Here is a 69,040-nt window from a genome sequence, read left to right as displayed (position 1 = left end):
CTCTGATTCGTCAGCCGGTATCCCTCGTGCTTCCACCGGCCATACATTTTCTATACCTAGTAAGTACAGTTGGACACTGAGAATCGCTGCCCATCTTAAATATGTTGTGAACTTTATGTGCAGCATTATGTTTATTATGGTCAGAGTACAAAATTAAATTTATCCAAAACATTACCGAGATCTAAACAGTTAAAAACAATATGACTGTGGCCCACATTTCTTTATTACTCAGGCTCAAATGATCATTCCCAGTTAAAATGCAGTTGCCACTTACTTCACAAAACTGTATATGGAATATGGGAGCTATGGCTTTTTTTTTAACTTGTCCTGTCCAACAGCTGAACAAACAGATGAGAGGTGCATTAGACATATTTTACAGTTACAGTAGGGGTTATAAATTTATTGACAAACTAGGTGTCAGGAAGATGATTATAGAGGGTGTGTGTGTGTGTGTGTGGGGGGGGGGGGGGGTTAAAATAATGAAGCAACAAATTTCTGGATGTTTATAATCATTATATGGGAGCCATGTGTAACGTTTGATTATGAACACTTTTGGCATCTATGAACCTGCCTTTGACGGACCTACAGATTATAAACATCCATCTTGTTATGTGCACATTTTCACATCCTCGGTCTGCTCTAACTCATTAGATGCACATAAAAATATTAACTATTGTTAAGTGGCAAGTGAAACAGTGAGGATGGAACTCCACTGATACCTGCTCTAAACTGAAATCGTATGACCTCTGTTTTTAAGCATTTAATAGAAAATGTTTTTTCAAAAAAAAAGGTCCCACGATAGAACTTACAAGGTTCTATTCTAAAAAAGTTTAATGGCTTTCTACACTTTTCGAGTCTGCAAGAGAGAATTGAGGGTCACAGACCTGTTGGGAACACTGTGGTCTTCCACTGAGCACAAAAAAACCCTAATGCTGTGGAAGATTTGTTGTTTGTTGCTGCTCCCAATTACACACTGTGGGGTGAGATAAAAGGGAAAAAACAGTGGAAAATATCAATATATGCCAGTTAGGTAATATGTATGTATATATATATATATATGTAAATACACATACATACATATACACATGTACATATAACATACATGCATACAAACAGACATAGATGAGTACATACAAATATATGTATGTATATAAATACATACATATATATATATATAAATAGATATATATAAATATACACGTATATATATATATATATATATATATATATATATATATATATATATATATATATATATATATATATATATATATATATATATATATATATATACATAAATATATGTGCAGATAAAAGGATTTTGCGTCTGAGGGACATTTTGATATATATTCTTTGAAACTTTTTATTGGGCACAGTGGTACCACCAGGTCTTGCAAACAGGGTTGTTTGGGTCGTGTTGAGTTTTGTGGTTTTTAGTGTCCGGATTGTGCAATAGGCTGAGGTATTCAGCGCCTTCCTCGCCTCTGTGGATGCTAAAAGATGCCATGGTCAGCTCACGGCACCCCTCCCTCCCACGTTGAGCCAAACACAGCTGGATGTCAAACCACACCTTTCTGACGAGGCCAATTGGTGTTTCAGGAGACAGTGTAATTTTCAAAGTTGATTAATTTTCCATGTTTTTTTGAACCAGGAAATTTCTAAATATACAGTATTAACTGCACGTTTCGTGGTTTTCTTTGTGTTTACTTCGTCCTTGTCATCTTCTAAAAGTTCAATTCTTCCAGTGTCACTTCCTTGTATTTCCTCTCCCTCTTTTGATGTTCTTGTCTTTCTTTCTCTGTGGTGGCTGCATCCTAGTCATCAAAATGATCAAATTCACCAAACAAGTTAAAGGAAACAACGAAATCCCTCATGTCTTTTTGCTGTCTCGTTGTAAACTGTGAAATAACGTATCTCAACTTATGTTTTATGCCAGTGCAGTGATATGAGGCCATGGTCCTTGACCGGAGAAAGGTAGTTTGCCATCTCTCGGTCGGTGGAGTGTCCTTGCCCCAGGTGGAGGAGTTTAAATACCCTGGGGTCTTGTTCACGAGTGAGGGAAGATCGGAGCGTGAGATTGACAGGCGGATCGGAGCGGCGTCCGTAGTTATGCGTTCGCTCTATCGGTCCGTTGTGGTGAAGAGAGAGCTGAGCCGAAAAGCAAAGCTCTCAATTTACCGGTCGATCTACGTTCCAATACTCACCTATGGTCATGAGCTATGGGTCATGACCGAAAGAACGAGGTCCCGAATACAAGCGGCTGAAATGAGCTTCCTCCGTAGGGTGGCTGGGCGCTCCGTTAGAGATAGGGTGAGAAGCTCAGTCACCCGCGGGGAGCTCGGAGTAGAACCGCTTCTCCTCCACATCGAAAGGAGCCAGCTGAGGGGGCTCGGCCATCTAGTCCGGATGCCCCCTGGACGCCTCCCTGGAGAGGTGTTCCGTGCATGTCCCACTGGGCGGAGGCCCCGGGGAAGACCCAGGACATGCTGGAGAGACTACGTCTCTCGGCTGGCCTGGGAACGCCTCGGGGTCCCCCCAGAGGAGCTGGAGGAAGTGGCTGGGGTGAGGGAAGTCTGGGCATCTCTGCTCAGTCTGCTGCCCCCGCGACCCGGTTCCGGATAAGCGGAGGAAGATGGATGGATGGATAGAGTGATATGTGCCCGGGACTTCATTTTTAGGCGTGCGGTTATCACTTTGGTATATGACTTTTTAATGCACACCCAGCAGCCAATCAGAATCGAGTATTCACCCGGACCATGGTATAAATTTCTTTGAAGTATGCTGTCCTATTTTGGCTGTGATTTGATTAATCAAAGATTTCATCTCTTGTTTCCTTCTATTTTGCTCTGTTTAACCCTGTTCCAGACAGAATTCAATTATCACTATTTTTATATTTCTACCAAAAATGGCTGAATCTTTCTTCCACAGACACATGCAACACATTTTGTCATGTCACTGCATTTAACAAACACGTTCAGTTTTTGTTTGTGATTCTGTACTTTTATTTTGAAAAGTGTTGTTCCTGTTTCACAGCAGTTGTAGCTTGCGGCTGTGTTCACCTGCTGTCCATAAATGGCCTCAGCTGCTCCTCGTTTCTCGTTTTCTCCTCTGTATATAATCAGCTTGTTTCAGTGCTGCACTGGTCAGTCATTGTCATGTGTGAGATTGGTTGTGTGGTTCTCTGTGTCAGACTGTGAACCTGAAAGACTTGTTAAACTGGGTTAGAACATTTAAACTGAAATTACAGCAGATTTCACCTCTGTCTTTCTGTTTATTTGAAACATTTATGTTAGGGATGTAGGGATGGTAATAGAAGCCCCATGAAGCCTAATTGGGGTTCTTGTAATTGTGCTGGAAAATTAAACCACCCATTCAGGGCTTTGAAACCATATAGAATAGCGGCATCTGGTGGTGGCATGGACGTATATCAACATATGTTTCAACTACACTCCTTGTAACACTTTTGTGGAAATGATGAAAAAACGTAAAACAAAACAATGTTGTTAATGATGATTGGAAAAAAAACATTAAACACAACATAACATTGAATGTTTACTGTGAGAGGTCCTTGACACTGCAAAATACACATCACATGAAGAAAATAAAGGCAAAGCAAAAAAAGACTGGTCTTGGACTCAGGCCCTCTGGATGCAAACCCCACAGACTGTTCCGCTGACCCATAACTACTGATACTAATTTGACTTATTCAGATAAATTGAGTTGAAATGATCCTGTGCCACAGTACGTTTCTTACCAGGAGCTATGGTAAAGTGCAATTAACTGACACTGATTCCAATCCTGGAAATGTTCGGGATTCCTTTCCTATTTCTAGAGAATAGCGCGGCCAACTGTTAAAAACACAATTGACATCTGAACCGTGGTTCGACCAACCGATGCATTTGGCGCATCATACGTCATCAACTACATGATCTGCGCTAGTTGACAGACGCCCGGAAACATTGTGCCGAACCACTCTGTTTCATGAAGGTGAACCGCGTGCAGAAGCGTCCGTCTCAAATGGGCCATCCCTATAGGGATAGAAGTAGAAACCCCATAAAGCTATCACAGGGTTCATGTAATTGTGCTAGAAAAATGAACTAATTGGGGCTTTGAAACCACACAGAACAGCGGCATCTGGTGACGTACTGGACTTATATCATCTACTTCAACTAAACTCCTTGTCCTTGTAACACAATGTGGAAATGATAAAATGTCAAACACAAAAGTGGGGGTTGCTTGTAAACCAGGGCCTAGCTAAAATGACTTTGTGGGATATATTTCCCAGATTATTTGAAGATTATTTTTGCCTTTGGCTGACGACTTCGCCACCCTTGGAAAAAAAAAAATCCTCACAAGGCACAGAGTAAGCTGGTGTGCATAAAAACGTCACTGCCAGTCGGTAGAGATGCTGGTATAAAACCTTGTGGGTAACCCAGTATCTCCGTGGGTCATCAGTTCTTGGAATGTGGGGCTCCTTTTAAAAACCTAGAAAGTAATTAATAGCCTTTTGTCATGCACCAGTTTAAAATGAGCATAAATGATGAGGATCATAATGTTTACTGTACCTCTGAACCTCCACTGTTGTACTGGCAGTGGTGCTGGTCACCTGCTGTTGAGCCCCCACATGCCTTTCCAGCAGGGCCCAGAGACCACCATCCTCCTTCTGATTTTGAAGGGCCTTCTCTAGATGGTGACTAAGGCTGTTTCTCTGCTGGAAGTAACTGCTCCATTTTTGCCACACACTCTTTAGTGAGTCGCTCTATGGCTGTGTGGAAAGAGCCTTGGCTGCAGAACCCCAGATCTTTAAACCTTGGGTACAACAAGGTTGGCAGAGCAGTGACCTTCTCCAGAGCTGAAAACTTCTCACAAAGATTGTTCTTCAAGTTGGTGGCCAATTTCTAACCCAGTGGGTGGGTGATCCTGGGGAGTGGAGAACTAAATGATGAATAATGATCAAGAATAGAGGAGAGAAGGGGGGTAGAAGTAGATGAGAAAAGAGGACAGAACCCCAGTGCACCATAGTTACCCCAGCTTCAAACTTCTAGCAGCCTAATAGCAGCAAATTGTTAAGTTTAATTTAAACATATTAACTTTAAGTTAAATATTCTCTGAATACCAATAAGCCTGTCCAAAGAGGAATGTTTTCAGTCTAACTTTGAATGTAGAAACCGTGTCAGTCTCTTACATGAGCTGGAAGCTTATTCCATAAAACGGGGGCTTGGTGGCTAAACGCTCCACCTCAAACCGTACTTTTACTAATTTTTGGAACCACAAGCAGTCCTGCATTTTGCGAGCGCAATGTTTTGTTTGCATGGTAAAGGACTGAGGTCCTTAATATATACCATGTAAGGCCTTATAGGTTAACAGGAGGATTTTGAACTTTATTCTAGAATCAACTGGGAGCCAGTGAAGTGAAACTAATACAGGAGTGATGTGATCTATTCAGCTAGTTCCTGTGTCTTCGTACTCTGTTGTATCCATTGGCTAGTACTGGACATGGAACCACCTGCTGCTTTCATCACATTGTATCTGCAAGTCAGAGACACAAATGTTTAACTTGGGGAATGAATATTGTTCAGACAGCACTGCACTATTGTGACATCAGAAGTCATCGCTGAATTCAATTCAATTTTATTTGTATAGCCCAAAATCACAACAACAGTCGTCTCGATGGGCTTCGAAGTACAACATGTTCTCAGAAGGATCACTAATACAAAGAGTTCAATAGGAAAATACTAAAATGAACTAACAAACTGACTAAGCTATACTGGCATCTCTGCCCTTAGACCCCCCTTCGCGGTAAGGAAAAACTCCCAAAAAAACCGGAAGACATGGTGCCGTGCAATAATTTTACTGAAGGTTAACAGCACAGCGTCACTCGCCACCAAGTTTCATAAATCTTTGTTCAATGGCTTCAATACACTGACATAATTTCATAAAATGAAGAAAAACTAATGGACATCTCCTGAAGGCCATTAGGTGTTCAAATTTACGTGGCCTTTTAGAAGTTTCACACACCATCCTTTGGAACTACCTAGAATATTGAACTTCCCCAGTCAGTGTGAGATGGTCCAGTACTTAAAGTTGTGGCTCACATGGCAGTTGTTACACTTATCAAAACTGAAATGCAAAAGGTACGTCAATTATTAGTGGATGTACAGTGGGCCAAGATGGAGAGGTAATGCATGCACCTGAAGTAGTGCAAGAGCTAGTTTTTGTCGTTCCTGTGCCATCTCCATCACTGCTGTTTAGAACAGAATCTTTGGGTCCGGGAATGTTTCCATTATCGACCGTACCATCTGAACAAAACGGTGTATAATAGCAGCATAAGACCCAAGTTTAATTGTGGAATAAGACAGGTAAGGTACTTGTCCATAACACATTAGCCTCGCTCTACCATGATGGTATCTACACCACAACTGCTTCCATCCTCCTGAAATGGGTGTGTCATGGTGCCGCCCTTACATTTTATGTCCACCAAATCTGTTCTGTTGTGGCAGGTCCTCCTCATGTTAAGATACTCCCTGTAATACATTTAATAAATATAAAGTTTGCAATATTTCACAAAAATATATTGTCAAATAATTTACAAAACAATGCCATGAGTTTACAGGCATACTAGTCTGACAAATGGTGAAGGTATATTCATCGAATTCTATGTGGAAAGATTAATGATGTTGATGCAGGATTACCGGAATTTCTTTGCAGCATGATCAGACTCTGCCAGCTCTGTCGTAGACTGTACAGGGTCAAGCAAGTAGACTCTACCTTCTGCTGCATTAATGCACTACAACCAAAATAATTGCATGACAAAAATGCTTTGTATTTTATTTCACATTTCTGCCAATAGATATTCACTCACCGGAAACTTCCAGTGTGTATTGTCATAGTTGACACAGGATACAATGGCATTGTAGTTCTCAGAAGAAGAAGAAAAACAGTGGAAATGAGCATTTATTTTACACCACAATACCGCTACATGCATAGTATGCTTTGGCCAAAAAGTCTGAAAATACATGCAGCAGCTTCTTTCATTCACAACATCACATTGAACTGAAATGCAATTTACTTTTGACGAGCTCTGCCTCTGGAACAATTCTCTCTTGTCATGCACAATCACTCCAGCCGTATAGTGTTTCATGATGTAGATTGTGTCTGATAAATGAAGTTGACTAGCAGTAAGATGGAAGAGGCACTCGATGATCTAAACATGCCATTCAGCATTGGATTATATCAAGTTGATGCTCTGAACTCATTTATATACCCCCAACTATTCTTAATCCTGTGTGGCTATCCAACAATCTACACTGGAGCCACTGGTTTCTAAGGCTCATTAGATCAGTATTGTGATTATCATGTGGCTAGTATCCAAAGTCCATGATGTAATTGGTTATTGCTACAAACCTTTCCTGTGAGCCACTAGTGAGGTGCAAGGGTACAAAGTTCACTGTGATGGACAATGAAGTGATTCCCTCTAATCTGAGAATGAGAGACAACCACTTCAGTCTTTTGTCTCCTCCACAATGCAGTAAGATAAACATATTTTGGTAAACATGTAGACGATCTGACTTTAAGTATACTTTGCAATCACTTTCAGTATCAATGTAAGGCATGCATGGGCATGGGATTAACTGTGCCGATTATTGTGCATAATCTCACCTCGGACTCTGCTGTTGCAGAGATGGTTGCATATCCTTCTCTCCTGTGTGTCTCTTCAGATGTGGGTGCAGCTGTTAGCTGTTCCTGTTGTGGAGTGCATAAGGAGAGCAGTATTGCTTTTAGCAGCCACCATAACCATTGTGATATGCTTAAATGGAAATGGTCTCACTTTCAGAGGACAAGAACATCTCTTAGACATTGAAGCCACTTTCATGACACATGGGCTTTTATCATTTGTTGGTATAATACATTCCAATATTTAAACAGTTCTTCATTTGGAACGACTGAATATTAGTTACAAGTATGCCTTAATAAAAACTCTTCTATAATGAATTAACAATTCATCTACTGTGTGTGCAAGTATCAAAAACAAAAACGAATTCATTGTCTGCACATAATGTGTGGTAAAAGGCTGGTACAAACCTGTGCTTTCGTCTGTCTCAATGTACGGCTCCTAAGGGGTCACAAACAAAAATGCTATCGTTTCTGATGGAGGGAACTACATTTTTGAGTGAAAAACACTCTCAAAACTAATTACAATATTATTAGTATTTTGGTAGTTACAGTCACAAGAAAGTAACACAGCACCTCAGGTTCTGGTTTCTTGAATGGCAAAGTTGTTGCTAATGGTGAGACGTAGACACCTTTGTGCCCTACTCTGCCTTTCTTCCACTTTTCATCTTCGACTTTATGGGACTTTAGTTGCAATGAGTTAATATTGTGTTTTTGTATAGCCATGTCATGTGCCAATTCCAAGTCAAATCTTACTCTTTCTGGATATTTCTGTGTCTGCGTATTCCAGGAGCAGGGTGTCATGAATCTTTTGGTAAACTGTTACAAAATCATCAAGTCAGCTCACAATTTTCCGTTGGAATCTAATTTACTTCAGGTCCCACTGGCTTTTTCTCCATGATTCCTTGGGTTCTGTTTGCTACTGTGAAGTACTACAAAACATGGCCCTTGCTGGAAATACAAATTTTCAATGCAGCTAGTAAAAGAATTATGTGTAGATGCAAATAAATGTTTCCAATTTGATTAGGATATTACCCGTTTCCTGGACTGGCTTTCTTTATAATTCTTACTAAGATGTGTGTAAGCCGAACCAGTACCACAGCGGCCTAAATCTCATAAAGATAATAAATACATGACATAGGAAATGACGGGAAGAATTATACAGTCAGGTTATAAATATACAGTAGATACAAACCTAACATTAACCCAGACAGATAGTAGCATGTGGGAGAAAATATTTCTCCAAACTGGGAATGAAGTTGTGGAGTGGTAAATCTTGGATATCCTACAAAGGTCCAAAGGTGCTCTCTCAATAACTTGTTGGAAATGGACTTTGAGTGGAGCACTTCCCACAGTATGCTGAAAATGATTATCATAATTCTATTAATTATTCACAGCACATGTGGAAAATTGTGTTAAACCATACTTTACCTTCCACCTACCACAATAGTTCCTGCCAAATAGTGTAAACTTAACAGTGCAAGACGCTTCTCCAGACGAGCAGTCTTGCATTCCTGTGTTTACATAATTTTAGCAAGACCTAGTGGTTAAACTCTCCCAACTTTAAGGATTTCTCTAAGAAATAGAAATAACTGGACCCAAAGTAATTTAGATGGTTCCAAAGATCCAGTGTCTTTGATCTGTGTTCCAATTGTGCACATTCCCTTAACATTTTATCCTGAACCATCCATAATTGAGTTTTTCTTTTTCCATGACTGAGTAATTTGGCACATAGACAGACACATGCTGTTAAAAATATCACCCCTGCCATCCTTGGCAGAGGTCATGGATTACCTTCTAGTTTGGGATATTTTTCTGATGGATGTTTAATATCTTAGTGGGCAACACTTCACTTAGCCTTTGCCCCTCCAAATATTTACCTTGTAGTCTTCCATAGTGATCGTTTTGTCAGCATCGACTGTGCCCATTTCTTTCATCAGTCCTAAGAGGTTCTCATGGTTCTTTGCAACATTTGGCCCTGAGCAGGGACTGCTGAACAGAACAGTAAGCCTCAGAAGAACCTGGTCTATTTGTTCTAAAGTAGATGAGCATCCCAATAGTCCAAAAATGTGCATCCCCAGCTTGTAGTGTGTGGGAATTCTGCAAAGAAATGGAAAAATAAATTGACATTACCATTTAGAGACATTTCTACTTTTTTATCCATACCCTATAATGTACGGGGCTGCCGTGGTGCAGCGGTAGGGCGGTCGACCCATGATCGTAAGATTGCAGGTTCGAATCCCGCCTTGCACGCCCATGTGTCGAAGTGTCCTTGGGCAAGACACTGAACCCCACCTTGCCTCTGGTGGGAGGTTGGCGCCAGTGTGTTCGGCAGCGGAGCCGCCATCAGTGTGTGAATGTGTGTGTGCATGGGTGAATGGGACTGTGACTGTAAAGCGCTTTGGGCCTTCGTAATGAGGTAGAAAGCGCTATATAAGTATACGCCATTTAGCATTTTACTTACTGCTTTTTGCACAGGTCCTTGGCATTCCTCATGATGTGACTTGAACATCGATGGAGGATTGGCAGGTCAAACTGTTTGCTGGAATATTGGCCAGTGAATGGAGTAATACAAGGGAGCATCACAGATGATCATGAAAGGTCTCTTGTTTACCCCATGTCCATACTGTCTCACAAGGTCAGTTTGAAATTCCTGCAGAAAATGTGACCGATACAGAGGTGTGGCTACTGGCAATGGGGATGAACCCTTGGATGGGTGTCTCACCACCAGTTCACATGGTATGATGGACTTTGCGTGCTTTTATTTTTTTCTTTTTAATTTTTTTTCTGATGCTGCCTGTTTCATCAAAGTAAATGATGTCCTCTTTGTATCTTCTGTAGAACAGAGTGTTTTCTTGGACCACAACATTATTCCTTTGGGGTGCAGCATCACTTTCTGCAGAACCTCAGTATCAGTCCCTTGCTGGTTGTCAATAATCGTTTGGAGACTTGTGATCTCATGAGAATATGGCCTTTCCTTCTGCCTCTGAGTCCATGCTATATTCTTTAACACACTTGTGTTCACTGCATCATCCCTGCACCCTGATTGTACTGCTGTTGGTGGCAAACTGAACGTAGATTCCAAGTATAAGCTCCGGGGGTGCTTTGTTTGCAGTACAGGACAGGACCTGGGTTCGGTCCTGACTGTGGAATCACATCACTAGGCTGAAATTAATGGGTTAATCAGTGTTTCACATTGATGACCCCGATATCCAATTCAGGGCTGTAAAGGTAAAGTTTGAATGGCAACTCATGCCATCATCCATTGGTAAGTCTTCATCTTCACTAGGTAGACATACCTATGGATAATGGCAAAGCAGTCATTTTCCCACTCATTACTATTTTACCATGATGCGTGTGCCATCCCCTGAAACCCTCTTCTGTTTCATTCTTGCTCCCATCAAAGTCATTTGTGACCATTGAAGGTTCCTGTTGAAAAAGATCGATGCTGAACACAAGTTAATCTCTAACAATTACGAATATTACACATTTTGTTGTTCTACAATTAGCTTTGCATAATTGGTTGCAATTATAGCCATTTTCTTCCTGTTCTTACAGGTGTTGGGCACTTGCAACTCTTTGAAAACATTTTCCCAGAACTCAGCTTCAGCGCTAACACTGTAGTCAGTGACTGGCTCCAGGTTCTCTGAATTTAGCAATTGCTCCTACAATTTCTTCCACGCTTTTAGAAGTTTGCAGTGTCTTTTTATGCAAAAAAAAGATGTCAATGTGTTCTGTGCTTTGTTTATATAGCAAGCCACAGTGTCATCTACATTATGCATAATGTGACCAGTAAAACAAATGGCCAACTATGTTCTACTGCTCCAAAGGGTGAAATATTGATGTTATACAAACCCTTCCAAATGTAGCAAACATGCAAAACCTGCAAGCACAAAATAGTACATTGGGAATTGGTGTGTCAATAGCAAAAAATATAAATTAGGTTTTGACAGTAACAGGATCCTCAAACCACACCAATCTTTGTAAATCATAGTCTCTTTGATGAAGACAAACGCATCAGCACTTCTAATTCTTTTAAGCTGTACAACAAATTGCACACAGAATTAATAAGCTCTTTCTACATATCTTAGGAACATAGATTTTTCACGGCAGATTCATATTTCACATCAAGGTAATTATATTTGGTATTACTCATACAAATGTAATAGTGATGGAGGCAAATAAATAAAACCTTATAAATACAGCACCAACTTTTTTCTTCTCATGATGAAGTCGATGAAAAACGAAGGTCCTGCAAACCAACAATCCAAGAATTTTGATATACTCTCACTAATCTAGGCAATACTAAAGTGGTGGAGCTGAAAAACTGAGGTTATTTATGTATAAGGTCCCAATTGTCTCTCAAGCCAAACCTTGTTTAATGACCAAGATTTTTTGAATGAAGCTTAATGAGTAGTGATGAGTGGTTTGTTTCCAAATGACAATTGTCAAAACAATTTAGAATTTTTTTTATTTCACTTTAAACTAGATTAGAATCGCACACAATTTTGAAGTTGCACACAAAAAAATGAAACGTGCTACAACAATAATATAGACATTTTTTTCTTTTTTTGGAGTCCACAGACACAAACTGCAATTCCAGTCTCCAATTCTTGCATCGTCTGTGTTTCATCCATTTGGAGACACTGCCCATGGAACCAACAAAAACAGTGTCGCACTGAATCTATGAAAGAAAAGAATTATTGTCATTGTCAAGACTTATCGATTATGTGATGTCAGCAGGATTGTTTATGCTTTACAAACATTGAGTTGTTACAATTTGGGAGATTAAAGGTGGAATCTGTAATTAATATCCAAAATAATTTGTTTACAATTTTATAATAACATATAACAAAATGGAAAATGAAATTATAACTAACCCAGTCCATCAAGGAAAGTCCGGGTCCTCGCAGTTTCACCGACGCACACAATGCACAACTTATTTCTGTGTTCAATACTTTCATGACATACCAGGACATAACATGAAAAATATGAAATAATATTAATATAAGTAATCCTACTGCTGTAAACAACTTCATTTGTAGAAATATATTAAACTTTTTTTTACTATCAATATTTTGATGATGGTTTATCACACCTAAAGCTTGGAGTTTTAGGACCAAGGCTTTGCGCTCTCAATACCTTTTCTCGATGTTCCAAATTCCATTTCTAGCATTTGTGGAAAGGCCTCCATCTTTGCCATCTGAACAATGTTATAATGTGTTAAACTATTCATGTGTCACATAGTTTACTGACTATGCATTGAAACAGCCAGACATTGTATTCAGCATGCATCAATCATTTCTGGATGTTTGAAGCTTCACAAAGAGTTATGTTTCAATATTGTAAATAATTACCATGAGGACAATGACTCCACAGCTGGTTCCATCTCTTTGAACTGGGTGTTCCACAACCCCTCCCTTCCACTTCACATCTACCCAGTTAGTCGTACTGTGGGTAGTTCTCATTTGAAAATGATTTCTTTTGAGACAAATGAAACAAAATATTAATGATTTTTATAAGAACAAATCACAAAACATATACTAAATTAAATTGCCTGTTTTTTTTATAAACAAAATTTTCTTTAAGGGGCTGTGCATGTTTTCATGACATTTTCTCTTAAAATCTGAGCCAAATTTTTCAATCCTTATTCCTAAATTGACATGACTATCAACAGGATGTATACATATTTCTAACTCTCCTTTGGTCACACCTCATTCAGTAACAACTTGTCTCACAACAGTAAGTATAACACTCCTCATCTAAAAGTTTGAAAAACGTGCTCATAGAGTATTCCTACATCTTAGTATCAGTGACTATAAACATGTATTTTGCAAAGTATTCACATAGATAAGTATATTTTTTTTTATAATGAGCCATTATTAAATTTAAATTGTAAGTTTGGGTTGTTAGTCAAAATATAGCACATACAAATAAGGACCATGAGCCCTTTAGTTTGAATCACCTATTTCTTCTGTAGATATGCATTTACAAGGGGTTAGGTGGAGCATCTATATGATAACACATCTCCTCTGTAGTCCACACAACCTTCACCCACCTAGAGAACAGGAACTTGTATGTTCTCCTGCTCTTCGTGGACTTCACATCAGCCTTCAACACCATCATCACAGACCTCATCCAAAAACTGCACACACTCGGACTGAGCCCCACTTTGTGCAACTGGGGACAGACCACAGGGGGATCTCATCCTCCCCGATCACCCTCAGCATGGGCTCCCCCCCAGGGCTGTGTGCTAAGCCCCCTCCTGTTCACTCATCACTGCAAAACGAGTCAGCCCCACTGTCTTATCGTGAAGTTTGCGGATGACAGCTGTGTTTGAAAGCATCAACAACAACAATGAGTCCGACTACAGGAAGGAGGTGGAACATCTGGAGGGCAGGTGCAGAGACGACAACCTCTGCATCAACGTGAAGAAGACCAAGGAGATTCAATTCAATTCAATTTTATTTGTATAGCCCAAAATCACAACAACAGTCGTCTCAATGGGCTTCGAAGTAAAACATGAAATCAAAAGGATCACGAATACAAAGAGTTCAATAGAAAAATACTAAAATGAACTAACAAACTGACTAAGCTATACTGGCATCCCTGCCCTTAGACCCCCCTTCGCGGTAAGGAAAAACTCCCAAAAAAACCGGATTCCGGAAAAAACGAAGAAACCTCAGGGGTGCCCACATGAAGGAGGGATCCTCCCCCAGGACGGACAGGCGATTTACCAGAACTCAAAGAGAAGAATTAACTTATCTAAATCTACAACTACATATATAAAAGTCCAGCAGACGAGCTTCATCCAGCCGTGGTTGTGGGGACAGTCAAAGGCGCGAGTCGAGCCGGAGACAGGAACCACAGCCAGGTGTAGGAGCAGGAGCAGAGACGAGGTAAACGGTCAGGAACTGGAGCACGGATAAAACAACTGGAGTCTGGAAGCACTCCCACTCCCCAGGAGGGGAGAGGAAAAGAGGGACAATACATGAATCGCACTGCACCAAACAGAGGCATGGAGAACTAAATGATAAATAATGATCAAGAATAGAGGAGAGGAAGGGTAGAAATAGAAAAGAAAAGAGGACAGAACCCCAGTGCACCATAGTTACCCCAGCTTCAACTTCTAGCAGCCTTTTAAAAGAAATAGTTATTAAGTTTAATTTAAACAAATTAACATTAAGTTAAATAATCTCTGAATACTAACTAGTCTGACAATAAGCCTGTCCAAATAGGAATGTTTTCAGTCTAACTTTGAATGTAGAAACTGAGTCGGCCTCTCTTACATGAGCTGGGAGTTTATTCCATAAGAGAGATGATAGTAGACTTCAAGAACAGCCAGCCTGCAGACCACCACTGAGATCTATGAGACCGGAAACGAGCCTCCCGCATCCTGAAAGACCCCACCCACCCCTCACACCCTCTGTTCTCCCTGCTCAACTCAAGCAGGAGGCTGTGGAGCATAAAGAGCAGGACCACCAGACAGAGGAACAGTTTCTTTCCAGAAGCAGTCAGACTGCTGAACTCTGGGAGATCACTGTAACCTCCTTTCTCTCTCTCAGGACAACGGTAAAATGTTGTGATATCTTCTCTCCTATATAATCTACATTTATACAATACATTTGAATATGGTCTAATTAAATAATTTAATGCCAACTTAAACTCCATTAAGTTTATTTATAGAAAACAAATCAACACAATATCTTCAAAGTCTCCAAGAAAAGCCTTCTAGTGAGACAAAAAGGGAAATCTTTTAGATTAAGGAATTTAATTTTTTTTCTTATCTCTATGATCCTTGAACTTTTTTTTTTTGTGTGGTCTTCTAACTTTCAATAAACGGTTGAGTGTTGATATTGCTATACAGCTTAGGACTACTTGATGAGCTTTTTTTGGGGGGGCTTGCTTTCTTTAAATATCATCAAACATTACTTTCTGCATTAATACATTATCACCATTAAATTTCATTATTTTAAATGGCAATTTAATACAGCAAATGTTAATAATTTAAGGTGACACAACAATCAGGGCATTTAATTTAATTTTTACCTGAATCGTTTTGCTGCTTCTTCTGACTCAGTCTTCTCAATTAAGATACCGTTTACGCAGGGTCAACCAAATAAACTGTTGTCTGCAGCATTCAAAAACTTTAAATTGAAAAAGATGACATAATTACTAATCGAATTATTCATAAAATAGTTTTGTCTTCCCATCCGTCCCCTCTCTCCATTTACCCATCTATGCAAAGAGCCATATCTATTGATTTTTACCGTGCGTACTATACTGGTGTCTTCAAAATAAAAATTGTAATTTTTTAACATTTTTTTCTGAAAAGGCTAATGTACTGCTACACTCGATGTGATCTCTGTCGTTTATTGAGATTCAAAGCCAGCTATTTTTTTCTTTTTTGCATTTCATCCTCCAAGGAACACACAGGTGTTGTAGTTTAACTTAATTTAGTTGCATGAAGCAGGCTCTCAATCTTAATAGATTATAAAATGGACACATATTAGTTACTTGTAGTTGATTATGTAAGTGTTAATGGCCGATAAAGTGTGCATTATCACTTTTTTTTTAAACTTGTCCTGTCTAACAGCTGGGCAGACAGATGAGAGCTGAAGGCTACCTTGCCCATAAGGGACAGAGGCAGGTTGACCCAGCAGGTTAGATCGTCCTGTATGTTTTTCAGTAATGGGGTGTAGTTTAGCTGCACCAGTTCTGATAGTTTGGGGGGAAAAAGATACATAGATATTTGATATTTCCTGATTTGACTGGTATCGTGAGTCTTTGCTCCGCATTACTGTTCAGTGGTAATAAAACAGATTTATTCCAATTAATGGAGTAGTCTGATATGGAGAATTCATTAATGATTTTTGCCGTTTCATTTACAGAATGTAATTTACTTAAAAACAGTAATATGTCATCTGCATAGAGACTAATTTTATGATGGCTGTGTTTGGTTTTAATTCCTTTAATGCTCTCATTCTGTCTTATTGCTGCAGCTAGAGGCTCAATAAATATAGCAAGAAGTGAAGGAGAGAGTGGGCAGCCCTGTCTGGTTCCTCTTCCAAGAAAAAACCTGTTTGAAGTCTGTTTATTAGTTCTAACTGATGCATTGGGGTTGTGATATAATATTTTAATCCAATTGACCAATGATTCTCCAAACCCAAACTTATGGAGGGCAGCAATAAGGAACTTCCTGTTTACTCTGTCAAAAGCTTTTTCAGCATCCAGCGATAATAGTCATTTCCTGGTTTTTAATGGTGGCAAAGTCTATTATATTAACGAGTCTGCAGAGATTGTCATCCGAGTGTCTACCTTTGATGAATCCAGTTTGATCGAAGTGAATTATGTGAGTTTTTTTTTTTTTTTTTTTTTTTTCTATTCTCTGTGCTAGTGCTTTGCAGATCTTTTTTACATCTGCATTGATTAACGAAATGGGGCGATAGCTTGAAGGACTAGTGGGATCTTTGTCTGGTTTTAGGAGGAAAATTATGTTGGTGGAGTTCATGTTAGGTGGCATTGATTGGTTTTCCTTGATAAATGTTATCATTTCAAAATAACGTTGTTGCCAGCTGTCCCCAGAATTCTTTATAAAACTCCGCAGGAAAGCCGTCAGGCCCTGGTGCTTTGCCATTAGGCATAAGTAACAGAGCTTCATGAAGCTCAGACAACGAGAGCGGAGAGTACAAGTTTGTAATTTAACCTGGGTAGGTTTACATTATTAAGAAATGAGTCAATACTTTGCTCTGACGGATTGATCTGTGATGTGTAAAAGTTTTTATAAAAGTTTTCAAATGCATTATTAACTTTGACCGGGTCGTGAGTGACATTTTCCTATTTGGGCCATAATAGAAGTGATTGATTTTTTTTTTTTTTTTTTTTTTTCCTATTAATTTTTAGCTGATTAGCTAGAAATTTGCCAGATTTATTCGAGTTTTCAAATCTTTCAAGTCGTAGCCTTTGTATTTCAAATTGTGTTTGTTTATTAATGATGTCATTTAACTGCAGCTTTAAATTTTTCAGATCTCCCAGAATGTGTTCCTGTGCAGAAGCAGCATAAGCAGTCTCCAGGGTTTTGATATTTTCTAATTCTAATAAATCTGCTTTCTCTTTGCGTTTTTTATGAGTTGAGTAAGAAATTATTTTCATGACTTCTTTTGCTGTTTCCCAAAGAAGGCATGGTGAGATATCAGGAGTATTCTTGAATTCGAAGAAGGTTGCCCAATCTTTTTTTTAAAGAATTCAATAAATTCTTGGTCTTTTAACACACTGAAAAAAAGGATTTGTAGAACCAACGCAATTAAATAGTGGAAACCCGTTCCACCCAATTATTTTAAGTTGAATTTGCATGTTTTCATTGTGATGTCCCAACACAAATCCTTTCAGTTAGACCTACACTATTCTTTTGAGTAGAATTTGCATTCATTTGTTGTTGTCCTAACACAAATCATTTCAGTTAGACTGACCTTTTTTTTTTAAAGGAATTCATTCTTCTTTGTCAACACAATTTCTAATAAGCTTATACTATTACAATGTTTTGCACCAACATGACTGTAATTTCAATACTTTCATTGTTGAATTCACAAATCTGATAAACAATTTTTTTTTACATTGAGAAGCCAAAATAAATATTGAAAAATGCAAAGGACACACTATTACATTGCACATTTATTTAAGGCACGTAAAATTTAAACATCATTATGTATACAGTTTGTCAAATTAGTCCATTTTAAAAATTCATTGTCTCCCCATTGCTGGTTTTTGGGGTTGTGGCTGCTGGACAAAGGCGGGTACAGCCTGAACAGAACACCAATTCATTATGAGGCTATTGAGAAAGACAAACAGCAAGTCCGTGTTAACCACTTTGCAACTTGCAATAAAAAATGCTAGCAGAATTTAGAAAATATATTAACATGCACTTGAAGAGCAGTCTCATTTTAGTTGTCTTCAAAACGACCACATGAAAATTTTTTGTTTAGAGGCTTTGAGCCTTTCTAGAAAGTCAAGCTGGGTGCAGGTCAATAAAAAAATATACATATAAGTGCATCGCTGACCTTGTGGGTAACTCAATTTGAGAGAATAGACCAAAAAATATTCCAAACACCAAGGCAACGTTGTCCAACACTGTCAAAGTCTGATGACAATTTGGCCTTCAAAACAGATTCCAACATCCAAGTACTCCAAGATTCCATCTTCTCCGGATGCAAAAAGGCCCACAGTTGTAGCATTAATGGTGTCTGCATTCTGTAAAATACAAATTGTAACAGTTAGTTTACAAAAAAATTAAATACCAAAAAATGTGCCTTTCATTGTAACATAATTATTTACTTTCATTTTGTTCTTAGACTAACGCACCATAATCCTCATTCATATATGCTATAGGTCGTTTTATCATTCTCCCTGGCAGCCTCTGTGTCATCCTAGAAATGAAAAAAGAAACAAAAAATGTGTTTTCATCTTTTGACAACCCAGTTCCAAAGGGTTAGAGGTTAAAGTCATACAGTCCAGGTTCAAACCAAGGGTCCCACTCCAATCATCTCAAAATGTTCCCAGTGATTTTTTTAAATTTATCATTATGCTGTTTTTAGCCAAAATCTAAAGATTTGTGCTGTTCTACAGGACATAGTTTCTGCAGAAAGGCAGGAATTCATTAGAAATTCACCTTTTGTGTTGTTGGCGTAAGGGTATGCTTTCACATATTTCCCATCATCCATTTGTTTACACTCTCTCCCACTAGCTTACAGACACCCACAAACCTAAGAAAACATTAACAATACAACAAAAATGGTGAGCAATATTGGAGCTGTCCAGCCATACAGTTCTGAGCCTGATTCCAGCTCAGACCAGGAAAACAAACGTTTGTGGATCTAGTTGTCTACAAGTGGATGTGTTGGACTGGAGTTGAGCAGGGAGACTTTGGCCCTCCCGTTACAGTTTGTACAACACAGATGGGAGCCTCCTTAGACAGTACTGTTTCACGTGCCCCCAGTAAGCAACTATTTGAAAAAATGAAGTTCTAAAAAAATCCTTATCTGAATGGGACCCCCCTCTAATAAAAATTATGTTTTTGGTGTTTTTAACATGTTCTTGTAGCATTTTTCTCATATAAAAAAAGATTGAGATTAAAATTGCATTTCTGAGTATTTCTTTATTCAAAGGCCAGAAAGTATAAACTAAAACAAAAATGTCACTTCTGCATAGGTGCTATATATAATGTTATGTGAATGTTTTAAACATAACTGTAAATAGAAATACCGTATGAAGATCATCAGGTGTTGTTAAAAAGGGGGGGTGGGATCGTACACGATTTCTCCTTTTACCCACTTCTTTTTTCTTATGAAGTCTTGCTGCTCTGCAGAAACTGTCCTAGAAAACAACACAAGTGTTTGATATTGAGTAAAAACTGCATCATCATAAATGAATGACCACTGGGAACACTTTGAAAATGGATCCAAAGCTGATCTCAGAGGAAACTTTAGGATGTGATAAAAACCACATATTGCATGGTTGGATGAAGGTTTCAGGTAGAAGTTCAATATAGAACAAAGAGTCAGAAAAAAATTGTTGTCAATCATCTGTTAACCAACTAACTGTAATAGGTTGTTTTCTAACTAAACAAAAGTTACCAGGCCTTTCAAAGTTCAGATCGGTTTCATAAATGTAAATTTATTAGACCATCAGGAATTGACACGGTCATGTTTTAGTGGAAAAAGTAGTTAAGATCGGGTAGGTAAGCTGGCTAAACATTCATTTTGTCAAAAGGCTGTTTAGCCCTTGATTGAAGCCCTGAGACCAAAGCCTGAACTGTGACAAGTTCTCCAGGTCAGAGCACAAACCGGGCTCAAAGCTAGATAGATTAATGTCTGGACAGAAAACCGAAGTCCTCCACTACCATTACCCCTACATTTATCCCACCAACGGTAAAGATATAGAAAAATAGTGTGTTTAAATTCGGACATTACTACACTTGATGACTCAATAGTCAACGCCGGTCATCTACATTTGCACGTAGCTGCCAGCGGTCAGAAAATACATAGCAACATCTGTTTTTATAACTTTAAAAAGCCATTCAAAAACAAAAAGTCAAGACTTGCATTTAAATGTAAACTTCGATGCTTCAGACCACACTCACGTGAAGAAATGTTTCTCCTCCGGGGCACACGGATCCCCCTACCGGCAGAGGGATAGCCAGCCTTAAGTCACTACGGTTCTTAAAAAAAAAAAAAAAAAAAACTTCAGACATCACTGCAGCTCCAAATGCTCCTTCAATTGGACGAATGGAGAGAAGCCAGGGTGGCTGGGGAGGATTATGAGTTTAGCCAAACATTGAAGACAACCCTAAAACACATAAAAATAAATAACTAAAGGAGAAAACCTTTTTCAGAAATCAGAAATTTTCAGGTACAAAGGTGTTTTTTAAATAAACCATTGTTCCAATATCTTGGACCTAATTGGAAGGAGACCCGACAAAAGTTTGTGATGCCACATCTCCAACAATGACTGAAAATAAGAAATAAATGTATAAATGCATCATAGCAATACAATGCTAAAACAAACGTCAACATTACTTGGGTAAACTATGATTCAACTTACTTGTGACATGACATTGTACAGGCTAATAACAGTTTATACAGACAAAACAACACACATTTAATGAAAATTACGTAATTTTTTTATATACATATATTTCATATACATGCTGCTAGAGCTGAATTTTTTTTTTTATACGGAACCAACAACAACATTTGAACTATTTGAAGTACACATACTGACATTTCCAGACACTTTTACTGTAGAAATTGAGTTATACATGTTTGAAATCCCAAATATTTTAAATTTTCACAAGTGCAGGGCGTTTTTCTTTAATTCAATTTTTTTATTTGTATAGCCCAAAATCACAACAGTCGTCTCGATGGGCTTTGAAGTAAAACATGAACTTAAAAGGATCACGAATACAAAGAGTTCAATAGGAAAATACTAAAATGAACTAACAAACTGACTAAGCTATACTGGCATCCCTGCCCTTAGACCCCCCCTTCGCGGTAAGGAAAAACTCCCCAAAAAAAACGGATTCTGGAAAAAATGAAGAAACCTCAGGGGTGCCCACATGAAGGAGGGATCCTCCCCCAGGACTGACAGGCGATTTACCAGAAATCTTAGAGAAGAATTAACTTATCTAAATCTACAACTACATATATAAAAGTCCAGCAGACGAGCTTCATCCAGCCGTGGTTGTGGGGACAGTCAAAGGCGCGAGTCGAGCCGGAGACAGGAACCACAGCCAGGTGTAGGAGCAGGAGCAGAGGCGAGGTACTCGGTCAGGTACAGAGCAGAGATGAGCCAGAGGCAGGATCCACAGCCAGGTTTAGGAGCAGGAGCAAAGGCGAGGTAGACTGTCAGGAACAGGAGCACGGATGAGCCAACTGTTGTCTGGAAGCACTCCCACTCCCCAGGAGGGGAGAGGAAAAGAGGGACAATACATGAATCGCACTGTACCAAACAGAGGCATGGAGAACTAAATGATAAATGATGATCAAAAATAGAGAAGAGAGGAAGGGTAGAAATAGAAGAGAAAAGAGGACAGAACCCCGGACCACCATAGTTCTCCGGGGAATCAGCTCCTCTTATTCTATTTAGGACTATGTTGACTACACATACTGATATTTCCAGACACTTTTACTGTAAATATTTTGAGGTATTAATGTTTGAAATCTAAAATCTTTCACATTTTTACAAGTTCTGAGCATCTATTTCAAACAGGGATGCAATCTTTGACTCACTGTATTTTCAATTTTGCCATAGTCCAGCAGGTCCTTTATTTTTTTTTCAAGACTATGTTGGCTACTCAGACTGTTTCCGGTCATTTTGGCAGTGGAAAAAATGAATAATCAAAAGTGCTGAGCACCTTTTTCTGATAGAGATGCAATTTGAGACACTGTAGCAACATATTTTGCCATAGTCCTGGCAATCAGCGACATTTATTCTTTTTAGGACTATGTTGGCAACACATAGTCCTGAAGAAAACAGAATACTTACTTTTTCAGGCATTTTTACTGTGGAAAGTGTAATAATTCATGTAAGGAAACTATGCTTCCAGCTCCTAACCCATGATTTTGCATACACAAGATGTGTTATGCGTGTTCAGCCAGGTAAACCCCAGAAAAGCGCCTGGACCTCCTGCGAGGCTTCTGCGGGCCTGCGCTGACCAGCTCTCCTAGGTCTTCACACAGATTTTTAACCTGTCACTAGCTCAGGCTTTCATCCCCGCTTGCCTGAAGTCATCCATCGTCATTCCAATACCCAAAAAGTCACCCACAGCCTGCCTCACGGACTGCCGTCCAGTTGCACTCACCCCTGTCATCAATGTCTGGAACGGCTTTTCCTAGGACATATAAAATATTTTTTATCCACCAACCTTCGACCACCAGTTTGCTTACAAAACAAACAGATTAACGGAGGATGCCATATCCATCACCCTCCACACTGCGCTGAGCCACCTGGAACACAGAGACACCCACGCCAGGGTGCTCTTTGTGGACTGCAGCTCTGCCTTTAACACAATCTTTACCAACATTCTTGTCAGCAAACTGTCTGACCTAGGACTCCACCCTCTCACGTGTACCTGGATCAAGGACTTCCTTACAAACAGAACACAGTCAAACTTGGACCCTAGTTCTCCAGCCAGATGCAGTGATGTTTGCTGAGTCCTCTGCTGTACACACTGTACACAGCAGACTGCAGACCAGCTCACACCTGCAACACCATAGTGAAGTTTGCAGACGACACTTCTGTGGTGGGGCTGATCTCTGGGGGTGATGAGACAGCCTACAGAGAAGTCCTGAAGTTTTCAAAAGTGTCCAGGTGGTGTCAGGCTAATATCCTCACCCTGAACGCCACCAAGACCAAGGAGATCATCCTGGACTTCAGGAAGAACAGAGTAGATCCACCCCCACTGTACATCAATGGAAACTGTGTGGAGAGGGTCCGCAGCTTCACCCTCCTGGGCGCCACCATCTCGGCTGACCTCACATGGTCTATCAACACCATGGCTGTCAGCAGGAAGGCCCAGCAGCGCCTGCACTTCTTGAGAAGACTGAGGAAAGAACAATGTGAGCCAGAAGCTGCTGGTAACTTACTACCGCTCAACCATCGAAAGCATCCTGTCCTACGGCAGTAGTGGTTCTCCCACTGCACTGAAGCAGAACAGCAGAGCCTCCAGAGAGCGGTCAAGACAGCCCAATCATCGGCTGCCCTCTCCCCTCACTGAAAGATATCTACCAGTCATGCTGCCTCAGCAGGGTGACTAGCATCATCACTGACTCCACCCATCCTGCTCTCCCTCTGTTTGAACTGCTATCTTCTGGAAGGAGGTACATGTCCATCAGAACCAGGACAAACAAACTAAGGAAAAGTTTTTTTCCACAGGAAATCACAATACGGAATACGCACACCTTCACCAATGGGTGTTTGCCTTGCCTAGAAAGTCATGACAGATATAAAAGATTACAATTTGTTGTATTTCACTATAAACAAGATTATAATCACACACATTTGAATTTGGACGAGAAAAATGAAACACACTACAAAAATAACATAGAATTTTTTTTTGTAGTCTACAGACACAAACTGCAATTCCAGTCTCTGTCTTGCATTGTCCATCTGTGTTTGGTCCATTTGGAGACACTGTGCATGGAACCAACGAGAACAAGTGTCGCACTGAATCTATGAAAGAGAACATAATCTATATGTCTTGACAATGACACTTTAATTATGTGATGTCAGCAGTAATGTTTAAACCCTCTTCCATTATGTGCTTAACAAACATTGAGTTGTTACAATTTGGGCAATTAAAGGTGTAATCTGTAATCAATATCCAAAATAATTTTAAGTATTTCATAATAAAATATAACAAAATAAAAAATGAAATTATAACTAACCGAGTTAGTTAAGTCAGGTCCGGGTGCTCGCAGTTTCACCGATGCACACAATGCGCAACTGGTTTCTGTGTTAAATATAAACATGACATAGCAGGACATAACATGAAAAAGAAATAATATTAGTAATATAAATAATTCTACTGCTGTAAACAACTTCCTTTGTAGAGATGTATTCAAGTTTTTTTATTATTAATGATTAAAAGCTTATTAGTATATGTATAATAGTTTATCACACCTGAAGCTTTGAGGAGTTTGAGGGCCAAGGCTTTGCGCTCCTTTTAAATGTCTTTCCGCAATGTTCCAAATGCCATTTCTGGAATTTTTGGAAAGGCCTCCATCACTGCCTTTGCCATCTGAACGATGTTATAATGTGTTAAGAAAGTATTCCTGCGTCATTTAGTTTACTGAATATGCATTGAAACAGCAAGACATTGTATTCAGCATCCATCAATAATTTCTGGATGTTTGAAGTTTCTCAGAAAAATTATGTATCCCAATATAACGTAATGTAATGTAACTGATTACCATGAGGACAATGACTCCACAGCTGGTTCCATCTCTTTGAACCGGGTGTTCCACAACCCCTCCCTTCCACTTCACATCTACCCAGTCTGTCTTACTGTGGGTAGTTCTCATTTGGAAATAATGCCTTTTGAGACAAATAAAACAATCAAAATATTAATAATTATTATAAAAAAACGTACTAAATTAAATTGCCTATTTTTTGTTTAAAACATTTTCCTTTAAGGGGATGTGCATGCTTTTGTGAAATTTTCTCTTAAAATATGAGCCACATGTTCCAATCCTTGTTCCTAAATGGACATGACTATCAACAGGATGTAGAAATATGTCAAACTCTCCTTGGGTCACAACTCATTCAGTAACAACTTGTCTCACAACAGTAATTATAACATTGTTCATCTAGTTTGATAAACTTGCTCATAGAGTAGTCCTACATCTTGGGGTATAACATTAGTGTCAGTGACTATGAACATGTCTTTTGTGAAGTATTAACATAATTAAGTATATAATGAAAGTTTTTTTTATAATAAGCCATTACTATATTTAAATTGTAAGTTTGGGTTGTTAGTCAAAATATGGCATATACAAATAAGGAACAGGAGCCACTTCATGTGAATGACCTGTTTCTTCTGTAGAAATGGGTTTACAAAGGGTTAGAGCATCTATATGATAACACCATCTCCTCTGTGGTCCACACAACCCTCACCCACCAAGAGAACAATAACTTGTATGTTCTCCTGCTCTTCGTGAAGTTTACATCATCCTTCAACACCATCATCACAGACCCTCATCCAAACAATACACACACTCGGACTGAGCCTCACTCTGTGCAACTGGGTCTTGGACTTCCTGAGGGACAGACCACAGTCTGTGAAGATCCGCGACATCTCCTCCTCCCCGATCACCCTCAGCACAGGCTCCCCCCAGGGCTGTGTGCTAAGCCCCCTCCTGTTCACCCTGCTCACGCATGACTGCACAGCGAGTCACCCCGGCTGTCTGATTGTGAAGTTTGTGTATGACACAGCTGTGGTTGGATGCATTACCAACAACAACGATGAGTCTGACTACAGGCAAGAGGTTGAACACTTGGAGGGCTGGTGCAGAGACGACAACCTCTGCATCAATGTGAAGAAGACCAAGAAGATGATCGTGAACTTCATGAAGGACAGACACCCCCCTCCTTTCCTTAACATCGAATGGTGGAAGTGGTTTCCAGCTTCAGGTATCTGGCCGTGCACATCTCCGACGACCTTAACTGGAGCACCAACACTTCCTGCCTGGTCAAAAAGGCACATCAGCGCCTCTATTTCCTGAGGAGGCTCAAGCAAGCTGGGATGGGAATCTCAGTCCTGACCTCTTTCTACAGGTGTGAGGTGGAGAGCATCCTGACCTCCTGCATCACTGTGTAGCACTGCAGATGCTCTGCAGCAGAGAGGACAGCTCTGCAACGAGTGGCTAAAGCTGCACAGAGGACTGTGGGCTGCAGCCTGCAGACCACCACTGAGATCTATGAGACCAGATGCAGTAAATGGTAAATGGCGTATACTTATATAGCGCCTTTCTTCCTACAAGGACAAAGCGCTTTACAGTCACAGACCCATTCACCCAGTCACTCACACATTCACACAAGCCTCCAGCATCCTGAAAGATCCCACCCACCCCTCACACCCTCTGTTCTCCCTGCTCCCGTCAAGAAAGAGAATGCAGAGCATAAAGAGCAGGACCATCACACTGAGGAACAGTTTCTTCCCTGAAGCAGTCAGACTGCTAAACTCATGAAGATCACTGTAACCTCTCTCTCGCACAAGGACAACGGTAAAATGTTGTGATATATTCTCTTGTATATAATCTACATTTATATAATACTACATTTGTATATGGTCTAATTAAATAATTTAATGCCAACTTGAAGTCCATTAACTTTATTTATAGAAAACAAATCAACACAAGATCTTTAAAGTCTCAAAGAAAACCCTTATAGTGAGACAAAAAGGGACATTTTTTACATGAAGTAATATCATTTTTGTCTTATCTCTATTTTATTTGAATACGTTTTTGTGTTTTATTCAAACTTTTAATAAACTGAGTGTTGATATTGCTATACGACTTACAACTACTTAAGAAGCTTTTTGGGGGCTTACTTTCTTAAACTATGATCAAAAATATTACTTACTTAATTAATAAATTATCACCATTACATTTCATTATTTTAAATAGCAATTTAATGCAACAAATGTTAATTATTTAAGGGTGACACCAAAATCAGGGCATATAATTTCCTGTTTACCTGAATCGTTTTGCTGCTTCTTCTGACTCAGTCTGCTCAGTTGAGCTGTATGCAGGGTCAACCAAATAAACTGTGCTGTCTGCAGCATTCAAAAACTGTAAATTGAAAGAGATAACATGATTATAATAATACGTTTTATTTATAATGCACTTTTCATTAAATGAAACCTCAAAGTGCTACAAGATATGAATAAAACGTTATTAAAAAAATGTCCAGATTTTAATACAAAACTAACTTAAAACTTAACAAGCAAAAAATTTAACTATCAGCAGTCATAGGCTTTTTTACATAGAAATGTCTTTAAAAGAGCTTTAAAAGTGTCTAGGGTCTGTGATGTTCTGAGATGAACAGGTAGGGGGTTCCAGAGTCTTGGTCCAGCAGAACAGAATGCTCTGTCTCCCATCATGTGGAGCCTGGTGGGGGGAACCTGAAGAAGGAAGCTGCCTGATGAACGGAGGGTGCGGGTATCTTTTTGGGGAACGAGGAGCTCCTGGAGGTATACTGGTGCCTGACCTACCATGCATTTGTATGTGATGAGAGGTTTGTATTCAATCCGGGATGAAACAGGAAGCCAGTGCAGCGATTTCAGGATGGGGGTGATGTGTTCATATATTTCCTGGCTCCATTTAGGATTCTGGCTGCACTGTTTTGGATGTACTGAAGTTTTTTTATATTTTTGTTGGTAATGCCAGAAAAAAGGGAGTTGCAGTAGTCCAGCCTTGAGGAGATAAAGGCTTGGACAAGTGTTTCTGCGTCAGGAAGTGATAGAAGGGGGCGGATTTTGGAGATGTTTGGTAGGTGGGGGAATGAGGTCTTGTATAGATCTTTTATATGGCTGTTAAGGTTTAACTGAGGGTCAAACTGTACTCCTGGGTTGGTGACTGAGGAGGAAACAGTGATGATCTGACTATCGAAAGTGAACTGGGATATTGAGGAGGAATGAATCTGCTGGCGGGGCAACAAGCAGTGCCTGGGTTTAGCTGCTGCTTAGCTGTAGGACGTTGATGTTCATCCATGCCTTTATCTCCTCAAGGCATGCAGTGAGATGGGATGGAGCTGCAGTGGAGTTTGGAGCAGTTTTTATGTAGATCTGTGTGTCATCAGCATAACAATGGAAGGACAACCCATGTTTACAGATGACACATCCAAGGGGAAGCATGTAAATTATGAAGAGAATAGGGCCGAGAACTGACCCCTGCGGGACACCACATGTCACACGGAGCGGTCTGGACTTGCATCCTCCCATGAGCACATATTCAGTTCTGTCAGTCAGATATGATGGGAACCACTTCAGCACATCTGCTGACAGTCCTACAGTGTCTTTGAGGTGATGCAGAAGGATGGTGTGGTCCACTGTATCAAAAGCTGCTGGCAGGTCCAGAAGAAGAAGCAGAGATGGTGATCCTGAGTCAGCTGCCATCAGCAGATCATTCGTCACCCTAAGCAGAGCAGTTTCCGTGCTATGGGCTGATCGAAGACTAGACTGGAACTTTTCAAAATGGTTGTTTTGCTTTAGATGCTTTTGCAGCTGTGAAGTGACTATCTTCTCCAGGATGGCTTATGATGACAACTGAACACATTTACATTGAACATCCTCCATCGTTTTCTCAGCAGACAACTTCCTGTTGCCTGATTTCCTATTGCTTACTACAGTCAGATTACAATGACTTCATAATAACACGTAAAAAATAGAGAATAAGAACTGCGACCTATAAAGTAGGTGAAAATATGTTAATTTTTTTTTGCATCCTCTATCATTTATTAGGCTCCAATAAGAACTATTCTCAAGAGGCCACAAAAATAGAAAATATGTCGTAATGAACCGGCAGTTAATCCACTTCTCCAATAGAATTTTGTCAACAAAAATCTTTTTTTCTGATCTGGATCAGGATGTTTTTTTATGCAAATGCTGCGTGTTTATTCTGCCACATATGAGACTTTGTTGTTTGCTAATTGCTCATTACTTATGAATCATACTGGTAAAGTCATTGAAAGCAAACAAATCTGCCCAGGTGCCATTAAACGTACAGTTTTCTTCATGAACCTTTTCTCTAAATTATCTCTAAATTCTCCACCGTTGTGCTACCTGGGTCAGAAGATTTTTTGGGAAAAAATGATCTATTTTGTATCAAATTTAAAACTGAAAAATAGAACCTATTATGTAAATGGAATAGAAATAAAAATTATGAAGCCAATTTTCCTACAGTATTTTTTTAAAACATAATTTTGACAAACAACTAATTATGGTGAATACCACTGTATTACATAAGCATTGAAAGGAAATTGAATTTAGAATGTTAGATTAAAGGTACTTACGAGAAACTTCCAGTGTGCATTGTTTATGTTGACACAGGTCACAATGGCTTTATAATTGTCAAAATTGATCTAAAAAGCACAACCTTTAATTAGCAACACAAAGAAAAATGTATTGACTATCATCAATATATAGCTATATGTATGTATAACTGCAGATAAATACATTTGTGTGTATATGTACTATATAAATATATGCAAGTGTTGAATTTATTGTTATTTTACTAATTTTACCTTTGACAAAACGTGTATCCTGACCTCGTCTCTCTGGCCAAAGAGGATTATTCCAGCCACGTAGTGGCTGAGAATGTAAATGGTCTTCTCCAGATGTAGCTGACTTGTAGTTACATGAAGAAGGCTCTCAATAACCTTCATAGATTATAAAATGGAAGAATTAGTTACTTGTATTTGTGATTCCGCACTTCGCGGAAGCAACCCTCCAACGCGAAGCGGAGGACGGTTCAGGCTTCCACACCGTGCGTTAAAAAGTCATATTGCACACTTTTTCGGCCATTAACCCACTTATACCATAGTCATTTACAAAAGAAATAAATATTAACCAGTTTTATTCATCAATTTTTTTCAATTTGGATCGCTTTTTTTCAAAATGTTGTCCCAAAGTTAGTTCCCTCAGTGGAGGCTTTGAGACATTCGGTGGCTCGAACAATTTCCTCAGATGTTATCGAAATTGTTCTGGACTTCAAATTAAGAAAAAAATATATAACTTTGAGTAAGTTTTTATTAGAAATTACTATTGTTAACATGTAACATGTAACACTACTAATGTAACACATTTACTGACACAGTTATAAAGTTTCAAGGATAAAGGAAACTTACCTTTCCAAATGTTGAGAAGGAATATACTCTAAACGGAATAAGGCAGAAACAAATTTAAAAATAAAAAGATTAATATAAATTTATTGTTTGTATTCAACACAGAATTTGATCGTTTTTTCTCTTAAATGTCTTAAATGGGCATTACATTTTTTACACTTTAAATGGTTGACGAAAGACATTTCTTCATCACAGCCTTATGAAATAATCCGCAATTGCGTATGCTGATAACGTCACAGATGACATAGTTTTAATTTAATCAATGCTTTTGCACAGACCGTTGAAAACACAGTCAATTATAATTAAAAAAGGTATTTAATAGCAATTCATGATTACTTCAGGCTAGGCTCCTCGTGTTAAATCCTTCCAAGACTTTTATAATTAATAAACAGATCGTTATAGGCTATTTCACAATGCTAAATACAAATTTATGTGATTACTTTTTAATTGAATAACATTTTTAACAACATCTTTGCAAACCAAAAAATTAGCCTCGCTTTCGTGGCATCGAAGCCATTTTGGAAGAAACACCGTGTTGTGGCTAACTTTGAATTCGCAGATTGGATGCGTTTTTCGGACTTTAACAATTCCAATAAAAGCCAAAAGTCCTGTACCGTGTGAAATTCCAAACTTCCGTTTGGATGTTAAAAAATGGAGTGTGGAATAAAATCCGGTGTACTGTAAGCTTCAAAAATAATAAAACCACTATAGTCGCCGGGAAAAAATCAATCATGTCAATCTGTGAACCGCTGAGTGATGCTGAACTACTCTGTGATGAAGACCTACAACATGATGCAATTAAACATAAAAGTAAGAGTTTTACATTAAACACATAATAAAGTCTTAAGACAGTTTCAATGCTGTGAAAGCTCTTTTTCATTATAAATTTATCATTTATTAACATAGCAATATATATATACACACATCTATTATGACTGTTTTCAATTTATTATTATTTTGAAAAAAGGAAATTGGTTTCAGACGTGTTCGTTTATTTTAGACTTATTTTGAAAACCGGAAATTTATTGCAGACGTGTTTATTTGTTTAAAACTTATTTTGAAAACCGGTAATGGATTCAAGTAAAACTGCCTGGAAAACTTTTCGGAACTTTATTTGAAAACAAATTACCAAACGGGCAATCAGACTCACACGCAAACATATTTGTAAAGAGAGGTCCAACATTTTTTTTTTTTTTTATATTTCTAGTTGACTTGCACCCTTGCCATACGTATATTTTAAAGTATTAATATTATTTTCTTGAAAATGTTTTTATTTTTAAAATATAATGAAATTAGTGCTTATTCTTTTCCATTTTGAGATATGAATACAATTTTTTAGATGAACAGTAGATTGCTCTAGGCATAGTTCATGTCTGAGTCCTTCAAGTAGATAGACAATGTAAAAATTGGAGACAGGAAATGCAGTTTGTGTATGTAGACTGCCAAAAAAAAATTGTAAATATTTTTGTTGTATTGTATAATTTGAAAATTGTGTAATTCTAATCTTGTTTATAGTGAAATAAAAAATATTGTAATCTTTTTTACATTTATTTGTATGTCTTACTTTTAGTTACACTCTTTTACATTATACCTTTGGACAGAGCAAAAGTCATTATTAAAAAAAAAATCTTTGTTTGCAATTTCTGTTTGTTGTGGTCTATAATGTTTATTGGAAGTATTCAAATGTCCATACAATATTAGGATAAATACCTCAGAAATAACTGTTTAATATGGCTGTAAAAAAAACTGATTCCTCAGGATTTTTCAAAACATGAAGGGAAATAGCATGGACTAACTTGGAGAATGGATTTTTTTTACTTCTGGAAAAAGGACTAATGAAATCCATTGCTATGTGGGACCAAGGATGACAGGGCACAAGTAGAGGCCTAAAAAGACCTACTAGCAGACGACGAGGATCCTTCATGCTGTGACATACTGCACTGAAAATAAAGATCTGTTGGATTGACATAAAAAAATCATGGACATCGGTTGCGCGCAAAAAAATCATGTTGAACCAATATAATTATTGCACATAATAAAATCATGTTCTACCATAATGAATGCATCTTTGTTTCTGCACCTAATACTTTTACAGAAACAAACAAGATTTCATTAGGTCATTTACCATAATATTTTCAAAAATTTAAGACAATAAAAATTTAGCAAAACTATTATTTTTTTGAAATTACCTACATAGTTCATTTTAATTTATAAATTATTTTAATAAAATTTAAATTGAAAAATAAAATTGCAATTGCAGATTATTATTTAAAGCAAATACTTTCTTGTGCATTATTACAGTCCAATGAACATATGACACTGAACACAAATTTCAGATTTAACTTTCTTATTATCTAAACTTGAAAAATAGGTTTACACTGTAGCAAAAAGTACAAATCAATATAAATTGGGCTTGCTATTTTTATTAAACAGAAGATAACAGAGCCAAAGCAAACAGCTGGAATCCCTTCTCAGGAAAAACTTTTTAAAGGTCATTTTTATTAAAAGAGCCTGAAACCTTAGACACAACTTTGCCCTGCAACTCTATTACAGTTTTTCTTTGGATTACCTCAAAGGTGTTTCTGAGATGAGGATGGTAATCAGATTTGTGCTGTAAATAAGGCCAAAAAAGCCTTGGCAACTACAACTCTGACACTTGGTGGGTCGACCACCACAGCCTGGGAGATGTGGACCATGAGAATGTCCTCTTCCTCGCCACTTTCCATTAGGAGGGAAATTCCCACCGTGGTGTCCTAGATTGCCTCCTGGATTGCTGCATGGTCTTCATTCTAAAGAACACAGAAGATATTTGTGTGCACAGTTTACATTTGAAGTTTAGTTAAAACGTCTGGATTACACAACTCACCTGTACTTTGAATAAACCCCTGAACTTGCTTATGTTGGCGAGAAGGTCAGCAGTCTGAAATACAAAGAGTCAACAAATTTTAAATTCACATGCAAACTTCAGAAAAATACAATTCTTACCCTTGGCTCATTAATAAATGTTATAGTTACTGGGTTAACAAAATCATTATATCCTTAGTGTCATGTTAACAGAGGTAGTGGGATAACTGATTAACCATCAATTTCATTATAGCACGCCTGTTTCCTGTGACGTCATTTCCGGGTGAGCTATTCCCAGTGCTAGTCGTGTGTGACTGCTGTCCTCTTGTTTGGCATTGGCCTGACTACTATTGCTTACTCTAAGGGTTATCTGGGTTATTATTCACATCTAGTACCTTTTATTAGCGAATTCACCACTGTTAAACTGCTTGCTGTTCACTTTCTCATTTTGCTAAATAGACCACTTCTCTTTACCTATACACCGCTAGCCTTAGCTTAGAACCTAGCATGGCCACCACTCCTTCCGCCTCTCCTCCTCTCTCCAGCCCCATGTGCCATATGTTTAGTGATGACCCTGCCTCCTTTAGTGAAGATAGCGGTAGGTGTGTTAAGTGTAGTCTTGTGTTAGACTTGGAGGCCAGGCTGGAGCAGTTAGAAGCGCGGCTCCGCACAGTGGAAGCTAACTTAGTTAGCACCCCAGCGCCCTCCCAATAGCCGGGAGACAGTCAGGGTTTGTACCGGCTGGGAGGAAACATAGTGCTAAACGCAAAAACTTAGAGCACCCGAGACTCCACGTTAGTAATAGGTTCTCCCCCCTCTGCGACACACCCGCTGAACACTCAACTCTGGTTATAGGCTCTTCTGAAGTTAGAAACGTGGAGCTCCCAGCGGCTACAGTTAGGTGTTATCCGGGGGCCAGAGTTGGTGACATCGAGGGGAACCTAGGATGTTAGCTCAGAGTAAGTCCAGGTTCTGTCGAGTCGTGATTCACGCAGGCGGTAATGATGCCCGACGGAGACAGTCAGAGGTGGTTAAGTTAAACGTAACTTCGGTGTGTAAACTGGCTGAGACGATGTCCCACACTGTAATTTTCTCTGGTCCCCTGCCGAACTTAGTCAGTGATGAAATGTACACGCGCTTTTCATCATTTAACCGCTGGCTTTCTAGATGGTGCCCAGAAAACGGCGTTGGTTTTGTGGATAACTGGAGCGCGTTTTGGGGGAAGCCCGGTCTCATGCCCGGTCTCATGCCCATCGAGACGACTGTTGTTGTGATTTTGGGCTATAAAAATAAAAAAAATTGAATTATTTATTATGTATGTATCTTTCTGCATAAAAGGTGTGTGTAAAGAGTAGGGCTGGCAATCTTGATTACCTCACGATTCTATGACAATCCAGGAGACAATAATTCCAATAATATATGGTAAATGCATGGTGACCCACCTGACTCAGTGAAGACTGGAGCATGGACCCCAGCATGATCAGGGAGGAGCAGTTGGAAGTGTTGTGTGATGAGCTCTGTAAATTAATCAGGAAATAAATATAGTGACACTTCCACAGCTTTGTTGTATAATTTTACTAACTAAACATGCATTGGTTTGAAATCAATAGCTGCAAAAATATTCTGAAGAAATTAGACCAGAAAGAACATTTGACACCCCCCTCCCACCACAGGATTCAAACCACGCTTAATGAGAACCCGCGAATTTTGAGATGGAAACTGCAAAACTAAACTAGCAGATCGGGAGTAGCTAATCCCCCCACCCATAAAGGATTCCCATATTAATTTATCAAATAGGGGGAATCTCAAGTAGTATTACAGACATTATTATAACTAAGGCTGTAAACTTTTTACTACACATTATACACTTGTTCCAAAAGGACATAAATATTTTCACTCCATTTTAAACTCTCTAAAATCTCCATAGAAAAATATGTTCAGCATCATAGAATGAAAACAAAGCTCTGATTGAAACCAAAGATCTATGTAAACTGGACAAACCGAACGCATTCTGTGCACGAGACGCGCACGGAGAATGATTGACAGCTGACTGAGACAGAAGTGCGGTGCTGTTTGCTGGTCAAATAATGCCGTCCTTAAACTAGCTCATGGTGGAACGGTATGGAAAAAGTAAATAATGACAATAGTAATGATAGCTTCTCACATTTTCCTTCAATTTCGGTCTCAACGCAGAATTTAGCAAAAAGAAATCCACTTAGTGACGATGAATCCCCATGGCAAAGTTTTTCGCCTGTGGGAAAAAATAAACCGCCGTGCCCACGAGCGCCCACTGCCCCTTTGTCAAAAGCGAATTCCTACGGCATAACTACTCGCCACTCTTCCCCGCACATCGTTTGAAATCACCGTGTTTACCGCTGAATCTGTCTTCGACGTGAAAGAATTTACCGCGCTCACCTCCCCCTACCTGCCGTCCGAGGGCTGCGGCCGCCAGCGACAAAAGTGGCGCGCAGAGCCTTAACTTTGATAACTACGACAAAAGTGGATTACAAAGCTCTTCCCCGTGAAAAAATAACAGTAATGATAAATGAACGCCTTTCATTTCCTTAAATCAATTTGTTAGATTAAATTCATTTACCTTTTTTAAGCTCCTCCAGCCAGCAGGTGCTTGCAGCTTCTCTAAAATGGCTGACTGCAAAGTTTCTCCTCCTGGAATGCTTCTTCACCGATGGGGTTTACTTATCCAAAATTAAGGGGCAAAGGATCAAGCATAACTATTTCATGTTTTGTCAACATGATTTAAATATATAAAAGTAACACAGCAAGACATTATGTGTGATTTTCAAGATTATATTATGTTTCGAAGGTAAACATAATTTGTTCATATTAAACAAACATGCTTAGTATTTGTAAATTGAACAACCCCACTTCGTGCCCATGGGCACGAAGATACAAAGATCCTTGTAGGGCAAAACCTTAAATCTATGTCAGAAAAAGACCCTCCGTACTTGTGAAAATGTAAAATATTTTGGTATCAGAATCCTTTTATTTTCATTGTACATGGTGATACAATTAAATTGCAGCAGCCTTGGAGTGGTGAAGATAAATAAAATTAAAATAAAATACAAAATAAAAATACTGTAACTTATGTCTCTAAACAAAAATGTACAATATGTACAGAAACAATTGAACATTAAATATGTACGAACACAATAGAATGGAATGAGTTGAGTTGCCATGAGCGCAGCATAATAAATATTGTGTTATTGCATAGAGACCCGCTTAATGCACAGAATTCAGTTATTGCACACATGTGTAGTAGTCAGCAATTTAGCATTTGTAAACTCAGAGTGGGGTGTAAGTGAGGTAAGTAGTAAGGTTTATTTTGATCCAGCCTGGCTTGGAGTCGTGGTGAGGCAGGAAGCTGAATAGTGGCTCGTGGCGTGACTGGACGTAAGTAATGGTTCGTGGCATGGCTGGAGATTGACCAATGGCTTGAGGCGTGACGGGATGATTCTTGAAATTCTGTAAGAAACTTCGGCTCAGGAAGTCGGGAGACTCAGGTGACCACTCGTGGTTAAGAAGTCCTGAAGCCGAGTCGTAAGACGAGGTTAGACAAGAGCATAAACTCATGAGCTATGGATAACTTAGTGACCAGGTTATGCACCATCAGGGGCAACAAACTGGCGATGAATGCTGGAACTGGAACTCCTAAAGAAGGTCCGGATGCTAATGATGTGAGTGGTCACAGCTGGTTCTAGTCAGGAGAGGAGCATAAAGGGGAAGGGGAGAAGAGCTGCCAGAGGCACCATGACAATATCTATTGTATGTTTTACTTGAAGTTACAATCTATTACATTTTACCATTGGACAGAAAATAAATCGTGATTAAAATAATTTGAAACACTTTGTGTTTGTTGTTTCTGTTTGATGTGGTCTATAATGTTTTTTTGAAGTATTAAAATGTACATAGAAATTGTGATAAATACCTCCATGAATAATTATTTAATGCATAACAAATGATTCCTCTGGATTTTTAAAAACAGGAAGGCAAAATTGGACGACTGGACTTTGTCAAAATGTCAAATATTTGGGATTTCAAACATGAATAACTCAAAATTTCTACAGTAAAAGTGTCTGGAAATATCAGTATGTGTAGTCAACATAGTCTTGAAGAGAATAGGAGGAGCTGATGGCCTGGATTATGGCAAATACTTCAACTATGGTGTCTCAAACATTGCACCTCTCTCATAAGATGCTATGTTGTGACAAATCTCAGACAGTATTGACATTTAGATCAACTCTACATTTTTATATTTCATTATGAAGTGTCTGTACTGATTCTGATTAAACCATATGTGAAAACTTAAATAATATTTACTATTAACATAAATGAATGGGCTATATGGTTGGGAGTATGCTTATTAACACCCAATCTTATCCTAGCCTTTTTATTAAAATTTTTTATGTTATTATTTGATAAGAGTAGCTAGTGTATTTTTTCTCCAAACATTCATTTAACTTTTCACTATTCTTCTGAAAACCGGACTTCAGCCGTTGTTGCTCTGTTACCGTAAAGCTGAGAATGCGAGAGCAGTGAAAATTAAGGAGCGGCTCATTTGACACCGCAGTTCCGAATGACGGCTGGCTTGACGGCAGTCGCTCGGTGGCGGTTTGCGTATCCACTACCTTTCTGCTGCGATCTCGGAGAAAGGACCAGGCGCGCGTGCACTTCCGCGGCATGCGCATTCACAGATCCCATTCTTTCCGCCGAGACAGCAGCTCAAATCCGTAATATGGGCTATGACTAACCTCTGTCGCGCACGACTCTCTCTTACCCTTTTGACAGTCTCTCTGTGTGAGCGGGCCTGCCTATAAAACGCACAACACCGGCGCTGAAACGGTCAATCCCTGAAGGGGGCAACGATTTCAGAAAATGGAGTGCACCGGACAACCGTCAGAATAGCCACCCCAGGACGGCCAAATGTTTTTGTCCTGATAAAAAAAAAATATTACGCTTTTGAATTACACTTAAGCCGTGAATATATTTGTTTTTAAATTATATCATTTTTCTCCACACATCTAAAATTACATTACCTAAGAAAATTGGTACTTACCACTTGTTGCTGTTCTGTTTTGCCGCTTTCTGCCTGTCTTCTTCCCACAATTCTTAGCGCCAAAAGCGGGACAATTGTAGGATTGACTGTTTAATGTTGGTGTTACATGAAGCATCTGAGTTCAATCAACACATTGAAAACATGTTGGTGTTTTTCTCAGTAAATTTTGTAGGTTTAACAAAATACTAACGTTTGACACAATTCCTTTGTTTTGTATCTAAGTTACATAATACTATTGCATCAATTCTACAATCAAGGTTTTGCCTTTTTTTTCAGTGCAGAGACGCATTAAACCTCCAAGTTGTACCTGATGGCGTGGATATTTCCCTAAAAATATTTACAGAAACTGGTGCGTAATCACTGATAATGATTGGATGAATGTTGGAACTTAATTTCTTTTAAAAGAGATTTACTGACTTATAAATAGTCTAAACGGGAGTGTGAGTGGTGAACTGGAGAGAAAAAGGTGAACCCCTTAGTGTTTGGGGGACATGAGCGCCAAGCATGGCAGAGACCCAAATCATTCATGTACTGCTTTAGAATACTTGCAGACCACTATGTACGTTGGTTTACTGCTGTGTCGAGTCTGTCATTATCACTTTTTAACGCACAGCATGGAAGCCTGAACCATCCGACGCGAAGCGGATTATTTGTTACGTGGTGCTGCGCCTTGTCATGGTAACGTGACAAGGCGGCGCTGAAGTCAAGATTTGGCGACATAAAGCGATATAGATTATGCTGATCGTCCCGATAGGTTGAATGAAGAATCAGTTCAGAGAGAAAGGTCACCTCTTATTGCTTGTTTTTGTTCAGATGATGAAGCTAAAGGTTCTTTTAAAGAAGCCGGCGCATTGATACAGAAGATTTAAGATAGGTCATCGGAACTTCTTTTTTGGGCGTGCGGTTATCACTTTTTAACACACACCCAGCAGCCATTCAGAATCAATTATTCACCCAGACCAAGGTATAAGGCATTCTATACCGTGGTCCGGATGAATAGTCGATTCTGATTTGACTGCTGGGTGTGTGTTAAAAGGTCTTAATCAGTTACTGTTTGGCTAGTCTGTAAGCTTTGGTGCTCATTCAACTTTTTCAAAGACACTACATTACATGTTTAAATCTCTGAATAAGCAGTACTAATTTTCTTTCAAAAAATCTTTTCAATAGTTTATAACCCTTTAGAGTCAAAAATATTGTATTTATTGCCTAGATGTCTACAATAATGAAGGTACAAAACATGATTATACAAAGAAATGACAAAAAATATAAACCACTAAATAACAAAGTTTAATTGACCTCATGTATTCATAAACGCAGTTGAAATTATTAGTCATTCATGAAATGCACAATTGAATTTTTTATATTCAAATGTATAATTAGCTATTCAAATTAATTAAAGCATGTTTAAGAGTGTTACACGTTGGTTTAAGTAAATTCAAAACTACACTGAGTAGCATCAGTATATTTGCGCTTTGAAAGAATAGGTAAATTAAAGCTACAAGTAGCACTTAGCGGGCCCGAGCATGAGCAACCGCCCCGTGAGCAACGTCCAGCTCGAGCCGTTTTGCGTCGCCGCAACCCGCTTCGCACAAAGGAAGCATGGAGACGTCGCATTCAGTAATTCAACATCCAAGTTACGGCCTCACGACCGCAACCTAATCTTTAGAAACCGCACAAACATCTGCAAAAGGCTTCAGTGTTCATGCATTGTCACAGTCCCACAACTACACTGACCAAAAATATAAACGCAACACTTTTGTTATTGCTCCCATTTTTTATGGTATGAACTCAAAGATGTGAAACATTTTCCACATACACAAAATAACCAGTTCTCTGAACTATTGTTCACAAATCTGTCTAAATCTGTGATAGTGAGCACTTCTCCTTTGCCAAGACAATCCATCCCACCTCGCAGGTGTGCCATATCAAGATGCTGATTAGACAGCATGATTATTGCACAGGTGAGCCTTAGACTGGCCACAAGAAAAGGCCACTCTGAAATCTTCAGTTGTATCACACAGCACAATGCCACAGATGTCGTAAGTTTTGAGGGAGCGTGTAACTGGCATGCTCATAGCAGGAATGTCCACCAGAGCTGTTGCTAGGGAATTGAATGTCCATTTCTCCACCATAAGCCGAGAGTTTCCGAGAATTTGGCAGCACATCCAACCGGCCTCACAACCGCAGACCACGTGTAACCACACCAGCCCAAGACCTCCACATCCAGCATGTCCACCTCCAAGATCGTCTGAGACCAGCCACTCGGACAGCTGCTGAAACAATCTGTTTGCATAACCACAGAATTTCTGCACAAACTGTCAGAAACCGTCTCAGGGAAGCTCATCTGCATGCTCGTCGTCCTCATCGAGGTCATGACCTCACTCCAGTTCGTCGTCGTAACCGACTTGAGCGGGCAAATGCTCACATTCGATGGAGTCTGGCACGTTGAAGAGGTGTTCTCTTCACGGATGAATCCCGGTTTTTTACACTGTTCAGGGCAGATGGCAGACAGTGTGTGTGGCGTCGTGTGGGTGAGCGGTTTTTTGATGTCAATGTTGTGGATCGAGTAGTCCATCGTGGTGGTAGGGTTATGGTATGGGCAGGCATCTGTTATGGGCAAAGAACACAGGTGCATTTCATTGATGGCATTTTGAATGCACAGAGATACCGTGACGAGATCCTGGGGCCCATTGGTTTGCCGTACATCCAACATCATCACCTCATGTTGCAGCCTGATAATGCACGGCCCCATCTTGCAAGCATCTGTGCACAATTATTGGACGCTGAAAACATCCTAGTTCTTGCATGGCCAGCATACTCACCGGACATGTCACCCATTGAGCATGTGTGGGATGCTCTGGATCGGCGTATATGACAGCGTGTTCCAGTTCCTGCCAATATCCAGCAACTTCGCACAGCCATTGAAGAAGAGTGGACCAACATTCCACAGGCCACAATAGACAACCTGATCAACTCTATGCGAAGGAGATACCTCACTTCATGAGGTAAATGGTGGTCACACCAGATACTGACTGGTTGTCTGAGTCCCCTGACAAAACTGAGGATTTCAGAGTGGCGTTTTCTTGTGCAATAATCATGCTGTCTAATCAGCATCTTGATATGGCACACCTGCGAGGTGGGATGGATTGTCTTGGCAAAGGAGAAGTGCTCACTATCACAGATTTAGACAGATTTGTGAACAATAGTTCAGAGAACTGGTTATTTTGTGTATGTGGAAAATGTTTCACATCTTTGAGTTCATACCATAAAAAATGGGAGCAATAACAAAAGTAGTGCATTTATATTTTGGGTCAGTGTAGGAATCTTGTGGATGGCACCATTGTCTTTTCAATTTCTGCTGGAATTCTTCAATTGTTCCACTCATCCAGTTTTCTGTCTGTCTGTCTGTCTGTCTGTCTGTCTGTCTGTCTGTCTGTCTGTCTGTCTGTCTGTCTGTCTGTCTGTCTGTCTGTCTGTCTGTCTGTCTGTCTGTCTGTCTGTCTGTCTGTCTGTCTGTCTGTCTGTCTGTCTGTCTGTCTGTCTGTCTGTCTGTCTGTCTGTCTGTCTGTCTGTCTGTCTGTCTGTCTGTCTGTCTGTCTGTCTGTCTGTCTGTCTGTCTGTCTGTCTGTCTGTCTGTCTGTCTGTCTGTCTCTCTCGCTCTCTCTCGACTTTTAGAAATTTGTCTAAGAAAGAGACAGAGGGAGTTATTTCATAAAGACCTAAATATACATTGACATTATAAAAATGTATGTGACCGCAATACATGGACATTGTAGGGAATTGAACCCCATCCCAGTAACTGGGAGTACCATTACCAATGTCTTGGTGTCTTGACATGTCGAGGTCACATGGCAAGGAAAGCAAAACCTGCATCATGAATAACCAGGCCATAGAATGCAATAGATACATTAATTTTAAGTACTTGGAATACGTTTGCATATCAAACATATTAAAAATATGTCATGGTGCCTCTGTCAGACTCCTCCCTCTCCCCTCTCTGCTTGGCTCCTGATGCGACTCAGCTGCAACCACTTACCTCATCACCTGCCTGCCTTCTTAAGGAGCTCCAGGATCAGCATTCCTCGCCAGTCCGTTGCCCCTGATGGTGGTTAACATGATTGTCACGTTCTTTGCCCTTGTTTCAAGCCTATGCATAAAATCTTGCTCTTACCTGTCTCCAGGAATTCATTGCCACGAGTGGTCGCCTGAGTCTGCAGGCTTTCCGGAACACAGCCTCGTCATTGCCTCCTGTCAAGCCACTAGCCTCCGCCGTTCCCTCAATCCACCACGAGCCTCTGCCGTGCCTTCAGCCCTTCAAGAGCTGCGGTCACAACCACCAGTGACGCCACGAGCCGACGTAAACCCTCCATCTTCGTCGTGGGTCCTCCCCGGAGTCTGCCGCTTCACCAACAACCCTCTAAACCTAGATCTGAATATTAAACCCCTTTCAAACCATTACAGAACTCACCTGCGTATTCTTCTGGGTTCCAGCGTCTGGGTCTGTTTCGTTCCGTTAGCCATGACAAAATATGCACACAAAAAAAGATTTATTATTTATACTATTGCCAACTACAGACAGAAAATAAAAATTTTAATGCCTAATATTTATTCATGATGCAGGAAAAGAAACCATCTTTAAATAAAGTTTGTGACTCAACAGAGATAAAAACTTCACAGGTGTGTGACTAAGTTAGAAATGGAAGTACGTGTAAAGATCAGGACAGATATTGGAGGGTTGGGTTTTGGGATGGGGGGGGGGGGGCAGGAAGTGGTTTGTGTGATGTGCATAGGACTTGCTGGTCCCTTAAACATAGTGTGGTTGTGGTGGGAACTACGCTCCCTTGTAGCGTATGTGGTGTAAGTGAGGGGAAAGGAAAACATAGGGGGATATTATCTCTCTTGTCTCCTTTGCCACAACTTACAGCAACATGTCACAGATGTAAAAGCCCTCACTGCGTTTTGTGGATTTGTCACATTACCCAATGGTAACATTTGCAGACAAAAATCTAACTTGCATGTCTCCATTTCATTTACATGTGTGAAAAGACAAAGAATCCCATCATGATCACTAAAATACGTTTGTTCAACTATTTATTTGTTTTTATGTACACCCGATCGATTATTGTACCTTTTAATGTTGTGTTTTCAGAAACAAGTTGAATAAAACCCTTATGTGCCATGATATCAGTTATAGTCTTAGGGTTTACTAGATTTTCATTAAAATCTCCCATTAAAGCAATAGTATCACCCAGGTGCTCCAACAGATCCACTAATTTCATAAGATTCTATCTAAATAAGGAAATGGCATATGATGGTGAACGATACAGAACTGCCACCACTATGTTCCGTGTAATAAATCTGTGTACTAAACATTCAATGTCTACTACACTTTGTGCATTTACATGTTCAAACAGCATCTTTTCAATGGTATACATTCCAACACCACCACGCCTTTGATCATATTCAGTCTTGGATCTGCTCCATTATAAGACAATGATCGTGGCATACTATAACTGTTGCATTGAACATCAGTGGCTACAATTTTTAAAGGTGCATTTGGTAGCCATGTTTCAGTTATAGCTATGCAGTTAACCTGTACCCGTTTGGTGCACAATGCTAAGTCCTTCACATTGTGACAGTTTGTGGATGATTTTTCTCTGAGGTGCCAGTCAGGTCTCTCTCCTGACATAAGATACAAAAGAAAATCCACCGTCACAAAGGATGTTATCCACACCCTCTGCTCTTCACACACAAGCCCAAAGTTCGTTTAGAGTCTTTTGTCTCTGTTACTTTAGGAGGGTATTGCTGAAATGAAGTTAGAAAGCAGGCCACACAGTCTAGTTCTTCTGAGTACCTTTTGTTTTCTTGTTCAGTCCAGTACTCCTTAGAAATCCGTTCCGGGTTCCTGGGACGTTGTTCCCTGTATTCAGTCCTTGGTGGAAGGGATCCAGTCCAGGTTTTCTAACAGTCTTTGCTTTACATGAGCAGTTGCGTGTTTTCTTTGAAGAGTTTTGGTTTCTTGGTCCAGTTGCAACTTTAATCCAGGTTTTAAGCAGATGTCTTGTGGATAATAGTGCAGGATGAGGCCTGGTGCAGTAAACTGTCTGGAAAAAGTTCTGCTGCATTTGATCAGGTTTCCTCTGAGAAGATGTCAGTCTTTCAGGTTGTGGAAGCATGCAGGGTTGAGTGTTGGAACCTCTTTCAACTTCCTCCTCTCTCTGACTCCTCACCTCCCAGGTCCTCTGCGTCTGTCTTTTTATGTCCCCTTTTTCCACAGCTGATGGCACTCTGATTAGAGAGCACGCTTCTCCTGTCTGACCTGCACAGGTGATTTTCACCTGTGCAGGTCATGCAAACTGTTAGATCGCCACAACATGCCAGTGTAAATTTTGCACATTTATCAGGAATATGCTAAAGTCACTTGAAATAGAAGTAAAATTTTCTTTGTCAGATATGAAGACACATTTGCTATATATTCAGTAACAGTTTTGTTACAATAAATGGCCTGTTCCTTAAAATATTGAAGAATTTAACCTAACAAACTTGTTACGCAACTCAATGCAACTTAAACCTGTCCAGGAGCAACGGGTCTTTTTAAAGAGACAACAACATTATTAATGGTAAGACCCTGAACTTTGTGAACAGTACAACCCCTAGCAAGTTTGAGAGGAAACTGACGTCTCAGACCACCTTTGCCTGTGACTTGTTCCCCTTGTGGAAAAATGGCTACAGAACTTAAGACAAGTCATGGATGATTTTCAAACTGTTCCTTCCTTTGTCTTCCAATGTCTTTATCAAAATTCACAAAAACAATTTGTGGAAAGTGAGCGTTCCTATATGTAATATCAGTCACAATTCCACATGCACCACTGACAAGACCATCTGCCACGTCAACATTTTTACAAAGCATGACTCGTGCATTCTTCCCCAAAAGAAGTCTTTCTACCAAACAAGTATTGTTAGCATTTGAATGATTACCACTTAGTATCACTAGTCTCCCTTTTTTCTAAAAATTTACAAAATCTTGAGGTTTGATAGTAACATACTCTGGACAGGATGAATGTAGATGGGTTGAATTATGTTCATTTACTTGACCATTAGTTGGAAAAATATGTAAAACAAAGCTGCTTTCTCCTGTTTCACATGACTTCAATAGTTGGATATCACTTATTAACATTAACACAATGCCTTTGCATCATGTCCTAACTCTGTTAAGTAATTTGGCAATTTCCTGATCTTTTTGGCGTACAATGGTTTCTAAGCAAACAATTTTAAACACACCACACCACATCATAAGTCAATACCCACATTTTCTACATATAATGGCTTTCCTTTCACTGGAGGTAATTAAAAGAAATCTCAAACTGCAATAATACATACATTTCCAAACATAGCAGAGTTACCAGTTTTTTTTTTTTTGCCCCAGTCGTCCATGAATATATATATTATAATCTACCATGGATATGTCAATTATTAAAATCTGTAAACTAATTCAATATTTCTCACGCTTTGGTATGTAAGGTAACCGGACATCTTTACCAATTTAAAATGTGTTATGAATAGTACTTGCTTGTACATTAAACGCAGCAATTCCTGTGGGAGCCATCAACAAAACCCAAATGTAATCTAAATGAAGACAAAGAGGAGACAATAGTCTATGTGATTCATATTGTAGTGCTTTAATTAGGTGAGTTTTACCAGTCCCTACAACTCCCGTAATTAACTGGTGGAATGGTTCTGGCTTTTTCCCCAATACCTTTTCCACACACCATTTTCTAACTTGGTAAAAAAAAATCTCCATCTGACTTTCATTTAAAAATTGAATTAAAGCCAAGCCATCACTACGAAGCATTTTTGAGTTATTCTTTTGAAAGAAATGGCTATGTTGAGCAGATACTCTTAAATCAGGAATATCAAATTCCCGTTCATCATCGATACCTTTCTGTTTCTGTAACAACTCGTGACCTTCATGTCTCTCCAGTTCTTGCTCAGGGCACAATTCACACCAAGCATATTCAACTACACTAGCATCATCTATCCCTTGCTGAGCATTAACCAATTTATCACCATCAATTTCAAATTTACTTCTGTTTAATGTTACCGCAGACCTGAATTACCAAGTCTTATAGTGCCCTTAAGAAAAAAGTCTTTATGTTTCAAAACCTTGAGGTTTCAGCTGGCTATGTAGTTTGGCAAAAACAACTGCAGAATGCTTTGATAAACTAATTCAGGCTGTTTTGTTTTAGAGAACTTAACATGTTGTACAACTGCAGGTTGTGTGCGAGTTCTTTTCACGACATATCCAGTGTTATGGTTCAACTTTATTCGCCTAGCTGCATTTTCGTTTTTTGACAACACACGAAATTCAGAAGCAAACACTGCTAAACACATTGAAGGAAAAACACTCTTAGGTCTGTTCTCATAATTTATTCACTATGCTTGTCATCCACATATCATCTGTACTTAAAGAATGCTTTGATGCTTTGTCTTTAAGTACTTTTAACTGCAAACTCATTTTAACAGTATTTTCAGCAACAGGAAGAAACACAACTTTCCTAGAACACTCTTTAAAAAGTGCATTTGTCAGTCTATAAACGCTTTGAGCACATCTCTGTTGTGCAAATATGTACTGCCTAATTTTTTTAGACTCTTTGGCAGAAACATCTCTATCCCCGCTTGCTTCCTTTTGTGTACACTGCAATAATAAACCCATTTTTTCTGATTTTAGAGATGTAAGAAATGATCTACACAACACATGCATCAACAACAAACTGTATATCTGTACTGTATACTTTGTAGTAGTTTTAGGGGATGTCATCTGGACTTGGTTTTAAAGTTGGAAGACGTTTCACCTCTTATCCAAGAGGCTTTGTCAATTCTGAAATAGCTGGTCTAAGAGCTGGTATATATGCGCTCATGGGGGAGGAGTCAGACCTGAAACTGGAGGTGTTGTCCACTTAGCCTACGTGGTTTCGGGTCGTTAATAGTCCTTTGTCCTCAGCTGGGGGTTGGGGCGTCAGTGACTCCCTCTCCAAATGGTCGTCTCTTTCAGCGGTTAACGACTCAGGTGGAACTGGTTTGGTTTGTTTAGGTTTCAAAACACTGCCGTAGATGGATGGAAGAATAAACCTGAGACCACCATTCTTATTAAGAGAAGGTTTATCCTTCTTGACAAAGATGGCTTCTTTCACTCCTCGCTCAAACCATCCTCTCTCTCTGGCTAGAATTCGGACTTCACTGTCCTCGAAAGAGTGGTTTGTGGCCTTCAGGTGGAGATGTACTGCAGACTCAGGTCCACTTGGGTTGGCTCTGCGATGTTGGTAAAGCCGCTTGTGTAGCGGTTGTTTGGTTTCTCCTATATACTGTTCATTGCAGTTCTCTTTGCAGTGGATAGAGTACACAACATTACTCTGTTTGTAGCTGGGAATTTTGTCCTTTGGATGAACCACTTTCTGTCCGAGGGTATTGACTGGTTTGAGATGAACTGGGATGTTATGTTGTTTGAAAATCCTTTTAAGTTTTTCAGACAGGCCTGAGATATATGGAATTGAAATACTGTTCCGTTTTGTCTCTTGTTCCTTCTTGTCTTGTTTTCCTGTATGTTGGGATCTGGTGAATGCCCACTTGGGATATCCACAGGTTCGGAGGGCTTGGTGGATATGTTGCTTTTCCTTCTTCTTTCCGTCAGAGCTTGTGGGGACCTCCTGGGCTCTGTGTTGTAATGTCCTGATGACGCCTAGTTTGTGCTGTAAAGGGTGGTTTGAGTCAAATAACAGGTACTGATCTGTGTGAGTAGGCTTTCTGTACACTTCAACCTGGAGCTGTCTGTCCTCTCCAATGATCACAGCACAGTCTAGAAAGGCTAGGGTGTTGTCCTTTGTGTCTTCCCTGGTGAACTTGATGTTCTTGTCTACTGCGTTGATATGATCTGTGAAAGTCTCCACTTCCTGGCTTTTGATCTTGACCCAAGTGTCGTCCACATATCTGAACCAGTGGCTTGGAGTTGTACCTGGGAAGGAGTCCAGGGCTCTTCTCTCAACTTCTTCCATGTACAAATTGGCCACAATAGGTGAGATTGGAGAGCCCATAGCACAGCTATGTCTCTGCCTGTAGAAGTTTCCCCTGAATTGGAAATATGTGGAGTTGAGGCACACTTCCAGCAGTTCGCAGATGTGGTCTGGTGTCAGATTTGTTCTGTCTTGTAGCTGAGAATCCTGTAGTAATCTCTTCCTCACTGAAATCACTGCCTCTGTGGTGGGAATGCAGGTGAAGAGGGAAGTTACGTCGTAAGACACCATCGTCTCGTCAGAATCCAGCTGAAGATGTTTGACTTTGTTTGCAAAATCTTGTGAATTCCTAACATGATGTTCTGTGTTGCCAACTAGAGGGGCCAAAATAGTAGCCAGGTGTTTAGCCATGTTGTAAGTTATTGAGTCAATGCTGCTGACAATGGGTCTCAGTGGTATTCCTTCCTTGTGGATTTTTGGGAGGCCATAAATGCATGGAGTGGTATTACCCGGGTACAGTCTGTAATAAAGAGGCTTGCCGATGACTTGATCTCTCTCCAGTCTTTGTAGGCAGTCTATAACCTTTTTCTTGTTGCCGCTGGTTGGATCTCTTCTAAGTGCTTCATAAGTGGTGGTGTCGCTGAGTAGGTTGGTAACTTTGGCTTCATAGTCCGCCGCATTCAGGATCACAGTGCATCTCCCTTTATCCGCTGGTAAAATATTGATACTGTGGTCCTTCTCCAGGGCTGTCAAGGCCTTTCTTTCATCTGAAGAAAGATTGGAAGGTGGTGGTTTGGCACTGGACAGTGCCGCCGAAATTTTGAGTCGTAATTCTTCAGCTTGATTTCCAGTCAGATTGTTCCTCTTTATGGCCGTTTCTGTGGCTGTGATGAGGTCTACCACGGGGATATGATTTGGTGTAACCGAGAAATTCAGCCCCTTGGATAATACCTCTTTCTCTGTTTGGGTCAGTTCACGGTCGGAAATATTCTTAATCCACCTATCTCTATCAATCCCTGCCTTAGTGTGGTTTCCTCTATTCTCCCTGTTGAGCCTGTCCTTAAGGATCTGTTGTTGGTTTGTGAGAATCTGAAATTTCTTGATTTGCCGTTGCTTGCTTTTGTGGTGTTGTGCCAGTTGTGCTGTCCGGGTGAAGCCGACAATCTTCTCAAGAACTTCTTCCGTAACAGTTGTGGCCAAGTTGTCCTGTAGATTCTTCATTTTACCTTCCAGGTTGTTGATGATGAAATACGTCTGTCTGATTCTGTCCTTTAAAAGTTGGGTTCTGGCTCTGTGCATGATGTTCTCGGCTCTGTGTCCTTTAACCCCTTTGCCCATCTGTAGGCTTTTGGGAATCACGTTGCTTTGTCTGCATCTCATGTTTAACCTGAGGTGGTTCTTGTAGTCCGCCAATTTCCTAGCTGTCTTCTCCAATTCACGTACCAGCTGGAGGGTATCCTTCCCAAAGTTAGAAAAAACATGTCTATGAAGACTCTCATTCATCCAGGTTGGTTCCATTGTAATGCAATGGAACAATGGAACCAACCTGGATGAATGAGAGTCTTCATAGACATGTACTGTATACTGTAATTAGCATTCCAGCATTTTAACAATGGCTTGCAAAATATTGATTAATCCAAACTTCGTTAGCCTGACGTTTCAGTGCAACATGGGTTTTCCGAGCACAACAGTTATATGCAGTTTCAAATGTGCTTTGGTTTAACCCAACAGATCCAAACAAATCTTCAACGTTGTCATAAGTTGCCCCATCAGCTGAGAGAGCAGCTTTAATTTGTGCAATCTTTGCTGAAGCTTCTTTTTTCTTCAATTGCTGTGTCTTTGCATTTTCTTGAGTTGCAAGAATCTTTTCTTAATAACACACATTGACAAGACTTTCTCTTCAGCTCTTGTGCTACGTGATATGAATGTACGTGCAGAAGGTGGTCTAGGAAAATTAAAAACAAGACACACAGTTCCCTTTTTTTGTTTTTACATGTTTTCACATGTGTTTCAGAGTGTTTTTCCAATAAGTCAATATTTGATGGTAACTCACAAGTCACATAATGATCAATAAATGCAATTACTTCAGCATCTGTATTTCTGTCAATTACAGGTGCATCCTCTATCCAAAACAGGCAATGAATATGTGGTGAGCCGCGTTGCTGAAACTGCTGAAATCCTTAATTTTTCCTATAGGACATGCAAGCGACAAAAACTTCCTTTAGAAAACAATGTCTACGAAAATCAAACATTGGAGCAGCAGTGACAGGATTATGATGCAAAAGTTCACATCTGTCTGCCCATTCCAACTGCTCCATAGTTTCAGTTCTACCTTCATGCTTCAGAATGCAGGAAAGTAAATTCTTCCACCGCATATCAGCTGAAGAAAATTAATAGAACCATGTGGGGATTCCAAGCTGCCTTCCAAGCCAAGAGGTCTTTCTGGGCCGCTGCCAAAAAGCTGGTGTACTTCTAATTGGTTTTAAAAATCGGTACCCATCATCAAATTCCAAGATCCTTTTAATAGAATCATCACTATTCAACAACTCTCCCGTAACTACTCATTTATTTTTAAAATTATACTTGCCCTTTCTTACTACATTTGAAACAACTTTTTCTAATTCTGTCATATTGGGCAAAAAAAATATATTCCACATTTTGTGCAAAACGAAAATCAGCATTAAGTATTCTGTTGTTAAAATATCGTGACAGAGTTAAAGGATGTTGTCTTCCATCATATGTCGGTCCACCGTTAGGAAACAACGCAGGGAAACATTTAGCGTCATTTTTAACATCGGACAACAACTTTACCAGACTATTGCCTTCTGCGGGAGCTACATTCGATACATGATCAAAATAATGATCCAAAGCCTCTTGACCAATATCTACTGGCATTAGACAAGTGTCCTGGAACATGCAATGCTGCTGTCTATCATGCAGAAGTTCCTCTCCTAAAACATTTGACAATTCAACATTTGCAGTGCATTCAACATCTTTTTCGACAACATCTTCAGATGTTTCTTCACAAAAATCATTAATCCAATCATTATTAAATTTCACGTCATTATAGTAAGAATTATGGCTTTGTAAAAACTGCAAAGCCTGCTTGATAGGTTCTAAGTCAACATACTGATATTCATAATGTCCTTTATGAAAACATATAAGGCACAAGAACCCTCAACAGACATCCATGATAACAAATAACTGGTTGTTCAGTATTTACAGGAACACATGTAATAGGTCCTTGCAAGCCATTCTGCCCACCTTTGGGCAATGCCAACAGTTTCATAAATGGAATATGTAATGCTATTAAGTGTTGTTCTTAGGACTTGAACCTATACCAGCAGAATTGGCATGTTCAAATCAATAAGTTGTTTTTAACACTTTCAGCTGGTACTTGACCTTTTTTTATTTTTGTATGACGTGTAACAAATCCACAATTTGCATCTTGATGTTTTCATCCATTCACAATTTTTTAAGCAGTTAGCATTACAGGTACAAAATGGGCACAAAATAATAAACCTGATGTCTCCACATTCTGTGTTTACCATGCATTGATGTAAAAAGACATCGCTCTATGCAGCGATCAGACCATAACTTTAGCTGGTAGCTCCTCCCACACGTGGCAGTGGTATCATTCTTTAAAGAACACAATTTCTAAGAGGAGGGGCGGGCCGTTGCACACCCCCAACAACAGATTAGATGACAGAGCCTGGTCCATTAAGCGTCTCTGGCTGCTGCATTTATGGAGCTTCAGTACACAAGACTCCAACAGCCACACGGCCTAACGTAGTCCTCTATTATATATTTATGAGGGGAAAAAAACCCGCCAAACCGACCTTTAAACCACACAAATTATGCATCATTATGCAACATTTGCTTAGATTATTTAATTTAATTACAAAGGAGCCGGTTTAGCTCGTGCTGGTTTGCGGCGCCTTCCGTTCGTAAAACCAGGGTTCGAATCCGGGCTGCTCCCTGTTCCCTTCTCTTCTTCTTTACTGGTCCCAAGCCCGGTTGCTTTGAGAGGGTTCAAGAAGGGCATCCGGAGTAAAACATTGCCAAGTTTACCATGCGACTTGTTCTCTGTGGCGACCCCTGATGGGAAAAGCCGAAAGAGAGAAAGAAGATTTAATTTAATTACAAAACCTGAGTGAAATTTACTTGTGTATTTTTCATAAACAATAAGTGGTTCTAGTAAATTAATTTTACCTAAAAATTGCCTTTGTACAACTTACAAGCATTTTCTGCGTGGAAAAACGTTCCTAATTTTTTTTAAGCTTCAGGGACCTGGGAAGCTTTTAGGTTACCGAGCGATGTGGCAGATTCTCAAACAAAAGTACTCATTTAGAAGTGATGTGATGAAGCTTATGAGAGAACTTGACCCATCTGGAATAAAGGCTAGGTCTAGGAGAAGATTTTTAAGAAGAACATACCATTCAATGGAACCAAACAAAGTCTGGTGTGTCGATGGATATGACAAACTGAAACCATTTGGAATCGCTAAGTGGCTGTATTGATGGCTTCTCTCGAAAAAGTTTGTGGCTCACGTGTGAAAAGTCAAACAATGATCACAAACCATGTTTGTAATAACCACAGTTGGATTCTATTACAGTGCAGTACCTAAGCATGCTGTGGCTGATTAAGTAAACAAGAGTCAGGTGTGCAGCATTCAGGAAGTGTGCGCTGTGATTGCTGGGAGATGCAATCACAGCGCCTTCAGCCTTCAGTACTCTGGAGACTGCTCCCGCTGCTGACCAGAGAGGGAATTCTGACACTTGATTAATTTGGGCATTTCATGGATGTTTTTTTAGATTCGGTGGGATGAACTGTGGGTTCACGGTATCCCCACAAACGTTGAGCCAGCTGGAAAGGCAAGTGCCAGGACCAGCAAGACCTGCAGTGGCAAAGTGGTTTGACACCACCAATTCAGTGGAAATCAGCTGTAGATAACATCACCCTGAAATATATGGCTGAACTTTAATCATCACTTATGTAAAGAATAAACACACTGGATTGGCAAAACATTTTATTTTTATCCATTACCCTTTGGCACATAGAAACACTGGAACATTTTAAATGGGAATATAGAATACAGAACAAAAAACACTTGTTTAATACTTAAATTCTTTTAAAAAGCAAAATAAATTTCCCCATCCTGAACAAAACCACTCTTCTTTTTGCTTCGTTTCTTTCTAGACTATTTCAGACTGTTTAAAAACATCCATGCAATCATTTTTCCTGCCAAACTATATTCATCCTCTTAGATTGCTGCTCAAGAAAATGGAAAAATTGAAATCGCTTGTCACTCATAGACACTTTATGACTGATGTTCCGTTTTTTCGAAAACAGTCATTGCTAAACTATACCTGTGGAGTTGTAGACAAGGGAGAGGAATTCTCTTTTGGGACCACCTGTATCTAGACCTTCCTCAAATCTACCTTCATCATCAGAGAACTTGACAAGGAGGTCCTTGGTTTCAGAGAATGTCCCCCTTTTGAAACCCCTCACTGCTCCATCCCACATGTTGGAGCGTCAGATGTTAATTCTGCTGACGGCTTGGTGATTGATCTGCAGAGCCAGGTCTGAGATGATCTCTGGTACAGATGCCTGTAACACCCTGCCAAAAGATGAATAATAATCATTTTAGTTCTTTAACTTATCCAATTATGTCCTACAACTCTTCTAACAAGAAAGAAAAGCTGGAAAAAACAGAATTTTCTTACTCAGCAATACTTTCAGCATCATTAATGTCCTCTCCACTCCCAGAATCATTCTGGTCTTCTACTACAGGAGGTGCATAAAGTTCTGTGTATTTTCTGGAATTTAGCATACAAGTTTACATGCAGACATTCAGCAAAAAGCTTACTCTGCTTCAGTAAGTACAGTGCTTTGATGATACTAAGACATGGATCTCATGTAATTATTTTAAATCAAGAAAAGGCTGAGGGTCTGTTGTTAATGTCTCTAAGGCTGATTTAGGTGTTTTAAATGATTATTTGAAACTGACAGCAACACGCTTGTGTGAGAAACTGGACAGCAACTTAACTCTTAATACTCATATTAGTTCAGTGGTCAAGTCCAGCTTTTTCCATCTTAGTCACAGTGAGAGGGAAGGGGTTTAACCTCAGCCAGTTGTCTGAGATTTTAATCCATGCTTTTATTACAACTCATTTAGATCATTATAATATTCTTTACGTTGGAGTTGCTCGGAAATCGCTGCTCGATTGCAGTTAGTTAAAAACAACGCTGCCCGTCTTTTAACTGGTGCACAAAAACAAAAGCCCATTACTCCTATTATTAGCATCCCTTCATTGCCTCCCAGTTTGTTTACGCATTGATATAAAAATTATTTTATTTGTTTTTAAATGTCTTCATGCTCTCGCTCTGAAGTACCTGTCTGACCTGCTCCAAGTCTATATGCCTTCTTGCTCTCTCAGGTCACAGACTCGATAAAATTAGTCATCTGCAAGACCAAGAGGAAACTGAGAGGCGACTGAGCCTTTTCAGTCTTTGCACCAAAAATCTGGAACCATCAGCCTCTATACCTCAGAGAGATGAACTCACTTTGTACTTTTAAATCTGCTCTAAAGACATATTTGCTCCGTTTGGCTTTTAATTGAGTTGAAATCCTGATTTTATTGTATTTGTAATTGTCATGTCTGATATGTTATGTGCTTTTACTAATGTTGTGCTTTTTTATGCTTGTTTTGTCTAAAGTGCCTTATAGATTAAGGCACTTCAAATCAACATAATATTAGAACTTTTTTTTCTTTTAAACTTGTCCTGTCCAACAGCTGGGCAGGCAGATGAGGACTGAGGGCCTCTTGTGTTGGACATATTTTACCTTAACAAGAGGGGTTATTAATCTTCATACAAACCAGAGTTATGTCTGAATAAACCCCTTTTGTAATTGAGGCCAAACTTTATTAATTTCAATCATGTTTGAAAATTTTTGGTGTTGGACCGGACGGAAAAGGAAAGAAGGGAAGACGAGAGGGCTGTTAGAGAGAGGGGGGGGGGGGGGGGGGGGATAGTGGGAGGGGGGGGATAAGACCATGAAGCAGCATAGAGCAGACAGGTTTACTGGTTGTTTATCATTACGGTAAGGTTCAAATGTAGTACAAAAAGGGCGGGGCCTGTCCACACACACACTGAAATGTTATCAACACACCTGCTAGCTGCAAAAATGTCCACATGTAAACATGTACACAATACAGATAGTGTTTACACACGCATACCTATGCCTTCAAACCAACTAGTGTGAAATATTGCATTCAATCATGCAAACTATTAGTGCAAAGGTGAGCTAACACCTGTGCTCAGGTGAGTGTTTATGTTCTTCTAAAATGGATGGTGGAATGTGAAAAGAAGGAGGGAGAGTGCCCAGCCATCCCCACACGAAGACCCCCGCCGCAGCGGCAGCCAGACCCCCCCCCCCCCCCCCCCCCCAACGCTACACGGAAGCAGGCAGAGAACAACTGCCCGGGCGACCACATACGCCACCCAGGCTCCCAGAGCCAGAGAGCAGGGAGGCATAGGGGGAAAGAGCGCCGCCCCAGCCCAACCAGGAGAGCAGCCGCCCCGCCTCGCCGGGAGGTTTAGAAATAAACTTTACTTTGATCTAACTTAATTATTTGCTTCAGTTAAGATGAAGATTATATTTTAGAGTTCAGTTGACTTAAAAATAAAACAGTTATCAGTAATTTTCTTTCATTCAAATTAATTCAATTAAGTGGGTGTAACTTTGGTGCTGCTGTTAGATCGGCACCACAAGTCATTGTGGGATACCATTCCCTTTGCCTGTCTGGGTGGATTTTCTGACTTCTGACTCCAGAAATCGGCGATCCATTGAGAATGTCTTTATGTACGTGCCATGCACACGCATTAACCCAGGGTTACCAAGTCCAGTGTAATTACGCTAACTCATATCCGGTCTTTTGAACCCACATACCCAGAGTGAGCAAGTTCAGGTGGATTTCAGCCAGAGTTCAGGGTTAAAGTCAGGGTAGTTTAAACCAGCTTTCTGGAATACCCCCCTGGCATCATTATTTAACAAGTTCATTTCTGATGTGTGATGTCCTTAATGAGCCTTTGTGAAACGAGAGCTTGGAATTTAAAAAAAGCTGTATTTGCGAATATCATTTTTAGGTCTTAATTCAATTCAATTTTATTTGTATAGCCCACAATCACAACAACAGTCGTCTCGATGGGCTTCAAAGTGAAACATGAACTCAAAAGGATCATGAATACAAAAAGTTCAATAGGAAAATACTAAATTGACCAGGGACCTGGCCCTTAGGCCCCCCTTGCTTCAGTTCATTTCCTTTAAAAAAAAAACAAAAAAACGTCAGTGTTTCTAACATGTTTAGTTAGGAAAAACTCCTAAAAAACAAAGAAACCTCAGGGGTGCCCACACGAAGGAGGGATCCTCCCCCAGGACGGACAGGCGATTTACTAGAATTCTTAGAGAAGAATTAAATTATCTAAGTCTACAACTACACATTTAAAGTCCAGCAGACGAGCTTCATCCAGCCGTGGTTGGGGGGGACAGTCAGGGGTGCGAGTCAAGCCGGAGACAGGATCCACAGCTAGGTGTCAGAGCAGGAGCAGAGACGAGGTACACGGTCAGGTACAGGAGCACGGATGAGCCAACTGGAGTCTGGAAGCACTCCCACTCCCCAGGTGGGGAGAGGGAAAGAGGGACAATACATGAATCGTACTGCACCAAACAGAGGCATGGAGAACTAAATGATAAATAATGATCAAAAATAGAGAAAAGAGAAGGGTACAGAACCCCAGTGCACCACAGTTACCCCAGCTTCAACTTCTAGCAGCCTTTTAAAACAAATAGTTATTGTTATTAAGTTTAATTTAAACACATTAACATTAAGTTAAATAATCTCTGAATACTAACTAGTCTGACAATAAACCTGTCCAAAGAGGAATGTTTTCAGTCTAACTTTGAATGTAGAAACTGAGTCGGCCTCTCTTACATGAGCTGGGAGTTTATTCCATAAGACAGGGGCTTGGTGACTAAACGCTCTACCTCCAACCGTACTTTTACTAATTCTAGGAACCACAAGCAGTCCTGCATTTTGCGAGCGAAGTGTTCTGATTGGATGGTAAGGGACTATGAGGTCCTTAATATAGGACGGGGCCATTCCATGTAAGGCCTTATAGGTTAACAGGAGGATCTTGAACTTGATTCTGGAATCAACTGGGAGCCAATGGAGTGAAACTAACACAGGAGTGATGTGATCTCTTCTGCTGGTTCCTGCTAACAATCTAGCAGCTACAGTACAGAGTTACAGTAATCCAGCTTCAATGTAACAAATGCATGGATGAGTTTTTCAGCATAACCCCTATAAAGCATATTTCTGATCTTAGCAATATTCTTCAGGTGAAAAAAGGCAGTTCTACACGCCTGAGATATGTGAGCCTTAAATGATAAATCCTGGTCAAATAAAACCCCAAGGTTTCTAACTGTGGAATTGGGGGATATACTTGTGCCATCCAGGGAGACTATCTGAGCAGACAGAGCATCTCTGAGGTTTTTAGGACCAAGTATAATGACCTCAGTTTTTTCTGGGTTCAAGAGGAGGTAATTAATTGTCATCCAGGTCTTGATGTCTCTGATGCAGGCGTTCAGTTTCTCTATATTGTCATTCTGGTCAGGTTTCACGGATAAATACAACTGCGTATCGTCGGCATAACAATGAAAATTAATGCTGTGTTTCCTGATTATGTTTCCTAGGGGTAACATATAAAGCGTGAACAGGATGGGTCCTAAAACTGAGCCCTGTGGGACTCCATAGTTAACTCGAGTGCACTGAGAGGAATGTCCATTTACATTAACGAACTGATACCTATCGGACAGATAGGGATCAGAGGATCTGCCCTACAGTGGTTTAAATCCTATGTCCTGCTCTAATCTATGGAGTAAAATACCGTGGTCGATAGTGTCAAAGGCTGCACTGAGCTCTAACAGGACCAGAATAGAAAGTAGTCCCTTTTTTCTGAGGCCAATAACAAGTCATTAGAGACTCTAACTAGTGCAGTTTCCGTGCTGTGGTGGGGTCTAAACCCCGACTGAAAGTCTTCAAAGTGGCTGTTGTCCTGTAGGTGGCAGTAAAGCTGCTTAACTACAACTCTTTCTAGGATTTTAGAAATAAAGGGGAGGTTTGATATCGGTCTATAGTTGGCCAAGATGCTAGGATCCAAACTGGGCTTTTTCAGAAGAGGTTTAACAACTGTATATGTAACCCTTGTGCTATCTTAGGCACTTCAACATTGGGAGTAGGGTCATCTAGACCCACTAGACAGTGCGCTGGACCTTTTTTCTTCAATGATTTTTGATCTTCATTGGTGTCCATGGATTACATGAAATCTTTCCACCTTTATCCACCTTTGTCATGGTAAGAATAACATGCCAATGTGAGGGTGGGGTCATCGAAGATGGCACAAGGGTTAAAAGACTGTGGCACGTAACCAGTTTCCAGAGAGGTATTTATCATTGCTAATATGGAATCATTAATTAGGGGAAAAGTTTTTTTAAAAAGTCTAGTGGGAATTGGGTCTAACAGACAAGTTGAGGGTTTGGAGGACGTAATAATTGATGCTATTTCCACTTGATCGACAATAGTGAAGCAGTCTAATGTTACAGAGGTTTCTATGGATGCCTCCACGTCTACCGCTTCAGACTGCCCTGGGCTGATAGGACTAACTTGATTTAACGTATGTCTAATATTTGAAATTTTACTATCGAAAAATGTAAGAAAATCATCAGAACTAAGAGAAACAGGAACATGTGGTTCTAATGAGCTCTGACTGAGAGTTAATTTAGCTATAGTGCTAAAAAGAAACCTTGGATTATTTCCATTCTCTGATATTAAGGTTGAATAGTACTGGCTTCTAGCTCTACGCAGAGCTTTTTTATAATTTAATAGGCTATGTTTCCAGATATCCAGAGACTGCTCTGAACCGGAGCGGTGCCATTCTCTTTCCAACTTACGGGTTTCTTGTTTAAGAGAACGAGTTTCAGCGTTAAACCACGGTGCTACTCGGTTTTGTCTGACGAACTTAGGTTTCAAGGGGGCAACAACATCGAGTGTACTCCTGAGGGCTTGTAAGGCATCATTAACAAACTGGTCATTTATACTAGGACTGATACTATGGGAGCTGGACTCAGTTCAGCCAGTACTTAGAATATTTTCTCAGAATATCACTGTGTGTTTAAACTCAGACACAGAACGGTCAGTTAAGGTTCTTCTAAGCTGTTTCTTATTCACTGGGGCAGAAGGATGTTCCAGTGTATGCTGGAAGGTAATCATAAAGTGATCAGAAATGATGGGGTTAAGAGGAAGGACATTCAGCTGACTGATCTCTATACCATGGGTTAGAACAAGGTCCAGGGTGTGCTTATGACAGTGAGTGGGTTCATTCACACTTTGGGTGAAATCAACATCATCCAATAAAGCTGCAAAAGCCTTTCCTAGGCAGTCACTGGGGTCATCAACATGAATATTAAAATCCCCTAATATTATAATTTGATCAGAATCTAAGGCAATAGTCGATAGGAAGTCGGAAAACTCAGTTAAAAATTCTGAATATGGGCCGGGGGGGGGCGATGAATAATTATGAGTAAAACAGGTTTTCGAGTTTTCCTGTTCGGGTGACTTATAGACAATATGATGCTTTCAAATGAATTATACGCATTTTTAACTTTAGGGCTGAGAAGTAAGCTAGACTGTGATATTACTGCCAAACCACCTCCTTTTCCTGAAATCCTGGATTTCTGATAGTTAGCATAAGTGGGAGGGGGGTTGCCTCATTCAATCTAACAGTCATCCTGATGGAGCCAATTTTCTGTTAAGGCTTGAAGACTAAGGTTGTTATCAGTAATTAACTCGTTGACTAAGAGGGACTTGGAGGAAATGGATCGAATGTTTAATAAACCACATTTAATGACATAATTCTGCTTGTGAGAACTGCTGTCTGTCACTTTAAGGTTTCTATGACGCGCTCCTTTCATTTGTCTTTCAGCACATAAGCTAAAGCTCGGACCTGCTTGACTTTCCCTGCATGGGTTTTGCAACAGCACTAACCCTAAGGGAGGCTCAGAGGAGCGTTTTACACTGCTGCTCTGCGCCCGGGTCTCGTCTCTGGGTTGTCAGGTTAACAGACTAAGGCTAACAGAAATGTTTCTAGAAAGAAGAGCGGCACCGTCCCGAGTAGGATGGACACCATCTCTCCGCATGAGACCGGGCTTCCCCCAAAACGCGCTCCAGTTATCCACAAAACCAACGCCGTTTTCTGGGCACCATCTATAAAGCCAGCTCATTTCACCCGTTTTTATGCGTACGCCTGGGTCAGAGCTTGCGTGGAGGACCGCACAATTTCCCGTCAAGTTTGCTTTTTATGAATCTCAACTATTGCGTAGAGAGTGGCGTACGCCTTCTTTTGTGCGTACGCAACGTTTATAAATGAGGCCCCAGGACTGCTCAACAAACATGCCCATTTACAGGCAAATCTCCTTTCAAAATTGACTAGTATATTTATAACAAAAACTCTTCTCTCACTCTTTTCCTACAACTTTCATGCTCCTCCTACAATAAAGCTTGACTAAGCTCCTTTCATTGCAAATAAAAAAAACTGCACAAATAAAAATAAAGTAAAACGTGAAAAAAATAATACCCTTAAAAACCTACGGCAAAAAAACAGAACTTACAATACTACCAAATATCTCTTAAATTTATACAATTACAGTCCCAATACATAAAAAAAAACGATTGGAAGACATAGCATTTTCTAAGTACAGCTTTGCCTTCTAATCAAAGAACCAATCAGCGTCAAATGTTCAGTATAATGGCTGATATCACAATGGATCCACCCACATCTTAATAAAAACAGTGATCTCTCCTTCATTTGCTACATCTAACTTTTCAAACATCCAGGACCTCTTTTCATTCAACTTTTGGTAAGAATTGCTCTTCTATGTTCTCATGAACATATAAGTAGACAGCATTGCAAAGGGAGGAGTGGTTAATCTGACCCCTGCAGACCCTCTGATGAAAATGCAGCCACATTCCTTTCTCTCCAAAGACGGGCAATTTTAAACTAATGGAATGAAAAAAAAATCCTTAAAATTCACCAGTTAATGTTATATTTCTGCAAATATTCAGGTAGCATTCATGACATATTGCGTGCATGACCAGCATGCACGCAGCACTTGGTGAGAGATGTCTGAGGTGGCTTGGCCATGTCATGAGAATGGACACAGGCCGCATCTGTGATGATGTGGGGAAATTGCATGTTTTAGTGTGTTTTTTGTGCATGTTTTGCATGCTCGTGGTACCTGTTTTTGCATGCTATGGACACGCCCCCTTGAAACAGAGCTGGCGACCAACAACACCTGTTCCAAATTAGAAGAGAACTATAAGAGTCCTCAGGGGAAAAGCGCAGGAGGTCCACGCTTTGGCAGAAACGTCACGCGCCGGCCGCGAGGCCGCACGCCGGCTGCGGAGGGAAAGCCGAAGGTTGCACGCCGGCAGAGAGATCGCATGCACGCCGGCAGAGATAGCACACGCACGCCCGCACGCAGGGAAGTCGCATGCCGACAGCAGGGCATACGCACACGGGGCGCGGTTGGATCACCGGAGCGACCACCAGTCTGCAGAGCGGTCAACACGCAGTGGCAGGACAGGGACCCTGCCTGTGTTGTAAGTAGCCGGACGTGATTTTGCAGACTGGTTGAACTAAGTCGGCGGGAAGGCTGGTGGCAGCCTGCATCGGAGATTGCCTGGTGCTGCCGTCTGCCTGTCTCCGCAGGATTCCAGCGTGTCCGGACGGCCAGCTGGAGGTGACACGGAGGAGTGTCTGCGTTACTTGCAACCCAAGAGGCGAGGGGAGCCCTGCCTCCCAGGTCCAGGTGTGCATGTCCGGAGGGATCCTCGGCGCAGCGTCGGGAGAAGTCGACCCCAAGGGCCAAGTTTGGCGTGGAGAGGACGCCCCCTGGTCGGGATCAGTGACCCCTCCCTTTGAGCTGCATTTTTAAACGCGTTTTAACTGTTCTTTGGACTTTTAGCCCTCTTTTATTCTGTTTTAACTGCTTTTAGGATTTTTATCTTGTTTTTAATATTGCCTTTGAATTTTTAGACTCATCCCATGCTCGTTTAGGTGTTTTAAACTGGAACCCTGTGGCCATTCGTATTTTTAAATTCTAATAAATTGTCATTGTGGCCAAGAACCCGGGTCCTCTTTGGTGGTGTGCGTGCGCTCTCCCCAGATCATTCCCCTAGCCCTTTAATATCCTCATTCATTTTATTTATTTAACCCATCTTTCAATCCTACAGGCCTTACACATACCTTCTAACACATTCCTAAAGACCTACTCTACAGCGAGCTAGCTGAAGGCTATAGAAGAAGAGGGCGTCCAAAGCTGCGCTTCAAAGACGTCTGCAAGAAGGACATGAGGTGTGGCTCCATTGACCCCTACACATGGGAAAGTCAAGCAGACGATCGCCCCATCTGGAGACTTGCAGTCAGGCAGGGTACAACAGATGCTGAGGCCAAGCGGAACGAGAATGCTGTACAGAAAAGAACCAGGAGGATGCAGCGGCAGCAGTAGCCATCATCCTTCACCTGTACCAAGTGTGGCAGGGACTGCCATTCCAGAATCAGACTGCACAGCCACTCTTGGCGGTGCAGGTAGATTCAACAAGGAGCTACACCATCGTCTCTCAAGACGGACGACTGCAGACGACGATTCGTGACATACATAGCTAAAAGTCTATGAAGTTTGGTGTTGATAGTTGAGAGATGGTAAAAGAAATATTTGTTTGAAGTCCAGACGGAAAAAAAAGCACAGAATTTGTGATGTAAAAATATTTGAAGACGTACCTGACTTGCCCATGGATTCTGAAATTGATGGTAAATTATTTAAGCTCGAGTATTGTGAATATGAGTGATGTTATACCATTTGTACCATTTTTAAAAGCATTTCATTGTTTTTTACTTTCATAGAAAATGGCAAGCCCCGCTAAGCTTCCAAAATATGACACACCTGAAGTAAATGACCTCAGAGTCAAGCTACAAATTCTGGCACTAAGTTCTAGACTGAAACTGGGACTTTAAAAGCCTTATTTCCCTTTTTTCCCAATAACTGATATTATATTTTGGCTTTTTTTTCTCTTAACAGTATTCCAGCCTAGACCAGGGGAAGAAACATACATCAATATGTGAAGTTGGAAAAGAAACATTGGCTTTTGTAATAAGAACCTTAAGAAAAAACAACGCACTATGACCACAAAATAAACTTCTGCAGAAGGAGATACATCATCAAGAAGAAGAAGTACAACGCCTATCGCATGTGATGGACAATTTAAAAGCTCCATCACACGGTAAATCACAACTCAAATCCAATATACTCAACTCAACTCAACTTTATTTATTTATATAGCGCCTTTCATTTTGGTTAAAAACACAAAGCGCTTAACATAAGAACAGATAAAACAGTCATAAAAAATGAAAGTTGTTCAAAACAGAAAACAAACGACAATCCCACAAAGAAGGTACCCCTCCCTCACCACCCCCCGCCCCCATCCCCACCCACCCAGTTACCCCAGTAGAACAGTGAACAGAAACAAATAACTGCAGTTGAAGAAGGTCTGGCTTGGTACTGCTGTGAGGAAACGATATCATGGGGATCCATTCATTCCAAGGCCCAGCCCGACCACAGGGGCCATTACCGCAGCGCCCGCCCAACACAGGGCAGCCCAGGGCCCCATCCATGGCTATTAGACCACAGAGTGGGACCCCAGCCCGCCCAACCAGAACGGGCACCACAGCAACGGCACGCCCTACAGGTCAAGCTGGTGGTGCCCAAGAACGATGGATCCCCCAGAGGAAACACTGGAGTAAAAAACATCAGAATAAAAAATAAAAATGATCATAAAATAACAACAATAAAAATAGAAAAAGATAAAAAATAAAATAAGATATAAGAATGTTAGTAATTAAAAAATAAAAAACGTCAGTGATTAAAACATAACCTAAGTATCATTGGTAAAATAACAATAAAAAGATTTGCATATTAGAAACAAAGATAATAATAGTCCTTACAAGAAAATAAATAAATAAATAGATAAATAAATAAACAAATAAATATGTAAATAAATACCTCAATTAATAAATAGATGAATAATAAAAGACATAAGGAATGATCAAAGTCATATAAAAGCCAGACTAAAAAGGTGGGTCTTTTATAGTTATATAGTTCAACAACTTTAACCAACAATCACTTTCATAATATTACCTGACCTGTTTTCTTTTTCCTAGAAATAACAGATGAAGAACTACTGGGAACTGTTGAAAACATTTGTATAATTGTAAATGTGTGTTGATTTTACTTCCAAATGCAAATAACACATTTTACAAAACCATTTCATTCTTACAAATTTAGGGGTGTGTATTGGCAATGGCGATACGATGCGTATCCTGATATTTTACTGAAACACATTTTTTCATATTTTTTTTTAAATATGACTGAAAAAAACTACCAGAATTTCAATATGTCTTAGATTAACTTCCTTATACGTTTTTTGTTTAAAAAACATTTTATTGAAGCACCCTTTTCTCTGTTTTTATGCTTTTTAGAGCGAGAACCCTGATAAAACAAGTGCAGAACTGAAACAGATCATGATAGGAATCTATGTGATCAAACATCCATGTGGAGATGCTGCTCAATCACCAGAGGACATACGTTGAAGGTGTTGCAGTCAAGATGTTGCCAGTGCTTATGCACTACTGTTTGGCCTCGTGTATGGCCTTAACCTGAGCTACCCTTCTGACCTCAAGCACACTTTTGAGTATATTCAAAAGGTCCTCATGGAGCTAGAGTCACATCAGCTTTCAACAAAAGTCCAGAAGTTAAAGTACAAGCTGCTGAACTAATGTCCTACAGTTTTTGTTACCTGGGACATTGTTCATTGTGCATAGAGATTTTATGTTGCTTTCCGCTGATTGGCTATACCTGTTAACTTCTTTATAAACTGGTATTTAAAGAAAAGCCTGTTTTGATGGTTTTGTGCTCAAACTCTAGAAAGTGCTGTTAAGACAAATGTTGTTGCTGTTACCCCAGACATAGTGTATGAAGATATGGGCATTTTCTCGCTGGACCAGTTAACTGTTATTAAAGAAAAAGACCATTTTGCCTGTTTAAATAAGAGCTATGACTAATTTTGTCAATTTTCCTTTTCCCCTTCCACCTTACAGGCTTTATTAATATATTAGGTATTTTCTAGGACAAACTAAAGTCAATTAAGTTTAGCGTGACTACACTGAGTTATTTTAAGTCAATAACATTGTTTAGCTTTAATATATTTTCATAATATTGACTGAACTTAACCAAATAAACATACGTTCAATGTGAATGTTGTACATAGAAACAAAGCAAACCATTTCAGTAGCACCAACTTAAGAATGCACTGTACAACATATTCCTAAGAAAACGCTGTACAACGTACTTAATTGAAATGAGTAAATCAGACGTAAAGGAATGCATTAATATCCAATTGACAATTACGTGGAACCACTTGACATAGTCTTGAAGTAAAGCGAACATTTGTTTTTTGAGTGCAGAAGCCATCTTTCATAGTTTTGTTTCTGCATTTATGAGGTGAAACATTAAATATACAAGCAACATAACAGCAGGCTACAAAGGAATGTATTCTAAATGGAACGTTTGAATAGATTTTGTAAGAAGTAGACTGCTGCTGGAGAATCTCATCTCTTTGAACTGGGATAAACCTTTTGTCTATTCGACGCTGTGACGTCATTTCCGGGTGAGCTATTCCCAGTGCTAGTTGTGTGACTGCTGTCCTCTTGTTTAGCATTAGCCTTACTACTATTGCTTACTCTAAGGGTTATCTGGGTTAATATTCACATCTAGTACCTTTTATTAGCGAATTCACCACTGTTAAACCGCTTGCTGTTCACTTTTCTCATTTTGCTAAATAAACCACTTCTCTTTACTTAAACACCGCTAGCCTTAGCTTAGAACCTAGCATGGCCACCACTCCTTCCGCCTCTCCTCCTCTCTCCTGCCCCATGTGCCATATGTTTAGTGATGACCCTGCCTCCTTTAGTGAAGATAGCGGTAGGTGTGTTAAGTGTAGTCTTGTGTTAGACTTGGAGGCCAGGCTGGAGCAGTTAGAAGCGCGGCTCCGCACAGTGGAAGCTAAGCCGGCTAGCCAGGTCGTTACTCGTAGCGCGGGCCGCGCTACCAGGGCTAACTTTGTTAGCACCCCAGCGCCCTCCCAACAGCCGGGAGACAGTCAGGGGTTTGTACCGACTGGGAGGAAACATAGTGCTAAACGCAAAAACTTAGAGCACCCGAGACTCCACGTTAGTAATAGGTTCTCCCCCCTCAGCGACACACCCGCTGAACACTCAACTCTGGTTATAGGCTCTTCTGAAGTTAGAAACGTGGAGCTCCCAGCGGCTACAGTTAGGTGTTATCCGGGGGCCAGAGTTGGTGACATCGAGGGGAACCTTAGGATGTTAGCTCAGAGTAAGTCCAGGTTCCGTCGAGTCGTGATTCACGCAGGCGGTAATGATGCCCGACGGAGACAGTCAGAGGTGGTTAAGTTAAACGTAGCTTCGGTGTGTAAACTGGCTAAGACGATGTCCAACACTGTAATTTTCTCTGGTCCCCTGCCGAACTTAGTCAATGATGAAATGTACAGCCGCTTTTCATCATTTAACCGCTGGCTTTCTAGATGGTGCCCAGAAAACGGCGTTGGTTTTGTGGATAACTGGAGCGCGTTTTGGGGGAAGCCCGGTCTCATGCGGAGAGACGGCGTCCATCCCACCCGGGACGGTGCCGCTCTTCTTTCTAGAAACATTTCTGCTAGCCTTAGTCTGTTAACCTGACAATCCAGAGACGAGACCCGGGCGCAGAGCAGCAGTGTAAAACGCTCCTCTGAGCCTCCCTTAGGGTTAGTGCTGGTGCAAAACCCATGCAGGGAGAGTCAAGCAGGTCCTAGCTTTAGCTTATGTGCTGAAAGACAAATGAAAGGAGCGCGTCATAGAAACCTTAAAGTGACAGCAGTTCTCACAAGCAGAATTATGTCATTAAATGCGGTTTATTAAACATTCGATCCATTTCCTCCAAGTCCCTCTTAGTCAATGAGTTAATCATTGATAACAACCTTAGTCTTTTAGCCTTAACAGAAACTTGGCTCCATCAGGATGACTATGTTAGATTGAATGAAGCAACCCCCCCCACTTATGCTAACTATCAGAAATCCAGGATTTCAGGAAAAGGAGGTGGTTTGGCAGTAATATCACAGTCTAGCTTACTTCTCAGCCCTAAAGTTAAAAATGCTTATAATTCATTTGAAAGCATCATATTGTCTTTAAGTCACCCAAACAGGAAAACTCGAAAACCTGTTTTATTCATAATTATTTATCGCCCCCCCGGCCCATATTCAGAATTTTTAACTGAGTTTTCTGACTTCCTATCGACTATTGTCTTAGATTCTGATCAAATTATAATATTAGGGGATTTTAATATACATGTTGATGACCCCAGTGACTGCCTAGGAAAGGCTTTTGCAGCTTTATTAGATGATGTTGGTTTCACCCAAAGTGTGAATGAACCCACTCACTGTCATAAGCACACCCTGGATCTTGTTCTAACCCATGGTATCGAGATAAGCCAGCTGAGTTTCCTTCCTCTTAACCCCATCATTTCTGATCACTTTATGATTACCTTCCAGCTTACACTGGAACATCCTTCTGCCCCAGTGAATAAGAAACAGCTTAGAAGAACCTTAACTGACCGTTCTGTGTCTGAGTTTAAACACACAGTTCAGCCAGTACTTAGTGATATTCTGAGAAAATACTCTGAGACCAGCTCCCATAGCATCAGTCCTAGTATAAATGACCACTTTGTTAATGATGCCTTACAAGCCCTCAGGAGTACACTCGATGTTGTTGCCCCCTTGAAACCTAAGTTCGTAAGACAAAACCGAGTAGCACCGTGGTTTAACGCTGAAACTCGTTCTCTTAAACAAGAAACCCGTAAGTTGAAAAGAGAATGGCGCCGCTCCGGTTCAGAGCAGTCTCTGGATATCTGGAAACATAGCCTATTAAATTATAAAAAAGCTCTGCGTAGAGCTAGAAGCCAGTACTATTCAACCTTAATATCAGAGAATGGAAACAATCCAAGATTTCTTTTTAGCACTATAGCTAAATTAACTCGCAGTCAGAGCTCAGTAGAACCACATGTTCCTGTTTCTCTCAGCTCTGATGATTTTCTTACATTTTTCGATAGTAAAATCTCAAATATTAGACATAAGTTAAATCAAGTTATTCCTACTATCAGCCCAGAACAGGCTGAAGCGGTAGAAATGGAGGCATCTATAGAAACCTCTGTAACATTAGACTGCTTCACTATTGTGGATCAAGCGGAAATAACATCAATTATTACGTCCTCCAAATCCTCAACGTGTCTGTTAGACCCAATTCCCACTAGACTTTTTAA

The 69,040-nt window shown here is 40.1% G+C and overlaps 1 protein-coding gene and 1 long non-coding RNA gene across 2 annotated transcripts; both read right to left on the bottom strand.

The window, feature by feature from the left end:
- Window positions 1-32,897: 32,897 nt before the first annotated feature.
- On the bottom strand, window positions 32,898-36,252 carry LOC105357794. Its single transcript, XR_911611.3, has 4 exons — window positions 36,008-36,252; window positions 34,854-34,928; window positions 33,434-33,487; window positions 32,898-33,356 (listed from the first exon to the last, which is right to left on the bottom strand). It is a non-coding gene; the product is annotated as an uncharacterized LOC105357794 (long non-coding RNA).
- Window positions 36,253-47,619: 11,367 nt separating this feature from the next.
- Window positions 47,620-50,045, bottom strand: LOC111949272 (the record flags this gene model as incomplete). Its single annotated transcript, XM_023966134.1, has 1 exon — window positions 47,620-50,045. A coding segment is annotated over exon 1 (2,391 nt), but the record flags the coding sequence as incomplete, so codon positions are not given.
- Window positions 50,046-69,040: the final 18,995 nt, after the last annotated feature.

Source organism: Oryzias latipes, chromosome 18, assembly GCF_002234675.1.
Source record: "Oryzias latipes chromosome 18, ASM223467v1".
Taxonomy (NCBI): domain Eukaryota; kingdom Metazoa; phylum Chordata; class Actinopteri; order Beloniformes; family Adrianichthyidae; genus Oryzias; species Oryzias latipes.
Note: the sequence above shows the minus strand (reverse complement) of the source record. Positions and strands in the feature narration are given on the sequence as shown.